This window comes from Bidens hawaiensis, unplaced genomic scaffold (assembly GCF_021521415.1).
Source record: "Bidens hawaiensis isolate Kalapana, Puna unplaced genomic scaffold, B.hawaiensis_p1.1 tig00029749_1, whole genome shotgun sequence".
Classification (NCBI taxonomy): Eukaryota; Viridiplantae; Streptophyta; class Magnoliopsida; order Asterales; family Asteraceae; genus Bidens; species Bidens hawaiensis.
In genome coordinates, this window is record NW_027494942.1 from 13,320 (window position 1) to 85,408 (window position 72,089).

At 37.7% G+C, this 72,089-nt stretch overlaps 2 protein-coding genes and 2 pseudogenes across 2 annotated transcripts; 1 reads left to right on the forward strand and 3 right to left on the reverse strand.

Moving 5' to 3' along the window:
* Nucleotides 1–15,385: 15,385 nt before the first annotated feature.
* On the forward strand, nucleotides 15,386–15,898 carry LOC143579433 (small ribosomal subunit protein uS4y pseudogene; annotated as a pseudogene).
* Nucleotides 15,899–16,093: 195 nt separating this feature from the next.
* On the reverse strand, nucleotides 16,094–18,268 carry LOC143579417 (protein C2-DOMAIN ABA-RELATED 11-like). The gene is made up of 5 exons (XM_077062731.1): nucleotides 17,291–18,268; nucleotides 17,098–17,198; nucleotides 16,640–16,769; nucleotides 16,423–16,548; nucleotides 16,094–16,243 (listed from the first exon to the last, which is right to left on the reverse strand). Exons 1-5 carry the CDS (start codon nucleotides 17,333–17,335, stop codon nucleotides 16,094–16,096), a joined length of 552 nt encoding a protein of 183 aa, XP_076918846.1. The 5' UTR covers nucleotides 17,336–18,268.
* Nucleotides 18,269–28,316: 10,048 nt separating this feature from the next.
* Nucleotides 28,317–31,038, reverse strand: LOC143579418 (putative serine/threonine-protein kinase PBL28; annotated as a pseudogene).
* Nucleotides 31,039–38,014: 6,976 nt separating this feature from the next.
* LOC143579419 (putative serine/threonine-protein kinase PBL22) lies at nucleotides 38,015–40,739 on the reverse strand. Its single transcript, XM_077062732.1, has 3 exons — nucleotides 39,749–40,739; nucleotides 39,427–39,482; nucleotides 38,015–38,495 (listed from the first exon to the last, which is right to left on the reverse strand). Exons 1-3 carry the CDS (start codon nucleotides 40,637–40,639, stop codon nucleotides 38,015–38,017), a joined length of 1,428 nt encoding a protein of 475 aa, XP_076918847.1. The 5' UTR covers nucleotides 40,640–40,739.
* Nucleotides 40,740–72,089: the final 31,350 nt, after the last annotated feature.

Genomic DNA, 72,089 nt, shown 5'->3' on the forward strand with positions numbered 1-72,089 from the left:
TGAACGTAAGCGTTCATCCAACTCAGCTTGGAATTCCTTCTAACGTGCTTCCGCGCCACGCTTTAACTTGATCAAGTGTTTGGCGGGGGAGCCTCGTCTGTTGTCTCTCCAACTGGGTATCGGTGAATCCCAGTGAAGGATTGTTTACTGCACTTGCCCCGGCTTGGGTAACCGGGGTAGTGTTCGTAAAAATTGTGTACTCGTCGGTGTTCCCCCCAGTAGCTGGGGTTGTGGTTACCGGAGTTTCTTGGTCACTCGTTGGCCTTGGCATCGGAGTAACCTTAACCATCTTTCCAGAGGTTTTGAAAAAACTGAAAAAGAATTAGTTCTAGCTTTTATGCACGGATGGCGCCAATGAAGAAACACAATGTGACCCCGGCGGATTATGGATAATCTTAGGGTTAAGTAGATGTTTCCCACGAGGGTTAGGTCCTGCAAAGATGGTTATTCTTCTGATGACCTGCAAAACAGACACCGTGAACTCGTCACTGAGAAGGGGGGGTTCCTCCTTGTGACCACCCTCCGGCGTGAGAATCAGACTAGATTGCTCTGAATATAAGTGTATATTGAGAGAAATAGCTAGGGAAGATAAGATAATATCAGATGATATCCCTTGATACCATTCCAAGGTGTTGGAGTATTTATAGCCGAATGTAGGTTTCCAAGCAGGTACAGCCAGCTGTATAATATTCCTTTTCCACCAACTGTGGGCTACGTACGTGCCATGCTGGTGGTTGGTGGGTAGGCAGCGGCTGATAGTGACATGGCCGGCTGTGTACTATTCCTTTTCCACCAACTACAGGCTATGTACGTGCCACGATGAGGGTTGGTGGGTAGGCAGCGGCTGATAGTGACATTTTGTACTGGAGTATGCTACTCCTCGTACTATTGTCGGTGAGCTGTCACCCTGTGATTGGTTCATGGGCTGCTTTGGTCAGATCTTGTCTATTTTGTCCATACCTTGGCAGGTATAGTACAAAAGATCTTCCAGAAGCATACGGACTGGCTCTTTTGGGCGGGAATATTCCCGCCTTGCTCATTCCTTCTTCAGGTGACATTGCTGAAGTATTAAGAGTTAGTGCCTTATGCATGTAGCTTTACTGTTAGTGCGGGTAGCCTTCCTTCTCAGCTTGTACCCATAGCTGCGGGAACAGGCAGGGTACCGTACCAAGGGAGGATTTCCTGCGGGAACAGCTGGCTTACTGCGTGTAAGGTCTTCATCTCTCTGAGCATGGTGGGTCTTGCGGAACCTGTTGGTCTTTGCGCAGACGTACCCCATCAAGGTGTGTCTTGCGGGTCCAACTGGACTTTGCGGGGACCTACCTCTTCTGACATGTATACGTCAAAATTTTAAACATATTAGATGACTTGCTGTAGCGACTAAATGCATAGTTGTAACAACAATTTATTAGACCTTTTTAAATCTTGTATGATTGTTTTAAATGATATAACAAAACTCGTGTAAAATTTAATGAAATTCACTTATTGGTTGTAAAATGTATATAGTTCTTTTCTAAAGTATATTTAAAGAGATTCATAATCTGAAAATTTTATATAAACCTATTTTTGTGTAGATTTATCTTAAAATTTTTAACACATATTTTTCTTACAACTAAAAAATCAACAACTTTTGTCCTCATGCCTGACAGGGGTCGTCACCATCGCCCCATTGTGCCCATGTCGGGCTGTTCACTGCCTCAATGGCCAATGGATCCCCCCTTGTGCGTATATTAAGTCCATCGAGTCTGACAAGTAAGATAAAAAAAATAATTATTAAATCAAACTCCAAAGCTACTCGTTTTGGTGGAGTTTTTCATTGTCGGCCTGCCCCTCCATACATTCGGAGTAAAAAACATCTCCAATTACAACTTTTAGAACACCATTAAATACATATATACTCATTCACACATCCTTATTAAAGATTCATTTTTAAATAAAAAATCACCGTAGACAGCTTTTCAACATTTGCATCAGTGCTGTAGAAATCGATAAAAGCTAGCTGGACAGTATAGTAGGACCGAAGATTAATCGAGATTAGCAAGGATCAATCGGATTGGATTTTATATGTAATTATTCAAATATGCGGATTTATTCCAAATTTTAATTTTGACCGACCCTAAACAAATAGTGATTAATAGGCAACTAGTTGGTGTAGTACCAACTAACGATGACTCAAGGATTAATCGGCGCATAGACGGGCTTTTACAACCATGTTCGCGACAATAGACAGGTAAAAACCAACCAATAAGAGCATGACAAAGAAGATCTGCCATCAAAGACAACTAGGATTTATCCAGCAAAAATTAGTTGATGGATGACAACCAGGGGCTACATTTAGGCGGCAACTTTAAAAGTGGCGCTAAATTGGAGGAAGGGTTGCCAAAGTGACTCTACGCCAAAAGTATCTCACTCACATTCTCCCTCTCTCCTTCGGTCTCGCTAAACCGTCCCTAACTCTTAGGAGCGTTTTACTAATAAAGGCAAAGCTAGTGATAAGACTGTGTTGTGGAAAGTTACAAAATAAGCGGATTTTTGATACATGGTGTCATGTTAGTAGAGAGACGATTTTTATTTTAAAGATGCAGTGGTGTTGTCGCCCCCACTTATTTTATTATTATTTTGAACCCACAACCCGGCGACATACCTTTGTCACCCCCCCTTCCCCAACAAATTGCCCTTTTGTAGCCTATGGGGGTGGTGTTGTAGCCCATAGTCGCCCAAAAACCTCCCACTTTTCACCTCACTACGTATAACCTATTATATATATAAGAAAGTTAAAGTACAAATGAAATTAACGTGCTAATTGTGAGAATTAAATATGGTAATAATATATATATACAAGTAGAGTAATTATACAATTACATCATTGAGTAATTATGTAATTACCATCCCAGTCATCTTGCATCAGCCGTGAAGGAGGTGTCACAAACATCCTTTATGAATACTTCCATTTTCTCTTTTGTCTTCTTTGATATCAGGGTGGCTATCTCGAACGAGATGCTTTTAGGCAGGTACTGAAGGGGTTAGGGTGGGTTCCTCTCTTCCTGCCTCTATTCTGATTGCTTCTATTCACCACCCTGCACCCTTTCAGTTAGGGGTGTTCATGGTTCGGTTCGAAACTGTGAAACCGCCCAAATCAGCCATTGGTTCGGTTTCATGGTTGGTTTTTTTTTCAAGTTTCGGTCGGTTGGTTTCAAATATTTCAAACCGTAGCGAACGGTTTGATTTACGGTTTATACCAAAAACCAACCGTATAAAAGCAGACCGGACCGGACCGTATAATTTAATTATACATGTATATTACATTATATGTGTGGTAAATACAAAGTGGTAATTGGTAATACGCATATTAACCAAATCCTAAAAGCACAGACAAACTGCAAACTGTGAAGTAGTTAAACCTTTATTTTGATGTATTTGGATGATAAGTATGCTAATTATTTTTTACAGCCAGTTATCTTATGTATTAGGTTACTTATCTTCATGTATTTTCATGTTTTTGGACAACTCATGTTTAAATGTGACTGGACGAATTGTATTTAAATACGTTTTGCAAATTATTCACAACCTAACAGGGCCAAACCGTGAAACCAAACCGGAATCAAACCGTAATTAGCGGTTTGGTTCAGTTCGGTTTAAGAGTTCAACGGTTTGATTTTGGTTTATAAGAACGAAAAACCGTTACTAACGGTTTGGTTCACGGTTTGACCCAAAACCGTGAAAACCGGACCGTGAACACCCCTACTTTCAGTCAGCGTTATCATGTTGGAACATCATTGAAGAAACACTAAGTGACCCCGGGCAGATTACGGATAATCTAGGGGTTAAGTAATGTTTCCCACGAGGGTTAGGTCCGGCAAAGAAGGATGTTCTTCAGATGACCTGCAAAACAGAAACCGTGAGCTCGTCACTGAGAATGGGGGGGGGGGTTCCTCCTTGTGACCACCCTCCGGCGTGAGAATCAGACTAGATTACTCTGAATATAAGTGTATATTGAGAGAAATAGCTAGTGAAGGTAAAATACCAGATCCCCCTTCCATTCCAAGGTGTTGGAGTATTTATAGCCGAAGGTAGGTTTCCAAGCAGGTACAGCCAGCTGTATAATATTCCTGTTCTACCAACTACGGGCTACGCACGTGCCATGCTGGTTGGTGGGTAGGCAGCGGCTGATAGTGACCAGGCCGGCTGTGTACTATTCCTTTTCCACCAACTGCAGGCTATGTGCGTGCCACGACAAGGGTTGGTGAGTAGGCAGCGGCTAATAGTGACAAACAGTACTAGAGCATGCTCCTTGTACTGTTTGTCGGTGAGCTGTCACCCTGTGATTGATTCATGGGCTGCTTTGGTCAGATCTTGTCTATTTTGTCCATACCTTGGCAGGTATAGTACAAAAGATCTTCCAGAAGCATACGGACTGGCTCATTTGGGCGGGAGTATTCCCGCCTTGCTCATTCCTTCAGGTGACACTGAATTATTTAGTGCCTTGTGCGTGTAGCCTTGCTATTAGTGCGGGTAGCCTTCCCTGATGGCTTGTATCCGCAGCTGCGGGGACAGGCGGGGTACTTCACCATTGGGAGGCTTTCCCCGCGGTAATAGCTGGCGTACTGCGCGTAAGGTCTTCATCTCTGAGCATGGTGGGTCCTGCGGAACCAGTTGGTCCTTGCGCAGACGTCCCTCTTCAAGGTGAGTCTTGCGGGTCCAACTGGGCTCTGCTGGGACCTACCTCTTCAAGTCCCCCCAGTCCAATGTTCTTCTCATGAATTGTTAATAAGTGAGGTGAACTTTGGACTTAAGCAAGGGGTTTTGAAAAGGATTTAGTTTTAAGGTTGTCCGTGGGGATTATTCCCGCGGTTTCCCTAATGTCACGTGCAGAAATTCCCGACTTTTCTGCTTGATCTTTGGGTATGATGCAGGTAGGTGTGTAACCTCCTCGCAAGTCAGGAGCGTTGAGTTTCACTTGTAGATTCTCCACGAGGTTTTGGTAGTTTTAAACATAGTGATCAATTATGTTAAAGAACCAATTCCATCATGGAGCTTCAAACAATCTAGTTCCCAACGTTCCCGCTATGCGGGGATGTTATTTCCCTTTCCGCAAGCATGACCCAGAAGATCCTTCTTGGTTTCAATTCCCTGCGAGTGCTAAGTATGTGAAGGGTTTCGCCTTGACACTGTACCCGCACTCGTCTTATAGTTATCTTACTTCCAAGGTATTCTTGGCGTCCATTCCCTGCGGGTGCTAAGTATGTGAAGGGTTTTGCCTTGACACTGTACCCGCACCTGTCTTATAGTTACTTGGTTGCCCAGGTAAGGGGGGTATATTCCCTCTTATTTTTGAATATTTTTGAATCTTTTTGAAATTCGAAGAGTTGGTGAAAGGATAAGAACAGTCCAAACTGTTGAAACGTCGTCCGACGGCTTCTTCTGACAGTGTCAGGACGTGCAGGAAGTTATGGCGACGTGACAGTACATGGTCATTCCAGACGCTTTTTCAGGCGCGTGGGCGCGATTTTTTGGGCGCGTAGGTGCGGATTTTACGGCGCGCGTCCCGTCAACAGCTGTTGCCAGCTTGCTTTTTCCACGTGTCATAGTTTCATTGCACCAGCGTTTTTCTCTCTCCTCCGCATTAAATTCATCGCATTCATTGCGATGAGTATATAAAGGGGGAGAGGGTCCTTTGTAATCCACACTTTCACTTCTATCTTCTCCTTCTAAGCGATTTCCGGCAAATATTCTTTCTGAAATCGTTGCCTTTCATCCTTCCAGAATGTCTTCTTCCCATGATGTTGAGGCTACTGCCGAGGAGTCTGACGCGTTCGTCGAGAATCCGTCGTCCACTTCCGATAAGGACGATAAGAGCACTGCTGGCGAATGCCAGTGTGCTCTTCCCATCGAGCTCTATCGGTACATCGTCCGGAAGTTCATGCTCAAGCCGTTCGAGCCTGAGTTTCCGGAGCCACACCAGACGGTGTACGATGCCCCCAAGGGCAAAATAGGGGTGTATGCTGCATTCTTCGTTTATGGGAATCTCAGGTTCCCATTGACGAAGTTTGTATACCGTGTCTTTGAGAGGCACGGTGTGCATCTGACGGAGGTACACCCGATGGCGATCGCCAAAATCCGCCACTTTGAGTGGGTGTGCCTCATTCTGGGTGTGGAGCCCCACGTTGATCGGTTGATGACCTTCTACTCCTGGAGGTGCATCTAGGGGTGGTACACCTGGTCATTCGGATCAAGGGTGTGATGATCTGCGCTACCGAGCGCAGTCTTCAGTCGTGGAAACGGGAGTTTTTCTATATCTCCGCTCGCGTCATCCCCCTTGCGATGACGTTTAAGAATGGGAGAGCACTCCCCACCCTTCACGCCCCCAACTACCAGGAGGCGGAATGGTTCTCCAAGATCTCCCGGATCCAGACTCCGGTGTACCGCTTTGCGGAGTCCGGGATGGTGATGCTCGGGATGAGCCGGGTGTGGAAGGAGGCGTCACAGATTCCCATCGTCCTTGAATACGGTTTGAACTCTGTCCCTTACGGAATGCTTCATATTATCCGTTAATTTAGGGTTTTTGTTCTAACCGTTTTCTTTTTGTTTACAGATGGAAACGACTTGCAGTCTCTCCTGCAGCCGCGGGAGAGTGATGGTCCCGCTCGGATGGGTACTCGTGCTCTAGATGAGAACGAGTTGCCCATCCTTGAGCAAACGGCGGATCGGTTCGTGGAGGTCTACCCGCAAGGCCACGAGATCCTGAGCGCCAGGCGGCCAGGTAAAGAACTTTTTGACCCTTGCCCTCTCAATGCTCAAACCTCCGCGGGAATTCCTCTAATTTTGTCATCTTCTGATGAGGAATCCGCAGATGGTCATTTCTTGGCGAGGAAGAAGGCTGCTGGCGGGACGGGCAAGGCGAAGGTAGCCTCCACCGCTGACCCGGTGAACCGGTCCGAGTCAGAGACCGAGAGTGAAGAGGCGGCGGGGAACCCAGGTGGTGTTGAGACCACTGCTCCGGAGGTTGAAACGGCTGTCACCTCCGAGCAGCCCAGGACGACGACGGTAACCGGTACGAAGAGGCCGGCTCCATCGGGTTCGTCACCGCCTGTTCGCACCTTCAGGCTCAAAACGACCCGTAAGTGTTCATAACTTTAACTTCTTATCTTTCCGCTATGATATTTATATATCTTGTTTTCGTGTAGGCGTGGATGCTACGGCATTCCAAAGTGGAGCGGGAGGGAGCAGCTCTGGACCCATGAAGGTAGGTTTGGTCAACCTACCCGAGGCGATGACCCAGGCGGCTACGCCTGCTTGCAGTACTGGTTCAGATGCTCATCCCGTTGAGCCAACTGTTCCAGCTGTAACCTTATCCCCGCCGGCTGTCAGTGCCATTTTCACAGAATCCATCACTGAGCCGGCGGTGATTTCTCTTGCGGGTTCTTCCGCAGCCGCGGCCACGGTTGTGAGTTCACCTCCGGTGAGTTCACCTCCGTTGGTTTCCACCGCGGCAGCCTCCACCATGCCTCCTCCGGCGCCTGCGACTATGGCCAGTCCTTCAGGTACGTTTGGGGTTGGGGCGTCTAGCCAATCCTTGCCTCCTTCCCGTCTCCTTGACCTTTTGGATGGATATCCCTTAGGTTCAGGTGATGGGTTTGGTGGCTATCGGCCTGTTGTCGACCCTACAGGTGCGTAGGGTTATTTTGGCCTATATCCCTTTCATCATTTCTTTATCTTAACTGTTTTTTTTATTGCAGTTCGTGATTCCAACGAGGTGTACGCTCCTCGGTGGAAGATCCGCCGGGGAACGACCCTCCGGACTGCTGAGGACTGCGTCGAATGGGTGCGTCACGCCGCCCCAAGCGGCGCGCTGGGGGAGGCCATGGCCAGCTACCAGGAAGGTAGGCTGTCCAACGAGCTCCGAATCCTTCTCGCCCGGATGCAGCCGCGCGTCGAGCTACTTTGTCGTGAAAACGACAAGTTAAAGACGGCGCGTAGCCTTGAAGTGGCTCAGGCGCGGGCCATCCGGGAGGAGAATGCGAAGCTTGCCGCCGTTGCTGCGGAAAAGGAGAAGGCCTTCAAGGCCCTTGAGGTTGACGTTAAGGCTCGTCTGGAGGCCCGTTCCAAGGCTGCCCAAGCTGTTAACGAACAGCTTCGGCTGGCCAAGGAAACTGCATGGAACGCAACCGAGAGGGCCACCAAGGCTGAAGCTGTTGCTGAGCCTCTGCGCATCGAAAATGAGGAACTTAAAGCCAAATTAGAGAGGCTCCAGCAGGCTCATGATGCCTTGGCCATGGAAGATGCCAAGAAGCTCCAAGAGATCTTGGACCAGAGGGGGGTGCTTGACCACACTGAGCGTAAGCTAAAGGGCGTCGAAGAGGCTGCAGCCAAAGATGTGTTGCTTGCCAACCTCACAAAGAACAAAGCCGAACGCGCCCGTAATGAAGCTCAAGCTGCCCTCCAGGAGGCTCTGGTTGCCAAGGAATGGCTTCTTCGAGAAGCGTTGTCGCAGGTATGCGCAGCTTCCTAACTTCTAACTTCTTTACGCTTTTCCTTACTCTTGAGTTGACAAACTTCTGTTTTGTAGGTTGTGCATCGGGTGTTCACGAACACATCATATGACGATGCGATGAGCGCAGCCCTCAACGCTTCTCATGAGGATGGGGAAAAGGCTGGCTTCCTGCTTGGTCTAGGGTTTGTTGAACAAGGCATCCCGCCTTCCAACTTCCCTCTTTACAATGTGGATACTGAAGCTGCGTATGACCAAGCAGTGAATCAGTATGCTGCCTTCCCGCATCCGGTGGTGGAGAAGGTGAACGAGATTGCTGCTGCTGATGATGGGCTAGCTATCCTTAAAGCTTTCATTGAACCGCCACACTCTACTGATGGTGCGGGTCCAAGTGGAAGTGGTCCTGAAGCTTGATCCTTAAGATCCCTTTCCACCATTAGAGTAGATTTTTATTTTTGTATAGCTTCTTTTGTATGCGGGTATGTACCCAGCAATCTTTGTAATATTTGAATTTCGATGGAATAAAGATTATTTGCTAATGTCTTGCCTTGTTTATTTCACGCATATTTTGATTTAACTTAGTAATTTCTTTAGTACTTAGATAAGTTAACTTTTCAACGTGGCAGATAATAAGTTAAAGTTTTGCTTCCTCTTTCGTGATTGTGCGGATAAGACCGTCACTTGCACTTAGTAGGATGGCTAAACTTTACCTATATCTGACCTGCGTGGAAGTTTTCCTCATCTTTTCCTTTGAAATTTTCTAAGTGTTTTGAATAAGTTAACCTTTCGATGCGCGGTTGCCAATAGGTCAATGTTCAGTTTCTTTTATCATGATTGTGCGGGTAGGACCGTCACTTTCATTTATTGGGATGACCAAACTTCACCTATAGCTGACCTGCGTGAAGGTTTTCCTTAGAAATTTTTACCGTTTTATGTGTTTATGCGGGTTTTGCCGCCTTCCACACGCAACGACTTACTTCTTCCCATATTTATGCGGTGAATACCGGCATATCAGCGTGGGAAGTTCATAAGTATAAAGGTAAGGCTATCAACACAATGTGAAAGGAGAATCATTTCCATTAGAAGTGGCTCTAGGCCTTTTCTTTACAAATTTGGAATTGATCTACATGTAACATTTGCGTAATTGTGCTCCGTTCCATGTTCTTGGGATAGGAGTGCCATCGAGCCTTTCGAGCCGGTATGCGCCTTTTCCTAAAACTTCTTTGATAATGTATGGTCCTTCCCAGACCGGTGCCAGCTTTCCTGGGCGCTCTTGGTTTGACGCCTCGTTGTTACACAATATGTAATCTCCTACATTGAAGTTGCAGAGTTTTACCCGCGTGTTGTAGTACTTTTGCATTTGTCGCTTGTAGTTTTCTTCACGCGCTGCGGCTAAGTCTATGCGTTCCTCGGTTAGCATAAGGTCTAACCGTCTTTCCGCATCATTGTCTTCTGGCTGAATCAAGACCCTTGGTGAGGGCAAACCAATTTCGACTGGGACCATGGCTTCAGTGCCATAAGTGAGGCTGAACGGGGTTTCTCCCGTACTGGCCTTTTTCAGCGTTCTATTTGCCCAAAGGACGTGTGGAACTTCGTCTACCCAGCCGGATCTGTGTTCCAGGAGTCTTTTCTTTATGCCTTCGACGATGCTTTTATTTGCTCTTTCCACCTCACCGTTACCTTGCGGGTGTGCCACTGAGGTAAAGGTGTGGGTGATTTGAAGTTCTTCTAGCCACTTTTATAGCTTCTTGTCAGCAAAGTTGGTGCCGTTATCACTCACCAAAGTCTGTGGAAGTCCAAAACGACAAATAATAAATTCCCAAAAAAATTTTTCAATATGTTTTGCGGTTGCTTGGGCTAAGGGTTTTGGAGAAGTCACGTGGGTTTCCTCCCGCGTTCCTTGGTTTGAAGGTTTCTCCAAAATTCCTTCTTGGTTGGAAGTCCGTTTCCTTACGCTTCCCTTTCGCCCTGTGGCGTGGGTTTGCGTCGGTGTCGGATTCCTCCCGATCATTGTCCGAGTACTCGCACTCACTGTTCATGTTGAGCTGTTGTCGAGTATTTCCGAATTCGTCAGCCTGTTGGAGTGAACGCAAGCGTTCATCCAACTCAGCTTGGAACTCTTTCTGACGTGCTTCGGCCCATGCCTTAACTTGATCGAGTGTTTGGCGAGGGAGCCTCGCCTGTTTCTCCAACTGGGCATCAGTGAACCTTAGTGAAATATTGTTTACTGCACTTGCCCCGGCTTGAATAACCGGGGTAGTGTTCGTAAAATTTGTATAACCGCCGGTGTTCCCCCCAATGGCTGGGGTTGTGGTTACCGGGGTTTCCTGGTCACTTACTGGCCTTGGGACCGGAGTAACGTTAACCATTTCTTCAGAAATTTTGAAAAAACTGAGAATTAGTTTTAGCTTTTATGCACGGATGGCGCCAATGAAGAAACACTAAGTGACCCCGGGCAGATTACGGATAATCTAGGGGTTAAGTAATGTTTCCCACGAGGGTTAGGTCCGGCAAAGAAGGATGTTCTTCAGATGACCTGCAAAACAGACACCGTGAGCTCGTCACTGAGAAGGGGGGGGGGGTTCCTCCTTGTGACCACCCTCCGGCGTGAGAATCAGACTAGATTACTCTGAATATAAGTGTATATTGAGAGAAATAGCTAGTGAAGGTAAAATACCAGATCCCCCTACCATTCCAAGGTGTTGGAGTATTTATAGCCGAAGGTAGGTTTCCAAGCAGGTACAGCCAGCTGTATAATATTCCTGTTCTACCAACTACGGGCTACGCACGTGCCATGTTGGTTGGTGGGTAGGCAGCGGCTGATAGTGACCAGGCCGGCTGTGTACTATTCCTTTTCCACCAACTGCAGGCTATGTGCGTGCCACGACAAGGGTTGGTGAGTAGGCAGCGGCTAATAGTGACAAACAGTACTAGAGCATGCTCCTTGTACTGTTTGTCGGTGAGCTGTCACCCTGTGATTGATTCATGGGCTGCTTTGGTCAGATCTTGTCTATTTTGTCCATACCTTGGCAGGTATAGTACAAAAGATCTTCCAGAAGCATACGGACTGACTCATTTGGGCGGGAGTATTCCCGCCTTGCTCATTCCTTCAGGTGACACTGAATTATTTAGTGCCTTGTGCGTGTAGCCTTGCTATTAGTGCGGGTAGCCTTCCCTGATGGCTTGTATCCGCAGCTGCGGGGACAGGCGGGGTACTTCACCATTGGGAGGCTTTCCCCGCGGTAACAGCTGGCGTACTGCGCGTAAGGTCTTCATCTCTGAGCATGGTGGATCCTGCGGAACCAGTTGGTCCTTGCGCAGACGTCCCTCTTCAAGGTGAGTCTTGCGGGTCCAACTGGGCTCTGCTGGGACCTACCTCTTCAATCATATACAAGTTTATTATACGGTTTACAAGCCTTTTAAATCAAACATGGTTAATATATAATTAACTATAATCGTCACTCAATCCTTTTCAAGACGTTTGGTTCTTTTTTAGAATATATATAACAAAAATTCATGGTTTGAAATGACAGTTATTTTATGCATTTAATAAAGATTATTAAAACGGTACGCGAGAAGCACACGGCATTACGATGCTGTGGTCTCTTCTAAAATACGCCGTGTGCGTTTTGTACAAGTACTCGCATCTCGCTTTTGTTGTACTCCAACGTGGGACCTAAACATTATCGATTAAAACGATGTATTTATGGGACCCACCTTTGGCATATTGAGACAACTTGTGGGCCCAACCACCTAAGATAGATCCTTTAAATCACCTCCCTCCATTTTTAATTTTTTTTGTGTTTTACAAACATAAAAATATAACATGACTTTTCTCAAAATTTTATGGCCATTAAATGAAAGATAATAAATAAAATTTTCAAAAATTAATTATTAAAAAACAACAAAAAAAAAGAGTTAAATTACTTTAGGGAATTATAGAAATTTGGCATGATGATTTGGTGCTACAAAAATACCGTAAAGCTAGTGGGATTTACTTGGGACTAAAAGTTAGTTACGATACTGGTATTTGCTACAAGAATCAAAAAATAAGATGGTAATATATTTTAAAAGGTATTACTCCCTTTTGCGCCCTGAGATGGTGTTCAACACCATATTATATGTGACATGTCGTTGCTCCATGCCTCGTCCTACGCTCATAACACATGGCCTCAAGGCGTGATGGAAATATGTGGCTTGCCATGAGTATGCGGTTTGAAATCCCGTGGTTGATAAAATTGTGAATTGAAAAACCGGATTAACGAGTATGTATGTTAGCTGCAAAGAGAATAGCATGGAAATTCTGGGCCCTTCTTGCCTCCTGTCATATGGCTAACGCGGTTTGGAACTAGATTAGATCTTGGTGCAAGATTTCTCCAATTTATGCTTTCTTTGTTAGCGACCTTCTTACGCTACACTTATCAGCACCTGTTTGCAAGATAAAGCAAAAGGGTTTGCACGGGATAATCATGTTAGCTTGTTGGTGTATTTGGAAAGCAAGAAATAATACCATCTTTTTTAATACTGACACTTCAAAGTCAAAAACTGATGTTTCAATTAAAACCAAACCAATAATTTATTGGTTGAATAGATTATAAAATGATGTCATTAGGGTATCACTTAGTAATTAACTATTGGTGATGATTGCCTATTTGCACTTGAGTTCATGTTAATCAATCTCAAGAAGCATCATTTGACTATTTGAAATGGTGACAAATTATCTAAGAGCACTATTAGTCTATTACTTCTCATGAGTTATGAATTTGTGACCCCATATATTATTTTTGTTTTATAATCGTTTAGTTAAAGCATATGTAACACCTTAAACATCATTTTAAAAAACTATAAGCAATAATTGATCATTGGATTTGTTTGATTTAATTTTATGTACAAGTGGCTTATTTACAACTTTGATGCATGAGCATCCATGAGCTTATACGTGGTTTGTCTGTTTAATGAACCTTTTGATCCAAGAATTAGTTCGGTTGTAAGATTGGGCTCGAAGAAGAAGCAATCTGGACGGGCTAGTCTCAAAAGACATTCGACGAGAAAACGACAAGAAGAGTAAAAAAGAATTATATTTGTCTCCTAGTTTGTTGTTCATCCGCTTTACATATTTTCCTATCTTTTTATGTTGATCTTGTTTCTTTGTTTATACCTTCATTTAATGTGAGTTAGGATTTCCTCTTTGACTTGGCCATGAGACACGGTTTCGGACTTGACCCGAAACCGGACCCCTCCTACCTAGCCCACTAGTACAAACCAGGTTCCAGTTCGTTAGAGAAACTTTATCCGAATTCGAAACCGGTTCCACCTCTACCCGTTCAAAACCCAAACCGACCCGCCAAAACCTGATAAAAGCACGGCCAGACCAGTCAAAACCCTGTAAAAACCCGACTATACCTAGAACCTGTTTTTAAAAAAACCCGATTGCGCATCACTATTCCACATTGTTTAGTATTTGTTTTAGCACCTTTAGATTTTGGGCCTTGACAACAATATAACGTGTTCTTGTAAGTTATAACTAGTCCAACAAAACAGGCCCAATGGGCCTGAAATAAACAAACTCATTTATAATTTCATATTCATTTTCACACTCATATATAAACCCTAGGTGTACTTCCTGTCTAGTGCCAATCATGAATTAGGGTTTTGAAACCACTCAAGTATAACATTTAGGTCATTTTATTAAAGATTTATGATTTTTTTATAAAATGGTATCATTATTGAATCATAAGTGGTTTTTATACTTAGAAAGAATAATGAGTGATTTTATAGGAACAATAATATTGAAACTTTATTGCTATTATTTTATGGTTTTATCCCATTTTTTAAATCAGCATTAAGTGTTTTTAGGTTATATTTTAAGTACAAAGTACTATTTGTAAACACCCTATATATGCGTATTCATGTTTATATCAAGTATCCAGGTGATTGGCATTATTTTCATTTTTCGTTTATAATATTTATATATTTTTATTTTAATTTTATTTATTGTAAGGGGTTAATAATATACTTAGAGTTTGATGTTAAAAGAATTTCACAGATAAATGAGATGTTATAACCCGTTTAAAAGACATCTGGATTTGGTGAGACCCATGATCCGCCCTGTATTACGGGAGTTGTTTTACATTTTTTGTTTTTAATATTTATGTTTTGGATTTTAATTTTCTTTATTGTAATAAAGTTAATAATATACCTAGGGTTTGATGATGAAAGAGTTGCACAAATAAATGATATGTTATAACCCGTTTAAAAACTATCCGGGTTTAGTGAGACCAATGACCCGCTTATTTTTTTTACTATATAATCGTTTCTTAAAATAAATAATAATATCTTTTCTTTTAAAAAAATTGGATATTAATTTTTAGTATATTTCTATTTTATACGATTTTCATGTCAAATATTTAGTGAGATTAATTTTTAAAATAATGAGATGTTATAACCCGCTTAAGAATTATCCGGGTTTGGTGATACACATACCCTTTTCGGGTCAAATGCATGAGAAGCCTCCATTTACAAATAAAACAATCTGGTGGCTTGAGAAAATTTAGGGAGCAATCAGAGAGCTTTTAAAGGTTTCGTTTATATATATATTATAGATTTAAGATGTTAATTTGTTTGGGGAATTGTTTATTTAGTTTAATGAATTGTTTGTATGGTTTTGTTGAATCATATATTTGTATGTATAATCTTTTCCGCGTCGTCTTAGGAACCACTTAGAACGGGCAGCAAGCGATCACTACATAATTGGTAGTTTGACATCATTTAACAATGGTTCATGTGTCATTTTACCGGAACTATAACTCAATTTATCGCTTTATTTTATGCACTAGCAAGCATTGTTAGCACTTTTGCATATATAACCAGACACTAAATTTTTAAAATGTGTTATAGATGGGAAGACTTTTAAGAAGCCTTGACGACCCAACAGAAAGGAGCACTTGGATGCAGAGTTAAAGTTATTGGAGAATACGGTCTTCGATGTAAACGGGAGCTTTGGAGGGTGTAATATGCACTTAGCAGAATTAGAAATGATGCAAGAATGCTTTTGACACTAGAAGAGAAGAACCCGCGTAGGATATTTGATGGTGAAGCACTTATGAGACGAATGAACCGTTGGGGGCTTTTGTACGAGAATCAAAATAAGCTCGATTTTGTGCTGGCTCTTACGGTTGAGTCCTCATTAAGCAGAGGCACATCATGCATTATTATTTATTAACTTCATTTCATCTTTTCATTAAATTTTATATTTATTGGTATTTTGTTTACAAACTATATTGTGGTTATAGGGTGGGAAGGCAAGTTGTGAACTTAAGAAGAACTCACGGGCACATTGACTTTTCGTTGACTAGTCCTTTTGACGGTTATCGACCCGACAGAGTGAAGCAAAAGAATCAGAAAGAGTGAACACTTACATTTTGTTATATCAAAGGTTTCATCTTTATTATTTATTTTACAGACACTTTTTTTTATTATTTTACTGAACATTTTATTGTTAGAAAGTGTTATTGTGACCATGCTGTCAAGAATATCTTATGCACACTTATGATATTGACAAAGTTAATATTTGAAAACTATACACAACATGTCATTTTTTTGTATTTACAAGTTATTGTTAATGAAAGCTTCTCTTGTAGCATGCTGAAAGTGCAACTCCACGTGAATTCGACCGCCCCCAAAGTGGTATATACTGGTCATATGCTTTTCTCTTACAACATCCGCAATGCTTATTTCGACGCCACCCAGAACATCCTTGTAAAAAAATAAAATCCATTGTGTTTCACGTTAAAAACTAGGGATGAGCATTTGCTACCAACAGAAACAATCGGTATTGGACTATTGGCATTCATTTTTTATGTTCTCGGTATTGGTATTTTTAATGTTAACGGTACTAAACCAAAAAAATTAGTATGGTTTTTGGTGGTACGTACCTTATGAAGAAATCTATCCATCTGCGACGCAGAACAAACCGTCAACCACAACACTGCTTCCGCAGGCTTCTCTAAAGTAAACTGGAACTCCTCTACCCATACAGGATTTTGATCATAAAACTTAGTCTGCAGTCCACATATATGTATGACATTAAGTTGCACGATTCGTTAGTTTCGATGCTTTTGAAACAATTAGTTAATAATGCATAACACAAACCGTGGTGTGTTTTAACTCTGATCCAACACGCAAACTGACATATGGATGTTTTACGTTAAGCCTAACTCCTTGATTGATTGTAACCACAAGCAACCCTGCACCCTCACTCTTGGAGGCCACAGCTGATGTCCTGAAGTGTTTAAATAGTTTGTTTTCTATGTCATAATTAATGCAACAAAATCAAATACTCCCGCTGTCCCTCTTTAAGTGGCATAGTTTGAAAAACACAAAGTTTAAGGTAGATTGAAATTGAATGACTACTTTTTTTTGCTTACCAAATGACAATAATGCCCTTGGAAATTTGGTCCATTAATATTGTTTATTAATTAATGTTAGTTGTGTGTGTTTAAGGGTAAACTTAGAAATTAGCTAATAAATTTTGAAGGTGGACATTTGTAATGGGACAGATAAAATATGAAATATGGACACTTTTAATGGGACGGAGCAGAGCGTCATACCTGGCGCGATCCTTTGGTGGAAAATAACTGTTTGCAACTGGATGAGTTATGAGATCCTCTGGTGGAAAATAACTATTTGTAACCGGAAGACTTCTTGCCTCCTGAAGGAAACATTAAGTGTTAGCAAGGAACTTCAAACTCTGAAATTTGTGGAGGTTTTTTTATAATTTTTGGTTAGAAAAGAGTAGCTTACTTGATAAGAAAGTGCAGTTTCAAGTGCCACCACAATGTCACTCATTAACGGGCGTTCTTCACGGTTCCTCTCTAGACACTGATATGCAATTGTTGCAAATACCAACAAAGAATTAGGATTTATTTCATCCTTTATATCATTATAAACGATTTCGTTTACTGTGTTTTCTTTGTATGACTTTAGAACCAATTCTATTAAATCTAGATGTCTGTTGTCTATGCACAACCTCCCACACAACACTTCAAACAATACAACACCAAAAGAGTAAACGTCTGTCTCTTTTGTTAAGAACCCGGTTCTTGCATAAAGCGGATCGACGTACCCAAGCGTTCCTACAGCATGGGAGTAAAGAAAAGTGTATTCTTGATTGGCGGGACCAAATTTGGAAAGACCAAAATCTGAAATCTTGGCATTCCAATTTTCATCTAAAAGAATATTGGAACTCTTGATATCACGATGCAATACTCTTTGTTGGGTCCCGACGGCACTATGAAGATACTCCAATCCTCGAGCCGCCCCGATGCATATCTTAAGGCGTCTGATCCATCTTAGATTACCATTGTTGAGATATCAGTCAAGGCTTTTGTTGGGTACAAACTCGTAAACCAGGATCTTCTCACCAGAATCATCACAAAATCCTAGGAGAGAGACTATGTTCTCATGTTTGTAAATTGAAAGCATCATGACCTCCTTCCAAAACTCGGTATCCCCTTGACCGAATGTAGGATCTAAATGCTTCAAAGCAACCGACGTGTGCTCAGTAATCTGTCCCTTGTACACTCTCCCAAATCCCCCTCTCCCGATGCAATTTTCATTGGCAAAGTTGTTGGTTATTCTTTTTATAACATCTAATTGTATTTTGAGGTGTTCAAAGTGTTTCATGTCAGCCATTATTTTGATGGTTTGAGAGAAAATGTGAGAATTAACGTACTCTTATGTCTTATAATTATAATTGAAGAGCTTGAAAGGAGGATGTATTTAAATATTAGACTTCCATTTAATAAGCCAAATTATCAACTTGACATAGTTTGCCTTTTCAACTTTGAATACTTCAATATATTGGATCCGACTAGTTAGTGGAAGCTGCCTTGAATATGCAAAGAAACACAATGCAACTAAATAATTGTAGTGGCTTCTAAGCATCTTCATATCATTCCAACTATTATAATAATCAAATTTGGATGGCTACTAGACATGACAAAATATGTGGTGAATATAGAATAAGAATATTCTACAAAGTAGAAAACATATGGTAAGAGGTTACTTTGATATGTATAGGGTACTCTTATATATGTCTTGAATGATGATGATACACGGGTGATTATAAAATAAAATAAAAAAGTTAGCTTTAATAATATATATAACATATTTTGTGAATTTATACTAATTAAGAAAAAAATATGGCTAACATAAACTTATCATAGTTGAGTTGATAAGCTACAAACATTTTAAAAACAAGGTAGTGAGTTGATTCCCACAACACATATTTTCATCTTATCATTCATTAAATAGAAATTGTAAAAATAGAAATTGTGTGTAAATTATAATTTTGAAAATTGCTGAGGTGGAATCATATGTGGATAGCTTAGTTAAAAGCCATATGAATATGTATTACTTTAATATAACAGTTCTTAAATTTTTTTTTGAAAGGTAAATTTCATTCAACCTCAAAAACGACATTTGCTAGACCTCAAAACAAGGACCACAAGGGAAACCAATTAAGTTACATAAAACCAGTAGGACACATACATCAATCATTCCAATCTAAATGTTTATGTCTTGATCTATTTGTAATCCAAAAATAAGAAGTTGATTTGATCTTGGTCACCACCTCGATAGCTTTGATAGTTTTCCTTTGAAAGATCCGTCGTTTCTAATAATCCATATGCACCAAAGGGTCGTTAAAATGATACCATGCATCACCCGTTTCTCATACTTCCCCATTTTAAATCCTCTAACAAGCATAAGAAGATCATGGACGTCGAAAGTGAAAATAGGATTCAACCGACACCAAGCTGAAATCCTAGACCAAACCTCTGCTGCGAAAACACATCCAGTAAAGATGTGGCTCGAAGATTCCTGGTTCGACTCGCAAAACAGGCAAGAGTCATTGATATAAGGCTAAATATATATAAATCCCTTGTATATTTAATATAATATTTTATTAGTTTTCGTCCGGTTTTTATTAGAATTTGTATATTACTAATTTATTTGAATATTTTAGGTTCCGGGTTTCAATCATGTCAAAAAGAGGGCGAAAACAAGCAAAATGGGAGAAGGCCCGTCGCACAGCACTTTGGGCTCAGTTTTCTAGAATCTTCTACAAATATTAAATCTATGGGCTCAGATTTGAAAACAAGCATAAGAAGATCATGGACGTCGAAAGTGAAAATAGGATTCAACCGACACCAAGCTGAAATCCTAGACCAAACCTCTGCTGCGAAAACACATCCAGTAAAGATGTGGCTCGAAGATTCCTGGTTCGACTCGCAAAACAGGCAAGAGTCATTGATATAAGGCTAAATATATATAAATCCCTTGTATATTTAATATAATATTTTATTAGTTTTCGTCCGGTTTTTATTAGAATTTGTATATTACTAATTTATTTGAATATTTTAGGTTCCGGGTTTCAATCATGTCAAAAAGAGGGCGAAAACAAGCAAAATGGGAGAAGGCCCGTCGCACAGCACTTTGGGCTCAGTTTTCTAGAATCTTCTACAAATATTAAGTCTATGGGCTCAGATTTCTAGAATATTCTACAAATATTATGTTTATGGGCTTAGATTTACAGAATCTTCTACTAATTTTAAGTTTATGGACCTTAAAAGTCTATATAAACACCCATAAACTTAACCCTAATCATAACCTGAAAGCCATAGACAAAATTTGGAGCTCAAGAGGTGATCTTTTGGAGGTTTTGAAGGCTTGGAATCATACGGTGGCGTGCTTATCATCCAAGGACGAAGACCACGGGTTTTATCGCCTTTAATCTTTCGTTTCTTTTGTTTTCCACAATGAATTCCTTTATTATTGTTTTGTTTTATTTTATGATGTTAGGCTAAAAATTATAGACTGTCTAGGCTTATGATGAACCTATTTTGACGTTGTGTTTTGATTTTGGATTTATTTATAGTTATGGTTTTTATGATTTAGTAAAAGGTTTAATCATATTAAATTGATGCATATGGATATTTAGGATTGTTTGATTAATTGTTATTATTCCATATTTGCCTAGATTATTGTTTGTCATTATGATAGGTTGCTATTAGGTCATCTACTTTGTGTTTTTGACTATTTTATGATGATATGCATTAAGATCATAGGAATAATAATTATTAATTAATTAAACCTAAGTGTGCTGCTAACCTAAATCTGTAAGGTGCTAGATTATTGATAGATCTTTATTATTTGATCTCGCTAGATTTAGTTCTTCGTAAGGAGTCCGTCTAGGTTTGATTATTTAATTATTGTCTATTGAATCAATTCGATATATTAAACTGCCTTTGATTTCCGCGCTGTAAGGTAGGATTTCGTATAAAGGAACTAAATTGTAAACAATTGGGTGACCGTAAGCGAACTTGATATTTAATACTGGTGTGCGTTAAAACTTGTCAGAAATCCATAGGTTGTCCCTTGAGAAGGGTCAGGGGTCCTGCTCGGGTTTTCTCTTAAGTGTCTATTTTACGATCCCAGTCCATAACTTAATATTTTCCCGGTTAATTCATAACTGAAATTTAGGGGATTCTAGCCTAGGTAGTTATCTCATCATCATCTAATTTAATCAAACTTGTGTTTTTGTTTATTTTACTTGTTTTTTTTAATTAGTTTTAATTTAGTATTTTAAACAAAACCCCCTTTTACAAACAAATAGTCGTGTCAGTATTAGTTGAGTCTAATTAGTTAGTTTACGTAATTTAAAGAGTCTCGTGGGTTTAATATCCGGACTTACTTAGCTGTACTAGAGTCGATCGGTTCACTTGCCAGTTGGTAGTTTTAGTTAAGTTAAGAGTCTAGAATTTATTACTTCATGTCTAGATTAGCGTGTTTTTATTAGACTACTTTTAGCATATCAAGTTTTTGGCGCCGTTGCCGGGGACTCTTGGCAATTGCGTTATTAGCTTTGATTAGACTTACTTGTTATATACGTGCTATTTGTATTTTGTTTTGTTTTTGAGTCGTAGGAGTCAGGTTAATATAGTTTAGTTAATTGTTAGGTTTGTTTAGGAGTCTTTTAGTAGTATCTATGTACGTGTTATTTTACTTCATTTTATTTTATTTTGAGTCATATTAGTCTAATTGTCCGTGTCTTTTATTTCTTTTAAGTCTCGCAAATATGTGTGAGATTTGTGGTGGACCCCATTTTACGCTTATATGTCCTCAATATGTGGGGTGTTTATCACATTATTATGCTAACCCTCCTGTGCAGCCGCAACAAAATTTTTGGCAGGGACCTCCTTCGTATTATTACAATGGTCTATATCAACAGCCTCAGCATAATCAGGATCAATTCGATGATCAATATTCTGGCAGCAACCCTGTTGAGAGTAGTGTGTTCGAGAAGGTGAATAAATTAGAGAATATGATGGCTCAATTTCTGGCTTCAGATTCCCAACAGAAGTTAGCCGAGCATGATATCATCTTGAAAAATCGGCAGAGCATTATTACAGATCTCCAACGTACATTAGAGGGCATTACTAGGAGATTAAATGAAGAAAATGAGGAAGCAAAGAGATTGGAGTTATTGAAGTATGCTGACGAGTCTGATGAAGGGATCACTCAAGTAATGGAGACGAAAATGGACGATGAAGTCCCACCTCCAGTTCCACAGGTTACTATTGCTAATTACTGGAGTGACTCTGATGATGAGATCGACGAGGAAGAATGGGCTGCTTATCAGAGGTCGTTAGTGAAGAAGGAAGTGATAGAGGAGGAAGTGGATTTGGGAGATTCACTCGATTTGATGTTTGGTGTTGAAGAAGAGATAGAGGAGAAAATGGGTTTGAGAGATTCATTTGAGTTGTCGTTAGTGACGGAAGAAGAGATAGAGAATAAAGTAAAATTGGGAGATTCAATTGAGTTGATGTTTGGTGTTGAGGAAGAGGTTGAGAATAAGTTGTGTGAGGAGGATGAGTTTTTGGATTTGGAGTTAGAACGGTTGTTAGAGTACGATGAGATAGGAGAGTTCGATTCGGAGGGCGACTTAGCATTTTTTGAATCCCTATTAGAAGATATGGAAATGGTGGTAGTGGAAGAGCATCACAGCTGTCCCGTGGCACTTATAATAAATGTCGCTCATAAATCAAAACTACGGGAGAAGGCAAAGGGAAGAAAATCTGTAAACCGAAATAAGTTGCAAGTCAGAAGATGGTCTACAAGAAAGAGGAAGCCATTGAAGTTCAAGAACGACCAGTCTTCTCGATACATGTCATACATCTGGTTCATGCCAGGTAAGTTTAAATTTTGGTGGTCTGACCCGTTAAGAAGTTTTAAAGCATTTTTCAATTTTACCAAGAAAATTTCAATGTTTAACAAGTACCGGGTGGAACTGAACGGGTTGGATAGGATCCAGGTGAAAGAGAAACCTCCTAATTAAGTTCAAGTGTGGGGAGGTTCCACGGAGTTTGTATAATTGTCGAGTCACTAACGTAGTCTTTTGTAGTTTTTCTTTGTTTTTGTGTTTTTAAGTTTTGTAGGTTTTGAGATAGAAGAGCATCCCCTTGAAGTATAATGCAACATTCAAGTGTGGGGATAGAGCAGCTGGAGCCGTATACTTTTCTGATTATTTATTTGTTGCTTTTATTCATATTTATTGTTTTGGTTGGTCAGTCCGGTTCCATACTTTGAATGATTTATATCTATCGAGGCTGATAAGATAATTTTAGATATTGTTTGTTGTATTTGCCGCTTCCGTTCATGTGTGAGAGAAGGAGATACCGTTTTTGGAGCATGTTCAGAGTTGGAGGACAGTCTTGGAAGAAGACTTTGACATCATATTTCATACACAGATTACCAGCTAAGTCTTCTCCATTATTTATCTTGCTTGTTTATTTTTATTTTGGTTTTTCTTTTTAGTTTTTAGTTTTTTTTTGTATTCTGAGTTTATTTTTATTTTTCGTCCTTATCCTTGAATTGAGGACAATGCTAAATTTAAATGTGGTGATAGGACATTTGAGTCGTAGTATAAAATAATAATAATAATAATAATAAAAATAAAGAAAATAATAATAAAAAATTTTGAAAAATGTCCCTTGATTTTGTTCTTTTTTGCGTATAAATAGGAGATGAGGATACTTATCGGGAATCAGTTTTTCAAACTAATAATAATAAGATATAATAAATACAGGAACATACTTAATTTAAGATGTGTCGGTAGGCCCAGCTGATAGTGAAAGGCTTTTGAGAATGTAATAAATATACCTATAATTAAATCATTAAGTCTTGTGGGTTCTCAACTTAGGAAAATAGAAAAACTGAAATGTCTAAGGTAATGAATAAGCACCAGTGTAGGTTAAAACCTTGTAAATCTTAAAATTTGATTTCATCTACATAAGTAATGAGCATATAAAAATAAAATTGAAAAGATCCAATAATTTAACGTGTCTCCCTCTGGGATAGTGACTTGGAGATGACATCTATGGATGAGGATCGATGAAAATAAATAATATCCAACAACCTATGTGTTTTCTTTTGAGTTGGCAGCTTGACTGATAGGCCTCTGGGTGAGGATTAAAAGAACGTTCATGAGTAATGAGCAATAGCTTACATGCTTCTCACTGGGCTAGTAACCACGGTGAGAACATCCATGGGTGAGGTTTAAATTATGTTGAAATATAAAAATTGCTCAAAATAATTCAAGTATTTTTTTATGAAATTAAAATTTTAATAGTTATAATTTTTTAGGATGCACTGGTAGAATAAAATCTTTATGGTTTTCTGTTTGCTTTGGCATGTCTGAAACAAATTAGGTGGATTTGTGATTCTAAATGTAAGACCTTTAGACTGAGTGTTAACTTAAACTTAATGCTAAACATGATTAGAGGTCTGATCTGTCGGCGGTTGGGTTTAAGTGGACAACAATATCGGCAATCGCGGTTTTTGTGTTCTTTGTAATTAATTAAGATAATCTATATGTTTATTAGACTATATTTCTCTGATTCTGATCCCATTGCAATTAGGGATGGCAACGGGGCGGTTTCGGGGCGGGGAATGCCAATCCCATACCCGCCCCGGTTTATAAAACTCATTACCAAAACCGTCTAAAAACCCGCGGGGACTAAACGGGGAATCCCCATCGGGGATTCGGGGAAAACCGCGGGTATTCGGGGAACCCGTCTAGCATAAATGGTTTTTAAACGGGCTAAATTCCCCGTGGGGATCCCCATTTAACCGTCGGGTTCACCGTTTAAAACCCGATTGTAAGAAAATGATACAAAATTACAATACAATATTAATACACAAAAAGTTCAATATCCAAACACATTACACATACAAAAGACATTATTAATACATAAAAATGTTTATTTCTCCCATCACAACGGAAATTAACTTCATGATTGATCCTTCTTACACGTCCATACCGCACCCATTCAACCATTCAAACACTTGTCACGCCGGATTGCTATGATAATCAAACATTAACATATTAATTGGAAACTATATAAGAATCAATGTTAAACCATATTAAAATGTAAACGATAAACCATATATATATGTATTACCTCAATACCATCGTCACAATCATATTCAATAGTTTGGCAATATGCCTCGGATTCTTCTGAACAAGTTGCTATATTCATATCACAAAAGTCAAAAGTTTATATAGTAGCTAAGTTAAAAATAAAAAATAAAATGTTTGTTTACCTTTGATTTCATTCAACAACCAACTTTGGGCGCACATTAACGCTTCCAATGTTTTTGGATGAAGACGGCTACGGCTACAATGGATTGGGAAAGTAGGAAAAAGGTTTTAATTTTTAAACGGGTATATTGGGAAAATAAATAATAAATAATATATTATATATAAATATAAAAATTATATTTAATTAAACGGGTTTTAAACGGGTATACGGGGCGGGTATACGGGGCGGGTACAGGCTATACCATACCCGCCCCGAACCCGATTAACTTAAACGGGGAAAACCCGAACCCGGACCCGTCCCCGATTAAGTGTCCCCGAACCCGCCCCGTTCGGGGCGGGTTTCGGTTTTCCCCATCGGGTTTGGGTTTTTTTGCCATCCCTAATTGCAATTAGAATTTTTCAGGGACAAAAAATGATAAGTGTGGGGATATTTGATATAAGGCTAAATATATATAAATCTCTTGTATATTTAATATAATATTTTATTAGTTTTCGTCCGGTTTTTATTAGAATTTGTATATTACTAATTTATTTGAATATTTTAGGTTCCGGGTTTCAATCATGTCAAAAAGAGGGCGAAAACAAGCAAAATGGGAGAAGGCCCGTCGCACAGCACTTTGGGCTCAGTTTTCTAGAATCTTCTACAAATATTAAGTCCATGGGCTCAGATTTCTTGAATATTCTACAAATATTATGTTTATGGGCTTAGATTTACATAATCTTCTACTAATTTTTAGTTTATAGGCCTTAAAAGTCTATATAAACACCCATAAACTTAACCCTAATCATAACCTGAAAGCCATAGACAAAATTTGGAGCTCAAGAGGTGATCTTTTAGAGGTTTTGAAGGCTTGGAATCATACGGTGGCGTGCTTATCATCCAAGGACGAAGACCACGGGTTTTATCGCCTTTAATCTTTCGTTTTTTTGTTTTCCACCATGAATTCCTTTATTATTGTTTTGTTTTATTTTATGATGTTAGGCTAAAAATTATAGACTACTTAGGCTTATGATGAACCTATTTTGACGTTGTGTTTTGATTTTGGATTTATTTATCGTTATGGTTTTTATGATTTAGTAAAAGGTTTAATCATATTAAATTGATGCATATGGATATTTAGGATTGTTTGATTAATTGTTATTATTCCATAGTTGCCTAGATTATTGTTTGTCATTATGATAGGTTGCTATTAGGTCATCTACTTTGTGTTTTTGACTATTTTATGATGATATGCATTAAGATCATAGGAATAATAATTATTAATTAATTAAACCTAAGTGTGCTGCTAACCTAAATCTGTAAGGTGCTAAATTATTGATAGATCTTTATTATTTGATCTCGCTAGATTTAGTTCTTCGTAAGGAGTCCGCCTAGGTTTGATTATTTAATTATTGTCTATTGAATCAATTCGATATATTAAACTGCCTTTGATTTCCGCGCTGTAAGGTAGGATTTCGTATAAAGGAACTAAATTGTAAACAATTGGGTGACCATAAGCGAACTTGATTTTTAATACTGGTGTGCGTTAAAACTTGTCAGAAATCCATAGGTTGTCCCTTGAGAAGGGTCAGGGGTCCTGCTCGGGTTTTCTCTTAAGTGTCTATTTTACGATCCCAGTTCATAACTTAATATTTTCCCGGTTAATTCATAACTGAAATTTAAGGGATTCTAGCCTAGGTAGTTATCTCATCATCATCTAATTTAATCAAACTTGTGTTTTCGTTTATTTTACTTGTTTTTCTTAATTAGTTTTAATTTAGTATTTTAAACAAAACCCCCTTTTATAAACAAATAGTCGTGTCAGTATTAGTTGAGTCTAATTAGCTAGTTTACGTAATTTAAAGAGTCTCGTGGGTTCGATATCCGGACTTACTTAGCTGTACTAGAGTCGATCGGTTCACTTGCCAGTTAGTAGTTTTAGTTAAGTTAAGAGTCTAGAATTTATTACTTCGTGTCTAGATTAGCGTGTTTTTATTAGACTACTTTTAGTACATCAGTCATCCGAAAAAACCATCCCTTTTTTAGTAAGAGTATCTTTGGTAGGAATCCTATCTTGCTCAGCAGTTCTTTAATTTAATATAGCAGTTAGATAACTAAGGGCATGAAAGGAGGATGTATTTAACAATACACAGGCAGCATCCTTTCATATTCAAGACTGATGTCACTCAACATAGCCACTTAGAATATATTGACATATTCAAAGTTGACCCTTGCAAATTGTTGAATAAAATTGTTCCATAGAATCTGCACCAGACAAAATTGTGCCCTAGCAATAATTTTTGTGGGTTGTAAGCATTTTTTTTTGTTGAAATACATATTTCATAACCAATTCAATGTCAAATACACACACATATATATACATACAAATATATATACATATACATATTTATATATATTATTAATATTGGTTTATTTTATTTTGTTGGAGCCCACTACAAGAAAATTGATCTGATAAGACCGCCTTTACCGACAACGTGTGGTCGGTACAGGTATCATAATTTATTCATTTTATTTCGTCATTTCATTAATAAAATTATTGGCATTTTATTCACAAATTATATTGTGGCTGCAGGGTGGGACGGCAAGTGATGAATGTACCATCATTCATGGTAAGGGTTGACTCACATAAACACATTGACTTTTCGTTGATTAGTCCTTTCGGCGGTGGTCGGCCTGGCAGAGTGAAGCGAAAGAATCAGAAAGCTGCTGCGAGAAGGCGGCAGGTGGTGACGATGATAAGGATGATGAAGAGTGAACTCTCACTTACATTTTGTTATATCAAAGGTTTTATTTTTATTATCTATTTTACAGACACTCGTTAGTTTTCGACTGACCATGTCAAGAATATCTTATGAATCTTGTTTTAGTTTACCTGTTTCTGTTACTAGAATTACGGTTGTTAATTAAATACAGTTAACGAATTAAGAGTTGAATCGACTTAATTGATTCTCTCTTGAACATAGAGAATTCTGTATGGTTGAAAGTTTATAATAAATGGTCATCTCACAAGTATCTTTGTAGTTGTAGAAGCTATAAAGACCATAATGTTTCTTATATAAGCCTGTTAACCTAGACGAGTTAAACGGGTTCGCACGACAGGTTAATATAGCTTCTCTAAGCAAAATGAATTCATGTTAAAACGGGTCAATATATTAATGGGTGTGCTATCTGGTCTCATCGAGCCATTTTGTAAATCTTTCTACGAACTCATCCATTGTTATCTTATTGTTCCCAGTTAATTGTGTGAACTTGACATCTTGAAGACGTACGCTTAGTTCATTAGAAGATATGTAGCGATTGCCATCTTGATCGATCTCTGTAAATATCCTGCAAAATCAAACAAAATGTAAAAAAGAAATAAATAGTTATAAATCGAGCATATATATACGAAAGAACAAGGATCTTACTGTTCTATAGCGGGTATGTCTACTGAACCAAACCATTTTCTGATTCCTTTTACAAACTCATCCATAGTTACTTTACTATCATTAACTTGATCAAACTCATTCATTATTTTTTCTATTGTTTTCTCCTTGTTCGTAGTTAAATGTTTCAACTTGACATCAACAAGACGTTCTTTTAGTTCATGAGAAGCTATGTAGCTATCGCCATCTTGATCTATCTTTGTAGATATCCTGTAAAATAAAAACATGTAAACAAGAAAGACAGAAATGATAAATCGAGCATCAACCCCCCCCCCCCCCCTACCCCACCCCACCCCACCCCACCCCACCATCGTAACCAGTAAACCCCATAAATAGCAAAGACTATTGATAGAGTTTGGGAGAGTGAGCATGTAGACAAACCTTACTTTTATTTAAAACAAAAGAACATGAATCTAACCGTTTTATAGTGGGTATTTTTAGAGTTAATTACACAAATGGTTCATTTGGCTATAAAATGGTGATCATTTTATCTTAACAAAAAGAATTTGCACAACTTAAGTTTATACCTTAGACTTGTTATAAATTTGAAACAACAAACTATAAACTTGTTACCTTTAAACCTTAGTACTTAAAGGTGTTACTTTACCCAAACCATATGAACCATCTGTGTAATTAACTCTAATTAATAAGTGTGTGGTGCAAATTAACCATGGTGGGGTTTGCATAAAGTCGGAAGAACGATCTGAAAACAAAAAAAGACAAAACGACAATGTTTGGTCTTATGGTTTTTTAAAAACCGAACCGAATTTATATATTTGTATTTTTGTTTTAAATAATTTATAAGAATTATATATACGTGTAACATTGTAACTCATATTTTAGCCCAAGTCTATAATAGTTAATTAGTTGTTAATTAACAAAAAATAATTTAAACCCTAACTCATTATTTTGGTGAAAAAAAAACCTTTTCAGCTCAAATGGCAAAACCAAAATACATGAAGCGAAACGATTAAAAACGAAGTTTCGGTTTTTAATTCGGTTTTAGCCCAAACGTCCCGACCCAAATCGAACGGTGCACACCCTTAGTTTTAACTCGTTTCTAACTTCAAAAGACGTATGGATGTTTTAGTTTAAGATTAACTCCTTCATGGATTGTAACCACAAGCAACCCATGATCACCTTCACTCTCGGAGACAATAGCTAATGTCTCGAGAATCTAATGTTTGAATAGTTTGTTATGTGTGTCTTTATTTGTACAACAAAAACAAATATCAGAAGCGGGATTGTCCGGTGAAAAATAACTGTTTGTAGCTGGATCATTTCTGGACTCCTGAAAGAAATAGTAAGTCTTAGTAAGGAATTCTATTATTTTAAATAAGGATGAGCATTTTTAGCCCAATATTGGTACCGGTATGTACCAAATTGAGAAAATCGATATAGCATTTAGGTTATACTTTAACCCGTTCTCAGTTTTAGTATTTTTTGGTACGCTACCTATCTCATCCCTACTCTGAAAATTTTGTGAATTTTTCTAATTATGATCAACAAATCTATCAAAAACCAAACTGGTTTTGGTTAAAAAAGTTTGCTTACTTGATAGCGGAGCGCCGTCTCAAGTGCCCCCAAAATGTCACTCATTAACGGGCGTTTTTCATGGTCTCTCTTTAAGCACTTGTAAGTGAATGTTGCAAACACTCGCAAAGAGTCGGGATTAATTTCGTCCTTTATATGACCATAAACGATATCCTTATTGTGTTCTGCTTGTAGGACTTTTGTGCCCATTTTATTAAATATGGATGTGTATTGTCTTTGGTGTCTATGCTTAACCTTCCACACAACACTTCAAACAACACAACACCAAAAGAGTAAACATCTGACTCTTTTGTTAATAACCCGATCTCTACGTACAGCGGATCACAATACCCAAGCGTTCCTACTGCTTTAGAGATAAGAAATGTGTATTCTTGATTAGCTGGTCCAAGCCTGGAGAGACCAAAATCAGAGATCTTGGCATTCCAATCTTCATCTAATAGAATATTGGAACTCTTGATATCACGATGTAACAATCTTTGTTGAGCCACTCCTGCATTGTGAAGATACGCCAATCCTTGAGCCGCGCCGATGCATATCCTAAGACGTCTAACCCATCCTAGTTTATCGCTGTTGAGATACTGGTCAAGGCTTTTGTTAGGTACATACTCGTACACGAGGATCTTCTCACCAAAATCATCTGAAAACCCTAGGAGAGAGACTATGTTCTCGTGTTTGTAACGTGAAAGCATCATGACCTCTTTCCAAAACTCGGTATCTCCTTGCCCGAATGCAGGATCTAAACGCTTCAAAGCGACCATCGTGTGCCCGTCAATCTTTCCCTTGTATACCCTCCTGAATCCTCCTCTCCCGATGCAACTTTCATTAGAAAAGTTGTTGGTTGCTGACTTTATAGCTTCTAATTGTATTTTGAGGTGTTCAAACGGTTTCACATGAGCCATTATTGCGATGGTTTGAGAGAAGATGTGACACCTCCAAAGTCTTATAATTGAAGAGCTTGAAAGGAATTATATTCTTAACAATAGACACGGAACATCTTTACCAACAACTAGCCAATTGCCAGTGTAATTAAATCATATTCTTTCATATATTCTTTCATATATGTCAAATTACCAACTTGACATATTTAGCCTTGTCAGTTGTCAACGTTTCTAGTTCTGAAACGAACATGCCCACATGTTGTCTCCATTATTATAATCCACCTCTACCTATATTATTAAAGGAACATATTCTTCCCACATGTCATTTAACTAGACTCTCTATATACGTGTCAAGTGTATAACTTTTCATTTTTTTACAATTTCTATTTTATGAATGATAAAATGAAAAATATGTCGTTGGTGGGAACTAAACTCACTACTTTATTTTTAAAATGTTTGTAGCTTACCAACTCAACTAGGATGAATTGATGTTAACCCTCTCTTTTTTTTAATTATTATAGATTCACAACCTTCCATTTTGATTTCTTTTAAAATATAAATATAAAATATTCCTACTAATCTATGTATTTTAGAAAAAAATTATTTATATATAATAAATCCATAAGGTATGCTATCATTTATATTATTAAATTTAACTTTTTTGTTTAATTTTTAACCACCCATGTATCACACGGTCTATATCCTAGTTACGCTAGTGTAAGAAGAAACAATATTGTATTGACAAACTATTATGTGTTTACAACTTACAGGGTGGGAAGGCAAGTGGTGAATGTGCCATCATGTTTTTGTTAACCTTAAATTATTTTCAATGGACCATTAACGTTGTCTAGGTAATCTTAGGCCATGGAGTATTCTTTAATTTCATTCAACTACGTTTAAGCGTCACATCATCTACTTTTCATTTTTTAACTCTAAACTCTATGTCACTTAAAGAAATTAGAAAATGATTTAGCCCCTTTTAACTCCAACTCACCTTTTTTTTTACTTTAAATTAACATTTAATTTAAATACAAGAATAGATAATCATACTAATCTTTCATTAATATTTTACGATTGATGTCAAATAAATAAAGGAAGAAAAAAAAATATGAACAAGCATAAAAATAAACCAAGTATTCTCAAAAATGGTGGTCGGATAAAAAAACGATGCATAAATACATTGTCTGTATACGTTGGATCCGCTTCTTTAAAATAGTCATCAACTAGTATCATATAAGCGCGTAGCCTATGCCGGATCGCCGGTTGGTTGCGGCCTTTTGAGTTTGTGGCGACGCTTGTGGTTGTTGAAGACAAGCTTAGGCTGTGGCTACAACCATATGGAAAAAAAAAAAGAAAAAAACCTCGTCCGCAGCGTCAGAGTCGGATGTTGATGAAGATGTACGTCGATGAGGAAGATGACATTGTTTAAAAAATATAAAGGATGTTGATGATGATGAAGTTGTTTTGGGGTAACTAAAATGGTGAGTTAGAAAGGTTATAACTTATAATAAATGGTCCTAATTTAACGAGTATCTTTGTAGCTGTAGAAGATGTTGGCCATAAGCCCATAATGTTTCTTAAGTAATCTTGTTAAACTAGACAAGTTGGGCGGGTTTGCACGATAGGTTAATACGAGTTTTAAGCATAATGAGTTAATGTCAAAACGAGTGGACGGACTGGAGAGGTTGGGAACACTGCCCCAAGGGGCTCGGTCCTGAGAAATTGAAACCCGATTGGGGCGCGTTTGCCGCTTGTCCCAATCTCATAACGGTCACATGAGGAGAAATGGGAAGCTTGTTTACACATCTATGAAAAGCCAAAAAAAAATGATTATTACAAATATGTGAGGGTGGGAGGGGTGCTTCTTTTGAGGTTTTTTAAGCGAGTTTCGAGCCGCGAGCTTTTTGAACAGCTCTAGCTACATGTAACCAATTATAAACAAACAAAAATAATAATTTAACTTGTAGCGACGACATGCCGTCGCTATAGGACCTCTAACTAGTCAAAAATCTTTTTACATTTTTTTATTATTTATATTCTATAGTTTAAAAAAAATAAAAAAAATAATATTTAACTTGTAGCAATGATATCTTCGTCACTATAGGGTTTGACAGAGTCAAAATTCTTTTTAAGTGTTTTATCATTTATTATTCTATAATTTAAAAAATAAAAAAATAAATAATTTAACCTGTACTGACGAAGAGTCGTCGCTAAAGGGTTTGGCGGTCAAGATTGTCTTTTATTCTATAATTTATAAAATCCGAAAAGAAAATTATTTAACTTTTAGCGACGACATGCCATCGATATAGTGTTTGACTGGTCAAAAACTACGATATCTTTATACCAACGACATGCCGTCGCTGTAAATTAACCTGTAGCGACGACATATATGGCTGCTACAGTGTTCTCTTTATAAAACACCTTAATCATAGGCAACATTTCTCTCATGTCACGGGATTTTAGAAACCAATATACCTTTATAAAAAGAACCACCGACTCGTTCAAAGAATAAGACGCATACAAAAATTATTCATTCTATTGAAGTATTCAGCCGAGACATTGTCTTCAGAATCATTTGGGTTACGTATCTTTGTTTCTTTTTCAATCTGTGATTACTAGAGATCATTATTACTCTAGTTCTCGTTTCTATTTGATTATACAGTTTGAAGAATTTTACAATTACTGTTAAACACAACACAAACAAAAAGCCAAAATGATTGACCTCAATGAAGAAAATCCTAGTTCCACTAAGATATACAATTTTATCATTTATGATATTTAGAAATTAAGTAGTGATTATGCAGCATGCTGAAATTGCAACTCCACCTGAATGTGACCAGTCCCAACTTGGTATATGTAGTTCATGTGCTTTTCTTTTACAACATCCGCAAGGCTTATATTGAGGCCACCCAGAACTCGCTGATAAAAATAATAATCCATCGTTAATTTCACATTAAAAAACTTAATTCTAACTAAAGAACCGGCCGTACCTTACGAAGAAATTTGTCCATCCGTGACGCAGAACAAACTGCCAAAAGCATCATTTTTTCTGCAGGCTTCTCTAACGTAAACTGGAACGTCTCTTCCCATACAGGATTATGATCATTATACTTAATCTGAAATCCACAAAATATATATTAAACATCAATCTACCCGATTAATTAGTCGAGGGGGCTTTTGAAACAGTTAATTAATAATGCATAACACAAACCGTGGTGTGTTGCAACTGATCAGTTCCAAAACCGACAACGACCATTGGATGTTTTACATTAAGATTAATTCCATGATGGACTGTAACCACAAGTGACCATGCATCCTCACTCTTGGAGGCTCTATCTACGGCCCTGCGAATTCATTGTTTGAATATTTTGTTATTGCTTTAATTTATTATTAGAATAGATTATTCAAAGCAGTCACTATTGCATATCCTAGGTTACTAAATATATTGATTTAAGTCTCAATCAAATTGATTTCCTTCTCATTGACATAGTTTATAATAAGTTTCTCAAACCAACTTGATTTTGTTATTGATAATAGTGAGGTATAAATACAAGAAAATGAAATCGGTTACAAGCTACAAATATGGAATAATAAAGACAGAATAAAACTAATCAAACCTATTCAAACCATCTAAATAAAAACGAGAGTTACATATTTTAAATATTAGATTTGTATGAACTCTTTGGAGGGAAACTGTTAATGATTATATTCTCTAATAGTTTTTATATAATTACAATTTTAACACCCGAGTACCTTAGTCTATGCATAATACAATAATGACTCGTTATAGAAAAACTAGCTTGATATTTATGCAACAAAAACAAGCATCAGAGCGTCATACATACCTAGCGCGATCCTCTGGTAGAAAACAATTGTTTGCGAATGGATCGTTACTGGCCTCCTGAGAAAAATAGTAAGTGAGCAAGGAATTCCATACTTTGAAAGTTTTCTTACTTTTTTATAAGTTTTAATTAAAAAAGATTAGCTTACTCGATAATCAAGAAATCGCAACTCCACGTGAATTTTACCATTCAGAATTTCGTAAGTATTGCTCATATGCGTTACTTTTACAACATCTGCAATGCTTATTTCTATGTAACCCAACATATCCTACTCAAAAATTAAAATCCATCATGTAATTCACATTAAAAACAATATTGAAAATTAAGTTAAGAACTTGTCGTACCGTATAATGATCAGAATCCTTTTCTATCCCAGAAGATAAAACTGCCAATCTCAACTTGGCTTCTTCAGGCTTCTCTAAAGTAAATATGAACGACTCTTCCCATACAGGATTTCGATTATCAGATTTAATCTAAGATCCAAAAAAAAAAAAAAAACACATCAAGTTACCCTATTATACAGTTGAGGAGGCTTTTTAAACAATTAGTTAATAATGCATAGCACAACCTTGGTGAACTTAGTTTCGGTTCCAACGGCCAACATGACTCTTGAATGTCTTACTTCAAGATTAGCTCCTTCATGGATTGTAACCACAAGCCACCCACCATCCTCACTCTCGGAGGCCATACCTACGGCCCTGAGAGTTCAATGTTTGTTATGTATCTCATTTATGCAACAAAAACAAATATCAGGACGTCATACTTACTTGGCGTTATCCTCTGGCGGTAAATAAACGCTTGCAACTTGATTATCTATGACCTAATGAAGGAAACAATAAATGTTAGAAAGAAATTACATAGGGAATTGTTCTAAATTTTGGTTAAATAAGTTAGCATACTTGATAAACTAGTGCAGTATCAAGTGCATGCACAACGTCACTCATTAACGGGCGTTTTTCGCGGTCTCTCTCCACACATTGATAAGCAATTGTTGCAAACATTAGCAAAGAGTTGGCATTTATTTCATCCTTTATATTACCATAAACGATTCCATGCACTGTGCTTTGTTTGTGGGATTGTTGTGCCAATGCTATTAAAGATGGATTGATGTTTCTCTTGTCTATGGACAACCTCCCACACAACACTTCAAACAACACAACACCAAAAGAGTAAACATCTGACTCTTTTGTTAATAACCCCGTGTCTTTGTAAAGCGGGTCGACATACCCAACAGTTCCAACAGGTTCGCAGTAAACTGCGGACGTGTGTTCTTGATTCGCTGGTCCAAGCTTGGATAGACCAAAATCGGAGATCTTGGCATTCCAATCATCATCTAACAGAATATTGAAACTTTTGATATCACGATGCAATACTCTTTGATGGGTCCCTTCAGCATTGTGAAGATATGCCAATCCCCGAGCCGCCCCGATGCATACTTTGAGGCGTTCAAACCATCCTATTTTATCATTGTTTAGATGCTTGTTAAGGCTCCCATTAGGTGCATACGGGTAGACAAGGATCTTCTCGTCAGAATCATCACAAAACCCCAAGAGAGAGACTATATTCTCATGCTTGTATTCTGAAAGCATCTCCACCTCCTTCCTAAACTCAGTATCTCCTTGACCGAGTTCAGGATTTAAACGCTTCATAGCAACCATCCCATGGTTGGGAATCTTTCCCTTGTACACGCTTCCGAACCCTCCACTCCCAATGCAACTTTCATCGGCGAAGTCGTTGGTTGCTTCTTTTATAACATCTAATTGTATTTTGAGGTGTTCAAATCTTTTCAAGTGATCCATTATTTTGATTGTTTGAGAGAAAATGCGACAACTTCAAAGTCTTATAATGTAAGAGCTTGAAAGGAGGATGCATGTAACACTAGACAGGCAGCATCCGTAGCAACTACTAGGCAATTGCCAATGTAATTTAATCATATGCCTCGATCTATAAAACCAAAGAAAGTCGCTGCAAGTTGATTTTTTTTAATCAAATCAGCTATATATATTTCAGTGGTTTGTAAGCGTTTTCCATGGTTTACTTCCAATCGTTTTGTTGATCAAATTTGGATGGCTTTCTCAAAAATAGAAAGGTCTACTAAATTCACGTGCGGGCACAAAGTAAGAAGCTTCTATTTTTGTACCATCATATTAAAAAAAAACTCAAATAACACAAATCAAAATAATAAGCCGATCAACACCCCTTATTTTTTATTTATGGACCGTATTTTATTTGACATGTCTTTAGAAGGTAACCCGTTGGTTTTACGTTAACCATGTAGCTGACGAATAATATCTATACCTAATAGATAAGTAACCGTTAGCATCAATTGTCGTAGTTTTGTGAGACCAAATTTCTTTTTTCTCGCTTCTCTTATTTCGTCCATTTAGCATTTATATTGGAGTAGCTATATCCATAGTTTCTATATAATATAGAAAAAAATAAGGAAAAAACTATAGCATCATTACACTGGATTCTCTATAATAGACTAAATTTAAAACTTTTCAACACGGTACTGTTTAATATCTCAGGTTGTGGACAACTCCTGACAAACTGCTAAAAAGTAAAACCCCAAATGATGTGACTTCAAGGATATCGAATTTTAGGTTTTTGATCAAAGAGGAATTGCAGCTGCCGCGTTGGGCGTGCCTGGTCGGGATGCACCACTCAAGCCGGGCTCATGTTATTTTCATTAGTTTGCTAGAAATGTGTTGCTAAACAATCATGGAAAAAATGACAATTATGATGATTTGGAATATATAACTGGTATTGTTGGTTTTTTTTTTCAATTCGTTTTTTTTAAATGCACCATGTAAATGTGGTCGTCACGTTCCCGCATTGGTGACCCCGGCCACCGGACGGGTAAAGTACTAGTTAGATAACTGATTAGGAGACATCGTTTTATATATGTCGATTAGATATAGGGTTTTTTTATGTATTCATTGTTAACAAATCGAAGCGTGGTCACAATTCCCATCGAAGGGGGTGTTTGGGATTGCTTATTTTCACCAACTTATAACTTATAAACTTTTTAAAAAGTAATAAGGTGTTTGGGATTGCTTATATTGTGAGAGGAAAAGTTCCATAAGTTACACTTTTATAACTTATTAACTTAATGAAAAATTATAAGGATTTAAAATAAGGAATCCCAAACACCCACGAATATTCAACACAATCTCTGTTTGTGATTCTCTAATGTGTTTCTGATTACAAACAGTTTATCCACTGCATTATTTTTGGTCTCATCGAACCATTTTGTGAATCTTTCTACAACCTCATCCATAGTTACTTTACCATCACCATCTTTATCAAACTCTTTCATCCTTTCTTCCACTGTTTTTAACTGTCTGAACTTGACATCTTGACGACGTTCATTTTCTTTTAGTTCCGTATCACCATCTTTATCAAAGCCTTTCATTATATCTTCTTCCATTAATGTTTTCTTCTTGTTCCAAGTGAAGCTGATATCTTGTAGAAATTCTGTTAGTTCATTAAAAGATATGTGGCCATCGCCATCTTTATCATACTTTTTCATTATATCTTCCATTATTTTCTCCTTGTCCGAATTGATTTTGAAATCTTTAAAAAGTTTTTTCAGGTGAGGATTCATGTAGCTATCATCATCTTTATCAATCTTTGTAATTATCCTGCAAAATCACACAAAATGTAAAAAAGAAAGAAATTATAGATCAAGCATAAATATTATTTATTTATTTATTTTAAGTATTTTTAATGTTTTAGTATAAATAGAGGTATAGTTTCTAATAATACAGTTAATTACATAAATGGTTAGTTTTGTATTACCTTAAAAAACAAAATTACCGAAGTTAAGGCCAGACAACTTGTTATCAAATTGAAATCATAAACCTCAAACTTGTTACTTTGAAACCTTAGTACCCAAAAGTGTCCTTTAACCCAAATCACATGGATCATCTATATAATGAACTCTGAATATATAATGCGTCACACAAACCGTACGTGGCAGGGTGTCCATTGAAACGGAAAAAGATCCGAAACCAAAATAAACCAATAACTGGTGGATTGATTGTATGCTCTTTTAGAAACCAAACCAAAATTTTAGATTTTTATTTTTGTTTTAAGTAATTTAAAATAATATAATAAATATGTAACTCAAATATTTTAGCTCAAAGATCAATTGGTTAGTAATTAACAAAATGGTTTAGGCCCAATTCATAATTTTGGCCCAAAATTGTTTTTTTTCCCCTAAAATTTTCAAGCTAAAGTGGAAAAAACCAAAAATCTGAAAACTAACAGTTTTCAAAAATTCAGAAAACAAAGTTTCCACTTTTTGGTTCCGTTCTAGCCCAAATTAACCGACCTAAATCAAACCGTACACACCCCTAGTTCTAACTCATTTCCAACTTCCAAAATGACGTATGAGTATTTTAGTTTTAAGATTAACTATTTCATTGATTGTTACCACAAGCAACCCTTCATCCTCACTCTTGGGAGGCCATAACTACTTCATCGATATTTTAGTTCATTAGTTTGTTATACATGTCCTTAATTCCTTATTTTTGCAAAATAAATAAATAAATTTCAAAACATCATACTTACTTAGCAGGATCGTCCGATGAAAAATAACTGCTTGCAACGAGATCATTTCTGGCCTCCTGATAGAAATAGCAAGTGTTAGTACAAATTCTATAATCTTAGATAAGGATGAGCATTATTTTCCAGTACTGTACCAGTACCGCATGAATCTGACAAAATCAGTCTGATAAATATTTGGTTTACACTTTCACTCATCATCAATTTCGACATTTTTTTTGGTACAATACACAACTGATCCGTACTCTTAAACTTTGTGAATTTTTATAGTTATGATCAACAAATCTATCAGAAAGCAAACTAAGTTTGATTTAAAAAGTTTGCTTACTTGATAATGGAGTGCGTGTTCAAGAGCCCCCAAAATGTCACTCATTAATGGGCGTTTTTCATGGTCTTTATGTAAGCACTTGTAAGCGATTGCCGCAAACACCTGCAAAGAGTCAGAATTTATTTCGTCCTTTATATGAGCACAAATGATTTCCTTTATCGTGTCCTGCTTGTAGGACTTTTGCGCCCAATCTATTAAATATGGATGCGCATCATTTTTGTTGTCTACACACAACCTCCCACACAACACTTCAAATAACACAACACCAAAAGAGTACACATCTGACTCTTTTGTTAAAAACCCAGTCTTTGCGTAAACTGGGTCGACATAACCATGCGTTCCTACAGCTTTAGAGATAAGAAATGTGTGTTCTTGATTAGCTGGTCCAAGTTTGGAGAGACCAAAATCGGAAATCTTGGCATTCCAATCTTCATCTAATAGAATATTGGAGCTCTTGATATCACGATGTAATACTCTTTGTTGAGTCCCATTTGGATTATGTAGATACTTCAATCCTTGAGCTGCCCCGATGCATATCTTAAGGCGCTTAACCCATCCTAGATTATCATTGTTTAGATGACAGTCTAGGCTTTTATTAGGTACGTACGGGTACACGAGGATCTTCTCACAAGAATCGTCACAAAACCCTATGAGAGAAACTATATTCTCATGTTTGTATTGTGAGAGCATCATCACCTCCTTCCAAAACTCGGTATCCCCCTGCCCATATATAGGATTTAAGCGCTTCAAAGCAACCATCGTGTGCCCAGGGATCATTCCCTTGTACACGCTTCCGAATCCTCCTCTCCCAATGCAACTTTCATCGGCGAAGTCTTTGGTTGCTTCTTTTATAACATCTAATTGTATTTTGAGGTGTTCAAACTGTTTCATTTGAGCGATTGTGTTGATGGTTTGGGAGCAAAAGTGAGAACTCCGAAGTCTATAATGTAAGAACTTGAAAGGGGGATGTATTTAATAATAGACATGCAGCACCTTTGCCAAGTGCAACTAGTAGGCAATTTTCAACGTAATCAAATCATATACCTCCATCTATAATAAGCCAAAAAATTGTCAACTTGACATAATAAGCCAAATTCTGATACGAATATTTTTAAATATTGTCACAATTATTATAATTATATTTGGTATCTAGTGTAAAAAAAAATGATTGTTGACAGTGGCGTAGCAGATACATAAATTTTTGCTACGGGGAACTAATAGATTCGATCAAATTGAGTTGGGTCAACGAAAATAACAAAATCATGACAGAATAACATCATAAATTTTTGCTACGGGGAACTAATAGATTCGATCGAATTGAGTTGGGTCAACGAAAATAACAAAATCATGACAGAATAACATGAAATCCTAGTGCCATATGTCATCTACACCGTCACAAGGGTTTCTCTTTTGGTAGGCTTAGGCAATAGTGGTTTTACGATTGGGGCATGCTACTTTAAAAGCTACTTCATGCAATGTTACTAAGCATGAGAAGACTTGTCTTAACAACCAACATGTATTTATAGCGTTAGCATTTGACACTTTTGGTTTACACGCACCTGAAGCTGTAGGGCTACTTAGTCGAGTCCAACGGGTCATGAACAGTAATGTTATGACTAAAAGATCTATATCGATTTAGTTTTCAAAAGATCGATTTTGGTATTCAAAAAAGGCTTACAACACAGTTTGTTGTCTGTTTATCTTATATCTTGATGTAAACATTATATTTTAATGGATTACATGAAATTAACAAGTGGACCATTTTTTTCCGCAAGAATAAAATTTAATATAAACAAGTTACTCTGATAAATCATAAACATTTCAACTAAACAAAAATTAAACAGTCACGACTCACAACCTTGCTACCGTATCTGCCGCTAATGGTTGACCGCGGCAACTTTGACTATACATTTCAATATATTAGAACTCACTATGTTGAGTGGAAGCAGCCTTGAATATGCAATGAATATGCAAAGAAAGACAATGCAACTCGTTTTTCAATCAAATCAGCCTTGAATAAGCATTGTCCATGGTAAGTTTCCTTCCCATGATTAAATATTGTGCGATTACAGAATAAGAAGGTTCTTAAAAAAAGTAAAAAACAATGTTAAAAGACGTTACTTTAACTTTGAATAGTATGTAATTATGACCCACGTTTCGCGGCGAAGACGTAAAAATATATACAGATTTCACGAATTTAACAACGAAAAAGTTTAGCGATATCAAAAGTTAAAAAAAAAACATAATCTTCTTTGTAAACTTCGAATTATAGCAAGGATGTTAATAATATCCGAAAGCTTATTATGTACCAAAGTCAAGTGTGTTGCGGCATGTTATTGATGGTTGGTATAATTCCTATATTTTAACGAATTAACTGTTTAGTTTTATTAAGTTTTTGGTATGAACTGTGATACTTCAAGCGTGCTTTTGTATTTCAGGTTGTTGGATACGAGCTTGCTTGGCATTTCGGAATGAGTGCAAGTGATCAACACGCTTTCCAAGGCCTAAACGAGTCAAACAGATAAAATTCTCTTCCTAGGATCCCCTCATGCTTCGCGACGGGAGGGATCACACTCCCTCGTTCTACGTGAGAAAGAAACAACTTAAAATCTGATTCTTTTGTCCTTTGCATAGCATAAAGGAAAGGATTTCTGAGCTTCGCGCTACGCGAAATTGATCAAGGATGGTGTGCTTTTGATCCAAATTTAAAATACAACAAGATATATAACGGTGTGTTTTAGAGCAAATTTTAATCAAAATTTAAAAGCAACACTAAATTTTATTCCAAATTTAGAACACTACGCCAAGAACTAAAACACACCATTTTAAACATTATAAACTATATTTCGGTGTGCTTTTGAATTTTGATACATGAATAAAAACACTATATATTCCGCTTAGGATATATACATACACACACACACGAGGGTGAAGCATTTATGAGAATAATGAACCGTTACGGGCTTTTGGACGAGAGTCAAATTAAGCTCAATTATGGGCGGGCTCTTACGGTTACAACTTTTCAGAATATCGGTTGCAGACACTCGTGTATTATTATTTTTTAACTTCATTTCATTAGTTGTGTATTTTACTTATTCTTATTTCATTGACATTTTATTCTATCGGAACTTGAACTACGATTAAATTTATGATCAAACACAATCTAGAAAACAAAAAACTTCAAACCTCATATTTAGATCTCAAATACAGAGAGAGAACCAGATGATGTGTAGAGAGAAAATAAAAGATCTAGAATAGTCCTCAATTTTACAACCATCGTTAGTATAATCTGCCTTGAAACAAACTGCATATGGGCCTTGGGCCAACACTCCAACATAAATTCATCCAGCAAGCCCAATAAGACTCCACTACAGCTAGCCCATATCCAAAGCTCACAAACAGTAACAAACATAAAAATTAAATAAAATGAATTGAAGGAAAAAGTAACAAACATATTATTTTTAACCCCCCCCCCCCCCCCCAATACATTTATTTAAACGGATCTATTAATCCCAAAGATTCACAAATTATCTCATGTTGAGCAGGAAATATTGGAAGCTTAACTTCCACCTCTAATTCTTTAAACAAGTTCATAATCCAAATTATCTCAGAAGTAACAGCCCCCATGGACCTAAACTCAGCCTTAGCTGAGGACCCAGAACCAGCTGCCTGTTTCTTACTTTTCCAATAGACCAAACTTTTTCCCACAAATACACAATAATAACCAGAAACAGATTGTCTTGTTTTCAAACACTTTGCCTAAACTGAATCAGCATATGTAGTGATATCAAACCCACCACAATTGCTTATCAAAATGCCTTTTCCTGGAGATTTTTTCCGGTATCTTAACAATCTAAAGGCAAGTTTTAAGTGCGCATGTGTAGGCTTATGCATAAACTGACTCAAAAACTGAACTGAATAAGAGATATCTGGCCTAGCGTGTGAAAGATAAATAAGCTTACCAATTAATTTCTGATATACAGACATGTCACTAAGTAAACTATCATCTCTTTCACATACAAAAGTTACCACATAATTTTGATCAATTGGAGTGTTTACAGGTTTACAAGAAGTCAAATGAAATTCAACCTGTAACTCAACATAATATTTTCTTTCTGACAAACAAATACCTTTATTAGTCCTTAATACTTCAATGCCTAAAAAATATTTTAGTAAACCTAAATCTTTTTATCATAAAAGATGACCTCAATATACTTTTAACATTATCTATTTCAGTCAATTATTACTATATCATCCACATATACTAGTAAAATGACTAAAGTATCCCGTTGTGATTTCATAAAAGGTGAATAATCACTTTTACTTTGCTCAATACCATTATTGACTAAAACACTAACCAATTTTTGGTTCCATATACGTTGAGCTTGTTTTAAACCATATGACCTTTTTAGTTTATAAACTTTGTTGTCATTTTTTGAAAAATACCATTCTGGAGGAGTCATATATACATCTTCATATAACTCCCCATAAAGAAAGGCATTATTAATATCTAACTAAAATAAACCCCGATTATTCATAGCTGCTAGACTAATCACAGTTCTAATTGTTACCATTTTCACAACTGGTGAAAAAGTTTCATCAAAGTCAATTCCCTCCTTTTGATTGAACTCTTTTGCAACCAGTCGGGCTTTAAACCGCTCAATCTCACCATTAGATTTATACTTAATCCTATATACCCACTTACTACCTATGGGTTTTCTATTCTTGGGCAAGCCAACAACTTCCCAAGTATTATTTCTATGTAAAGCACTCATTTCCTCATTCATAGCATTGACCTAATTTTCATCCAAAGAGGCTTCTTTGTATGATTTAGGTTCAATACTCTTGTTTAAAACAGATATAAAACAAAAATTCTCATTAGACAATTTAGAGTAATTTAGCACCTTTTCTAATCCATAATTGCCCTTTATAACATAATCATCTAATTTTTTTTTGGTAAACTATGTTGTCTAGTAGATCTCCTAATACTATTTGGTTCAATAATAGGGTCGCTATGATTAATACCCTTGCAAGTTATTGTTTCACCACTTGTTCCAACACTCGGAATCAATTTATTACATGATTTTGCTACGAGTATTTGTTCCAGAATCAAATTAACAGTTAACGAGATAAAAAGTAAGATTAATATACAGAATCCGAATCCTGGATGATAATAAATTAATAATAAATGAACATTCACAAGTATTTAAATTTCTTTCAAACGAATGTTATAAACACTTAACTACAAGATTCTTGAGTAAAGCCTTAGCATCGTGCAAACAATCATCAAAATGAATTAATATAATTTGTCAACAAAAAAACAAATAAAAAATATCCTTTAGAAGAAGCATCATATGGTAAATGCCATAGTGCTTCTTAAGCAAAGACACATTACATGATAATGGCATCTATCATTAAATGAACATTCACAAGTATTTAAATTTCTTTCAAACGAATGTTATAAACACTTAACTACAAGATTCTTGAGTAAAGCCTTAGCATCGTGCAAACAATCATCAAAATGAATTAATATAATTTGTCAACAAAAAAACAAATAAAAAATATCCTTTAGAAGAAGCATCATATGGTAAATACCATAGTGCTTCTTAAGCAAAGACACATTACATGATAATGGCATCTATCATTAATGACATTCACAAACTATTGATTATAACTCCAATTGTAAGACCCCGAAATCCCGGGAATCCTATAGTTGATCATCGTACACAAAATTTACAAAAATTTAAAACCAAAACAATTTGTTTTATTCAAACTAGTTCAGAGTAATAAACAACGGAAATTAATAAGTATCAAAAAACCCAAAAACCGGGGACATGATGAAATGTTTGTTTTATTGGAAGTCCTTGACTAGAAATGTCTTCAACTCTTCGAGTGGTCTGTAGCACGCCAAGCGGTAATCTCCAATCCTCAATCTGAAAGTCAAACTAACATACACACAAAGTCAGCTTGAGCTGAGTGAGTTTAAGTTTTAAATAAACAACATTCATTAAACAATTTAATTTCATAAATATAAAATGTAGGAGAAAATCATAAGTGATTAAATAATTGCTTTTTCCTTGGTCAAACACACAACACGGGCCTCCTCACCCCGGGTCATCCCTAAGTAATATATTTGACCCGGCCGCGGTTTAACATAAACCAAAAAACACACAACACGAGCCTCCTCACCCCGGGTCATTCCCAAGTAATATATTTGACTCGGTCACGGTTTAACAAACCTAAACACGTGATACGGGCCTCCTCATCACGGGTCTTCCCGAAGTAATATATTTGACCCGACCACAGTTTAGCAGAATGGCAGACCTCCTCACCCCAAGTCATGAGACACGAAGTCAAGGACTCAAGTAATATATTTGACCCACCGGGACATAAACGTGCAACACGGGCCTCCTCACCCCAGGTCTTTCCCAAGTAATATATTTGACCCGGTCACAGTTTACCAACACATACACATCCACATACACACTTACAAACATCTAAATCAATTAACCAACAAAGCAATATCGTCACGTATAATCCATAAATAATGGATAACCAAGGAATTACTATTGGGCCAAATAGCATCCTCGAGCCTAGACCATAAGTAATATGTATAACCTTAAGGAATATATGACCATATACGAGTCTAAAATATCCTAAGGCATATAATATAATTTACACATAGTTTCATAAATGCACAAATATGAATAAAGCTATGTACTAACATCCAAATAGTTTAAACGAGTAAAATCGGGTAAAATTGTAATAGGGTGTGTAAATGTAAAAAGATTAAAAAGGGGCATCATGAACTCACCTGACATGAGGCACACAATCACAACGAGCTAGAGAACCCTTAAGTATTCCCACAACTCAAATGCCTGTCGGATTATGAAAAAAAATTACTAACGGTACCGAATCGACTCGTTTATCCTACGAGGCATTCTAACATGGTTTGATCTACTTAAAGTCTCGACCTCGCCAAATTCATTTACAACAGCCCCCGGGCCTTGCATTAACCAAAACCACCCTTAGATAAGCACGGGGACCAAGGATTCCCAATTTACCCCCAGAAGTAGCTAGATGAGACGGGTACGCGCATTTTTGATTTGTTTATGTACTTAGCAGCCAACTAACAAGTCCACACAATACTACACGATTTGGATGGGTCGGTAACTTGCAAACACAATGCACCAACTATCAAATAAACGCGAATTTGTGTTGTATAGACCCGTTTGAGTAACCGACAACCAATTTAGCCCCAATACTTAAAAAAGTAATTTTCCAACAGGCCGTATATCAAACCGAAGCTACCCGATCTGAATTGGTCGTTGGTTCATTCAAGCCTCCCGTTAAACGTAAGAATTCAACAATCTAGACAACCAAATACTAGCTTTCAATCTACCACTAGTTGACCAATCAAACGAACACCAATGCACATGATTTTAAAGTATGTTATATTGGACATACCTAGGAAGATTATGAAGCAAAAACCTCAAACACAACAGTCCCGAAACTGCTCAATTGGACAACCACCCGGTAAGCCTAAAACAAGCGATTTTTCGATCAATACGCGAGATACGATGATGAATTAAGGTGTAAAAGACTCTTATAAGGTTAGCACAGACTTGGAATCAAACTTTGGAGGCTGGAGAATGGACGGAAATCACAAAAAAATGAGGAGAACCCCCCCTCCCCCCTTGAAGCTGCCGATCGGGATTTAGGGGGTGGTTTTCTTTTTCTTTTTTTTTTTTTGATATAAAACTAAATGTTACACTCTAGCCCCTTTTTGAAAAGTTACGATAACTAGGATGAAAAGGTTAAGAACTTAACATATGAGAACGACCAGAAACCTTCTGAAGATGCCAGAACGAGTCTCGGTTGAAAATCCAAACTTACAAGGAATAAGCCCTTTTTACGAAAATTCATGGACCAAGTTCCGGAATCAAATTAACAGTTAACGAGATAAAAATTAAGATTAATATACAGAATCCTGGATGATAATAAATTAATAATAAATGAACATTCACAAGTATTTAAATTTCTTTCAAACAAATGTTATAGACATTCAACTATAAGATTCTTGAGTAAAGCCTTAGCATCGTGCAAACAATCATCAAAATGAATTAATATAATTTGTCAACAAAAAACAAATAAAAAATATCCTTTAGAAGAAGCATCATATGGTAAATACCATAGTTCTTCTTAAGCAAAGACACATTACATGAATAATGGCATCTATCATTAATGACATTCACAAACTATTGATTATAACTCCAATACTTGTAATCTTGCAGAATGAAGAAAGTGCAACTCCGCGTGAATGTGACCATTCCCAGTGGGATATATGTTGTTCTGGTGCTTTTCTTTTACGACATTCACAAGGGGTATATTGACGCCACCCACAAATTCCTAATCAAAAATTAAAATCCATCATGTAATATTTCACATTAAAACCAGTATTGAAAATTAAGTCAAGAATATGTCGTACCTTACGAAGAAATTTATCCATCAGTGACTCAGAAAAAACTGTCAAAAGCAACTCTGCTTCCGAAGGCTTCTCTAAAGTAAACTGAAACGACTCTTCCCATACAGGATTTTGATTATTTTTCTTAGTCTGCAATCCACATAAATATATATAACATTAAGTTACTTGATTAATTAGTTGAGAGGCTTTTAAAACAACTAATTAATAACACATAACACAAACCGTGGTGTGTCTTTTATCGGTTCCAACACGCAAACCAACGTATGGATGTTTTACTTTAAGATTAACTCTTTTGTGGATTGTGACACAAGTACCCCTGCACCCTCACTCTTGGATGCCCTGAGAGTTCAATTTTGGATGGTTAGTTATTGACTTAATTTATTATTAGACTAGATTAGTCATGGCGTTGTATACACTAGATTACTCGTGCGTTATATTGTAATTTATAAATTGATGTAATACTAATTATGGCTTAATAAATTGATTTCCTTCTCATTCACATAGTATATTTATAATTACAATATTAACAGTTGAGTACCCTGGTTGATCATAACGAATCGTCATGAACATTCTAGTCTAATATTTATGCAACAAAAACAAATAGAAGGGCATCATACTTAGCGGAATCCTTTGGTGCAAAATAACTATTTGTAACTGGATCATTTCGAGAAAAAAAAGTTAAGTGTTGGCAATGAACTCCATACATCGGAACTTTTGGAATTTTTTCTAAGTGTTGATTGAAAAAGATTAGCTTACTTGATAAGAAAGTGCAGTTTCAAGTGCCACCACAATTTCACTCATTAATGGGTGTTGTTCACGGTCTCTCTCCAAACACTGATAAGCGATTGTTGCAAACTTCAACAAAGAGTTGGGATTTATTTCATCCTTTATGTTATTATAGACGATTTCGTTTAAACTCTTTTCTTTGTAGGACTTTTGCACCAACTTTATTAAATCAGGATGCTTATCGTATTTGTCTGTGCACAACCTCCCACACAACACTTCAAACAACACAACACCAAAAGAGTAAACGTCTGTCTCTTTTGTTAATAACCGATTCTCGGCATAAAGCGGGTCCACATACCCAAGTGTTCCAACAGGGTGCACTACTAGAAAAATAGCCTTTAATGACGCGCATTGCGTGTCATTAAAGGATGTAGATGACACACATATGCGTGTCAAGGAAGGCAAAGAAAAATTCATGACACAGATTTGCGTGTCATCTTTTTATGACAAACATGACATGTATTTGTTTGTCATCTTTTTATGACATGCTTATGACATGCATTTGTGTGTCATGGTTTTAGGGTTTAAAAAATATATTAATTATAGAATTATTAATTTTCCTATCAAATGACAATTAATAGCTCATGACACAAAAAAAATTCATGTACAAAATAATGCATTTCTTACAATATGTAATAACATAATAATATTTCATACAACATTCAAACTTAACTAATGTCGATACATAATTTTAACAAAAAACAAACGGTGCCACAAAAGTCGACAAGTCTTCACTAATTTTCGTCAATCCCAGTATTCTTCACTTTCATACTTCTTATGTTCTAATAAGTTCATTTCCCAGAATAAGAAATGCATACCTGAAAGCAATGAACTCCAATGAAAAAATTGAGATAATTACCTAAAGACTTAGACTAGAGAATTTAACAATCATATGCTCAATAATAAAGAACAAAGAGGAGAATATTTTGTTTCTACAAATATCATAGCTGACACGTGTTGATAATCAAATATGCAGCTGTCTTTGATGCGTGACAGAGTAAACAAAGTGCATGAAAAAACATGGCATTTAAATTACTTGCATTGGTGTTGAATACAGTTGACTCGGTAGGTCGTTCGGGTATCATAATATGAAATGGAATCCACAATGTTGTATTTGCATTAGAAATACATAAAAAAGAGAATAATCAAAGAATGAAAGGTATTGACTAAAAAGAAATATACTATAATTGAAGCTTAGCATCTAATTCATATGCATATATCTTAAGTGTGTTTGTTTATTAATAAGTGCAAAAAGATCATAAGCCAATCATCATACCTCCCGAGGATATCGAGAGCCACTGGAATCACCTCTAGACCCCCTCGGTTAACATCGATCTAAGCAAATAAAATGTATGTTGATGAGGCTATGGCTGACTGGGATATCATTGCAACTAACCATACTCACCATCATAATCTGCCATGCCCGTTAATCGCTAATGGCACTTTCGGTAGAACCCTAACATTAACTGTAAAAAAATTCATAAAAAGATTAATTGTGTGCATATTAAACGATTAAGATACAAAAATGATGCATATAAACAGACAATTGAGATCTAGATTAATGAAAATCTTTACCCTCAGGAAAAGTAAAGTAGTGGCCCACCTTCGCCACCGTCTTCGCAATTCCAACCAATTCGCATTCGCTGCAGGCCCTACCAAGTAGCATAGGTGGTAACTTGCTACATTGTTTATTAGTCACACACTCATAAGTATTAGTTACAAAGTTAAAGCATCAATGATTTCTAATCCTTTTAGGAGTATGCTTGATATGTTCAAATATTATTCATTAACGAGCTAAATTTAAAAAAAAAAAATCAAAGGTGTTTAATATAGAAAAAAAATAAATAACATTTTATGCTTCAATGAACTAAAAAAAGCACACTAACGCAGCATAGACACCCGAACCCCTACCGATAAAAAATCGGTGCGAACGTTAACGAAAATAACAATTTTTTAATCAACCTGTTATGACACGAACTCGTATTGACCTGAACCCCTTTTAACCCATAACTAAATCTGATCCAAACCTGTTCCGATCCTGACCCACCCTAACCCCTTTTGGCCTGAAACTGTCCCGGCCAAAACCTATGTCGACCATAACAAAAGAAACATTTTATTATTCAACCTGTTATTGCATGAGCCCGTAATGTCCCATGCCCCTTCTGAGTTCTGACCCGTAACTAAATCTGGCTCAAATCCCTTCTTGCGCATAACTAAATCCGGCTCAAATCCCTTCCGACCCTAACAGCCGTAATCGTTCCAGTCAAAACCATGCCAACCCGAACAAAAATGGCATTCTTTTGAGTTGACCCGTAACTAATAAAATGCATGTAGCACTGTCACATATGATGTTGAAATTCTACTATGCACTCAAATCGAACAAAAATGGCATTCTTTTGAGTTGACCTGTAACTAATAAAATGCTGGTAGTATTTGTCAGATTTGATGTTCAAATTCTACTATGCACTTTTCTATTTTTGTATTAGTAATAAATAGATAAACTTCAACACTCGGTTAGGTTAGAAGGTTTGCAGCAGATAATACCTGAATTTGACTCCTCATTGGTCAACTGGCTTCTCAGAAAGCATTGTTTGTTTTCTCCCATCATTCACCAATTGTTCAGTATCACTGTGAAAAAGCATAGTAATATTCAGTTCCCCTATCTACTTTCTTGTAAGCCTATGAACATTTATAAACCCAATATATCCTCACAACAAATAATAACTAACCTCGTTTTAATAAAAGTATCTTATCTGCTATGGCTACTACATTCAAATGAAATGAAATATGAGCACTTTAATATTAGACCGTTGACTTACCTGACTACATGGAGAGAGCAGGCCATAAGAGAGGTCAAAAAGGTGGAGGAGTATGTGGCGAAAATGATTGGAGGAAGAAACGGTGATCTACACGTGGCATGGTGTACAACTTTCACTGCAAAATGTACAACTCTTGATGCACAGTTTTACCAAAAATTGTATATTTATAAATGTCAAAAGCAATGAACTAAAACTAGCTGCAGATGATTGCATAAAATGATTAAGGTAATGAGAAACCACAATGTCCATATAGCATAGGCCTATGCATGATCTGAAAGTGTAATGATAACTTGGGGATATAACATTAACATGATTGGAGTATTACCAGCATGATCAAAACTCCATCTACATGTTTAGGTAGCCCTTCCTGCACATAGATAATGTCAGCGTACAAAGAATCAATATCCAATTGATTACAGTTTTTTTTATCTTTCATAAGGAAAGTAGTTGCCCGTTTGCCTGCCACTTTATTGTAATCGTTTTATAGTAAATTATATAAAACTTCGATTTGACTTTATCCTATATGTACACGAATAAGCACCGAAAACTAATGGAATTTCATTAGTTTCCTGTAAAAAAAAAAAAAAAAAAAAAAAAAAAAAGAAAGAAAGTAGTTAAGCATAACATAACCACAGTAAGCTTTGCTAGCCTTTAACGAGTGTGAGACTGCCTTACTTTAATTAATGGTGACTTTAAAGTTGCAATATTCATGATGAAGCAGAATTCCTTTGCCCTATAAAATCATATCCAAATAATATGAATCAAGTTCAATTTTCTCACCAATATTGATACACACCTAAGATCAAATAACACAGATTTGGATTCTGAAATCACATTTTATGCTAGGGTTGTACTAAAATGTCTCACTAAACCTATATAATCCTCTAAATCTCAAACCACAAAGATACAATTAAGAAAATAAATGAAAATAATAACGATTTAGATCTTGTAGGTCCCTGTTCGGGTGGATCTAACAACGTCTTTGGATCAACCTAACTTAATGCTAGCGGAAATCACACTAAGCAACCAAGAGGTCTCGGATCTTGTGTTTATTTTCAGTCAAGGAAAGGTTAGTGAGAGAGAAAACCGAGAGAGATGAGAAGAGAAAGAGTGATGGAGTTTTTGCTAAAAGGTTTTCTATTAAATTATCCACACCCTACTTCTCATAGCATACTTCCTATTTATAGGGAAGCATGCATGAGAAGTAAAACAAATTTAATGCCCAATGGGCTTCTTTACAATGGACCGTGGCCCAACTACATACAAAATGACCAATCGGCCCGAATACATAACTGAATCAATACAAAAGACTAAATATACAAAACGGGGCCTAACAATCTCCCTCTAGTCTTTAGTATTGAAACCCGTCGGTGTTGTATACCAAGCATTCGTCCTCGGTTAGTGGAATTTCAACAAGTCTACGTACGAACTTGTTGCAGGCTTCCACTATCCGGTCGGTATTCTGACGTCCCAAATCCTCGACGGTTCCCAGCGGCTTGTTGTATGTATTGGGGAGCTAAAGACTGATGAAATGAATATGGATGAGGTTGGTTGTGCAGGTGGTGTTGAGGCTTGAGTTGGTTCGGGTTGGGTTTGTTATTGTGGTGGTGAGTGTGGTAAGGAAGGTATTTGGGGTAGGAATGTTGAAATTGGTTGGTCTATTGGTGAGGTTCAGGTGAGTCACGAAGTAGGGTCTTGGTTTTCTTGGCTTTGGTTTTCTTTCTGGTTTTTGGTGGTTTGTGGGCAGGGATTTGTATTTTAGTTATATCTAGGGTCTTGAGGGCTTGGGCCAAGGCTTCTTTGGTTATTTTTGGTTGGTCCGAGGGCTTGTCTTGTGAGGGAGACTTGACATGAGACTTGGTTGACTTCTGGGAGTCTCCATGTCTCCTCAAACGCTTTAGGGGTGGCTGGTCTTCCTCCTCCTCCTCCTCCTCAAGTTCTATCAATTTTCCTTTTTCAGCCGCCTTTCTCTTCAAATCATGCTTAGCCTTTGTTCGATCTTCGGCCGGCTCATCAAATGAATCTTGACCACCTTCAGCTACGGGTTCTTCATCACCTTCACCTTCACCAGACGCCTCATCCCCAGCAGGCTCTGTCTCTTCAAACAAACCAAACTTGGGCCCAGGTCGTGGTCCCGTATACTGATGACCTCTACCCTTGGTGCTCAACAACACACCAAAAACTGATACCTTGATCTCGTGCACATGAAATGGCTCGGGGTGTGACTTCTTGTCCTTTGCCTTCTTGAATCCCGGCCTTTGAATATCTGGAATCAGATCATCTAACAACATCTGCACGAATCTCGGGTACATCAACCATGTAGCCCCGCTCTTGATGTTCGCGATCATGCACAAAAATATCCATCTTGAGTAATTGAACTTCTCCTTGTTGGTCAATTGTAAGACCCCGAATCCCGGGAATCCTACAGTTGGTAATCACATCCACAATTTCGCAAAAATTTAAAACCAAACCATTCTTTGTATTTAAAACCAGTTCAGAGTGAATAACAGCGAAAAAAGTTTAAGTATTAAAAGTCCCAAACACGGGTACAGGTGTCCAAAATCAAATGTAAATAAAATATTTGTTTTATTTGAATTCCTCGACCATAAATGCCTTCAACCTTCCGAGTAGCATCCCGCACGTCCAAACGATAGCATCCACTTCTTAACCTGAAAGTCAAATTAACATACACACAAAGTCAGCTAGAGCTGAGTGAGTTCAGGTTTTCATAAACAATATTTCATACTTTATTTTAAAACTTATAATTCTAAACAATAGAGAGGATAATAATAAAATAATTAATATAGTTCACCAAATAATACATTCATCGTCGAACACACGTACACGGGCCTGTCCACCACGAGTCAAGACTCGAGTAATATATTTGACCCGGACGCGGTAAGACCTAAGCATGTGACACGAGCCTCTCCACCACGAGTCAAACCCGAGTAATATATTTGACTCGGTCACAGCTTACACATCCAAGCACGAGATACGGGCCTCTCCAACACGGGTACAACCCGAGTAATATATTTGACCTGATCTCGGCTCACACATCCAAGCACGTGATACGGGCCTCTCCACCACGGGTACAACCCGAGTAATATATTTGATCCGATCGCGGCTCAACATCCAACGGGCCTCTTCACCACGGGATTTTAAAACCCGAGTAATATATTTGACCCACTAAAATGATGATCACGTCACACGGGCCTCTCCACCACGGGTACAACCCGAGTAATATATTTGACCCGGCCGTGAATCACCATGCACACACACATCAATAAGCCTACTCATATCATTCTTAGTCACGAGGAACTAAATATCATCACACAACCGCAGGCTATAAGGTAACACATACCCATACATACATACATACCTCCATACATACATATATATATATATATATATATATATATATATATATATATATATATCATCCCATACGGGAACTAAGTAAATAGGCCTACTCATATTCAATTACTACCAAGTCTACTAACATCCTCGAGTCTAGACCATTAATAATGTACGTAACCTTAAAGGATACAAGACCATAAACGAGTCTAAAATATCCTAAAGCATATAAAATAATTCAAATATAACTTTCAAAATGCACAATCACGAGTGAGACCATGTAGTACCATTCAAATAGTTGTAACGGGTAAAATCGTATAAAATTGGATTTCGGTGTGTATGCTAGTCCAAAACGTAAAAAGAGTAAAAAGGGCATCATGAACTCACCTGAATCAATCGAACACCTGCAACAAGCTAGGAAATCCCTAAGTGCACAATCACAAGCAAGGGCCTGTAAATTATACACAACGCGTTACTAAACTAGACCGCAAGAACACACTTGCCTAATGGGCCGCTCAAGCCTAACACTTTGGCCCAAGGCCCAACACTTGGCCCAAGGCCCAACAACTTGGCCCAAGCCCCAATACTTTGCCTCAGCCCCTAAAACTTTTCAACTAACCAAATCCACCCTACGATTATGGCCGGGGCTAACCATGATGCACAACTCACCCGCCGGTAATCAAATCGAGTCGAATACGCGCGTAATAAATCTTAAAACAAATTGTCAAACGAATCAGTCCCAAATGGACCAAATTCCCATCTTAACCTTTTCTTACATCAAAATTATGTCACCCGAGTTGATAGGGTTGATGGTTCCTTTTACAACTTTCAATTTAACATTTAAACGAAAATTCGCGCACCGCTGACTCGATTGACCAATCACCAACCAAAACAGCCCCGAGTATCAAAATTATAATTTTCCCACAGCCCTTAGACTCCCCTAGGGCCATGCAAACTGATTTGGTTGGTCATCCAACCGATTAACTCATCAAACTCAACAATTTACAATTCTACACCCGATAAACCCTAGTTTTCTAACTAAAATCGATTGACCGACCTAAACACCTCCATTGGCCATGAAATTTTAGTATGTTGTAAGTGACATACCTAGGAAGTTGACGGAGCACGAACTTCAATTATAACATCCCCGAAAGATTCGAGAAAGGGCAGCCACCGGTTAAGCCTAAAACGAACTTATCGATCAATAACGAATATAACATGCAAATTTTAGCATGCAAAGATGTATTTTATTACATAGTAAAACCATGGAATTAAATTATTAAATTATTACCAGAGTTGCATAAATATCTTAAGTTTATAAAAATATTTTTATTATATTTTTCTAGTGGACACAAAAATCATAAAAATTCCTCCAACGAAGAAAGGTATGTGCAGCTATTTCAGCGCGCAACAAAATGGTTTTATTTTTATAAAATTTATTACCGAACCAAATTAAACGATTGCAATTGGGTTTGATTCTTAACTCAAAATATTAAGTTCCCGAAGTGGCAACAACTAATTTGGACTTGTTGAAAAAGAGTTATGATGTCGGGAAGACAGACTAGAATCCGACATCCCGCATCAGCTTTGACACTCGATTTTATAAAATCATAAAAACCATTCAAATCTCGTCTAAAAATTACGTATTATACCTTTCTGGAAACTAGACTCAAAGTAGAACATTATGGAATCAAGAATAGATCAAAAACCGTGGATTAACATCGCGTTACAGACCCTACAATAAACGTATACGAATCTGTCAGCAAACTGTTATCATCAAAACTCAATCTTAACGACCAATAAGCGCGTTAATATGATCAATTAAGGTGTAAAAGACATGGGGAATCATAAAACCGACCTTGAATTGAAGTTTTCACGGCTGAAACTTTGCTGGGAAGAAGAAAAACGAGCAGGGGGGGTCTTAGCTGCGATCGGCTGCTGGTAGGAGTTAAGGTTAGGGTTTGTTTTGTTTTATGATATAAAAACAAAAGTTACATCCAAGTCCCTCCAAATTGAAGTGTAAGGCAAAATGGAAGGAAAGTTAAATGGTTTAACGTACCGAGATGACGCAAAGGCTTCCGAGAAACGTCGGATAAATCCCGAGAATTATACATACTCTACAAGCTTTAAGTCTTGAAACCGGAATTAACGGGCGTTACATCAATGCGGACATAATACGAACCCAGTCCGTACTCATGCTGTCAAAACCACCTCGAATGTCTGTGAAACAATGACTGATGATGTGGAAGAGAAATCTCCAGTATGGTGACAGATGACTCTTCTCTAAGCTTTTCCATTCCGTGTCGTACCCCATCTGAGTAACGAAACCTTCCAGCTTCTTTTTGTTTCCTCTCTCATACTTGTAATCGGGCTGGTCATCAATCTTTAATACCTTTCTAATGCCATCTTCGGTGATAGTTAATTCCTATCTGGCAACGGTTGTTGTAAATGATAGAGAATCATCTGCAACCCTGGCGAATGCCTAGAAATCTAAGACCCACTTGTAGTAAATGGCTAGATCTGCAGTGATGGCATAGGCAAGGGGTGATTGCCTGAGCCCCTTGACCATAGGAGTGAACACCTTATCAGCCTTTGCCTTAGGCAACTCGAGAGCACAGAAGTTGTTATGACCCTGAAATTGAAAATCAAAAGATCATGAGAATCATTATTAAGACAAAACAAAACAAACAAGATATGTACATAGACATTAAGTATTTACATGTTAGATAGATTAGATTTTATACTGTACAATTTAGATTAAATGAGTTAAAAAGTTAATTTATAAGTTAATTAGATCATACTGTACAAAGATCAGGTTCAAAATAGTCCAATGGACCAAACCGTTTATTTGAGTAAAAACAGATCAGTGGCACTATGTTTGAGACTCTGAAAAATTTGCTAAGTATGGGTTTTTCGCGTGAGACATTGTTTCGCTTCGCATGGGGTCAAGCGAAGCGAAACAGAAAGGTGTTTCGCTTCGTATGGGGTCAAGCGAAGCGAAACAAAAATGTGTTTCGTTTCGCATGGGGTCAAACGAAGCGAAACAGAAAAGTGTTTCGCTTCGCATGAGTTCAAGTGAAGCGAAAAACCCTTTCATGCGAAGACTTGTACTTAGTCCCTTTTGATCCTTCCCTTTCTTTACACAAGGTCGCCTATATGCGAATTAGGTTTCTGGAAGGTTTGAACTTGAATCTCCTCTGTTTACTAGATCAAGTTGTCCTTAGAACATTCTGAGTGTAGCAAGAAGTGTTAATGGCTTCTCCCCAGAAGAATAAAGGGAGTTTGGAGTATGACAGCATGGTTCGTGCAGCTTCAACCAGTGTTTGATTTCGTTGTTCAGCCACCCCATTTTGTTCAGGAGTGTAGGGTGCACTGAATTGACGTAGAATCCCCTTGTTGTGACAGAATTCGTTGATTACTTTGTTGCAGAATTCTGTTCCATTGTCACTTCTAATGCACTTGACTCGTTTGTCCGTCTGATTCTCAACCAACACGATAAATCTGATAAGAAACTAAGAAACTGAGATGTCTCATCCTTGTGTCCTAGCAGAAAAGTCCAACTGAAACGCGAGTAATCATCAGTAATAACCAGACAATAGGCTTTTCGACCTATTGCCATTGGTTGAACGGGACCAAAAAGATCCATATGCAACAGCTGAAGAGTGGAGTTTATGGAATTGACAGTCTTAGGACGGTGAGGGAGTTTGTGTTGTTTGCATTTAGAGCAAGATAAACATTTTTCAGCACAATGAAAAGATTTTAATGGCAGGCCCTTCACATGGTCACCTTTAACCAACTTATTCAAGTTCTTAAAGTTGACATGCCCTAGACGACGGTGCCATAAGGATGAGTCATTCTCCGAGGCTTTGGACATCAAGCAGGAAGCAGACTGCATGGAATAATTGCTTCTCATGTCCAGAATGTAAGCGTCATTGTGCCTTGGAGTACGCAACATAATCTACTCTTCAGGGACTCTAAAGCCTGGTTTAAGAATAAGACATTCATTTTCAGTGAAAAGAGTTGAAAATTTCTTATCACAGATCTGAGAGACGCTTAGCAGGTTGTGGTTGAGCTGTTCCACAAGATTGACTTCGTCGAAGGTCAATGCGCCATTTGAGACCTTGCCTTGTTCGTGATTTCTCCTCCTATGTCACCAGCGAAGGAAACATGTCCGCCATCGAATGGTTTAATGTCAAACAACAGGGACTCATCTCCCATCATATGTCGGGTACAACCACTGTCCAAGTACCAAATTCTGTTGACAGGCCTTCCAGGCTGACCCTACATACATGAGCAGCTAGTTAATAGAAGGGCCCCGAGACAAACTTGTCTCGGGAAAAGCAAACAGAAAATCACCCAATTTTATTTTATGATTCTTAAAAATGTAATCTTTTGGAGAATCTGAATCTGAAGTGCAACCACTCGAGGAACTTGTGTTAATATTTCCTCGGTTCTGAAAAGGTTTTCTTGATTTCCTTTGTTTTTTTTTGGGCTTGACTATCAAATCTTCTTTGTTTGCTTTGGTAAACGGTTTAGAGGGGATCTTAGGGTTTTCAGCTTCTGACCCCTTGGCTAACCGCTTTCTTTCTCTTTGTGTTAGCCAAAATGGTTTCTTGGGTTTGTCAGTTCTTTTAATTTTTGAATCCGTCTTACTGGCTGAGGTATAAGTTTGATAAGACATTTTCTTAGGTTGAACATTTAACTCAGCAAATGTCTGACCAAACTTACATTTAGCGTCTCTTTTTTGCTTATGCTAGTTCTTGCAATGTCTTGCAAGATGAGACGGATTTCCACACACAAAACAACATTTTCTTTTGTTACAATCATAGACATGTTGATCACTGAAATATGTGGGGTGAGGTGATGTGGTAGGGTTAAAATTTTGATAACCTCTATCTGAGAACACATTTGAATGATTAGATGCAAAGTAATTTGATTGCCTAGGTTTCTGACCAGAGTAGTAATAGGTACTATCAAATTGATCATAAAATTGAGAACTTTTGCTACAATTAGTATTTTGTGAAAGTGAAGTTTTCTTTGAAGGCACATATTTACACGACGTGATTGGTTTTCATTTTCAAAGACAATTTCTTGTTTTCTTAAGTTCTCAAAATCGTGATCAGTTGACGAGCAACTAGAACTTGTCTGTACATCAACTTTAGCCTCTTTTGTTTCATCAAAAACTGTTTCACACTCAGAATCAGACAAAGAACATTCACTTTCATTACAAACATCATTACAACTGTCTTCACTAGTGGTCTCACATAATACAGTTTTTGATCCTAACATCAAACATCCTAACATGGATTCACAAACTTTATTACAGACAGGGTTGTTTATAGTTTTTGTTAGACCCACACAAGACTCAAAACGTGGTTCTAATCCTTCATTTTGCTTAAAACCCTGATTAACCTTCCCACAATCAACATTGTTTATATCACCTGCTCCACAAGACACATTGACGTTAGATTTATCAAATGATTGGATTGGAGCAACAGTTTGAGATGCTGCGGGAACAAATGTCACAGGTTTTGGTATCTTACCAACCCCGTATGCCATTTCTTCATCAGGAGAAGTATTATAGCTAAAGTGGGGCAAACTGGTGTAGTTATCATTGAATGGTGGTGGTACGGCAGTGTAATCGTACCCCAGCCCCATTTTAACTTTAGTACTTCTCTGGGCTCCAATAAGATCATCTAATTTCTCAGATGATGCCTCAAATCTTTCGACTTGTTTTTTCTTTCCTTTCCTTTCTTACCAGAAACTTTGAGTTTTAATTTCTTAATTTCTTCTTTTAAATCATTAATTATGTCTTTATAATAAATGACATTATGTTTTTCTCGAAAAATTTCAAGTCTAAGATTAGCTACATCATCGTGATGAGTTTTGATCTTTTCAATGTAGATCTTATCAGCTTTTACATATTCAGTGTTCAACTGACGAAGTTTTGCATTTTCTTTCAAAACTTCGTCTTGTAAGTATCTATAGTATGTAACCTTGTTAACACAAGCTTCCGTGCAAAGATTTCGTTTTACCTCATCAAGGTGTGATGCACTTAAACCAGCAGCAGAAGATGAAGATGCTTCATTGTTTGAAGTGAAAACCATGCCAGCCATATTCAGTGGATTCTGCAGCTCTTATTGAAACTGTTCGTCCCAATCCATACCAGTGTGGACCTCTGTTTGAGAAACAAGGGCTCTAGAGTTTGAACTTGAGCTGCCCTTGTGTGGACGATTTCCAATTCTTGGAGCTGAGTTGTTTAGCTTTTGTTCCTCAGGCCTCTTTCCAGTAGCTTTCTCATTCTCTTCATCAGTTACTTCTGTCACATGAATATCGTTTGCTGGTTTGGGAGGATTTGTGCACTCCCTGGCAAAGTGACCCATTTCTGCACAATTGTAGCATCGAAGCTTGCTCTTGTCGAAACCAATTCGCTTTCGATCAGAATCATTAAGGCTGTCCTTCCCGTAGGTTTTGATGAAGTTGGTGGCCCTTTGCACAGCCATGGCGATCTGGTACTTGATGTCCATTTTCTCAAGATCCTTTTGATTGATGTCTTTCAAATCACCTATCTCAAACTGAGCCGGAAACAGATTCCCTTGCAATAGCTCTTCATGACAAGACAGAAAAGCTTTAACAAGTGTTACATTTGAATCATTCAGCATGGGAATGGCTTCACAATAGCCAGAGGGCTTGTTTGCTTGAGGTTTTGTTGCAGAAATTCCATGTGCCTTCAGAGCTTGAGCAACTGCACTGTCAACTGTCTTTTGAACGAACTTGCACTGGATGGAGTTGATGGGTTGCTGGTGGAGATGAATGCTGTTGGTTGTGAAGGAACACTTGGTGAGTACTTTGGATTGGTTACAGGATACATATTCTGTTGGGATTTGCTGACAAAAGCAGTTGGCACACTTGAAGATGTAGTACTCACTCCGGCTTGATTCAGAGAATTCATGTGATTGTTCATTCTCATTTGTTCATCCATTTCAAATGATTTGATAGTGGATATCAATTCACTATTTGTCATCCCATTCAGATGGGTGGTTCTCTTGATCGTTATTATGTTTACACTCCAACTGTAAGGCAAAGAGTTCATCAACTTGTGATTGACCTCAGTGTTGGGAATGTTAACACCTGCAGCTCTTACTTTGACCATGAGCTTCTCAAACCTCTTCACTAAGTCTAGCACAGCTTCACCTTGACGATGGTTGAACATGTTGAATTCTTCCTTCAATAGTGCTTTCTTGTTTTCTCTAATTTCAGCATTTCCTTCAACCATCTCAACAAGAGCTTCCCATAATCCCTTGGCACTTCTGTGTTCACGTAGAGTCTCAGTGATCTCATTTGAAAGACAAACTGTCAACAGCAGAAACGCTTTCTTGTCTTGTGCTAACTTATCCATATCATCTTGATCATAATTTTCTGGTGCCTTAGGTTGTTCCCCAGCATCAGTGCGAGTTACTGGAACATGAGGACCCTCTTCAAAACATCTCATCAAATCAGTTTCAGTTAATGAGATAAAGTTCATGAACCTCCAATTAAAATCAATAAAGTTATCATCTAAGGTCATAAACTTAGGAGGTTTTTGAGGTGTTCCCACTTGATTTTCCAACAGCAAATAACCCTTCAATAGTTCTGAATCAGTGCTAGCCATGGTCTAAGTAGTTACAAGCCTTCAACAAGGCTTAATCTTCAAAACAGCTAACTTTTTCGCACGAAACAGCTTCAAGCGAAGCGAAACAATCCTAAGCGAAGCAAAACAACTTCAAGCGAAGCGAAAGGATTCTAAGCGAAGCGAAAGAATCCAAGCGAAGCGAAAGGATTCTAAGCGAAGCGAAAGAATCCAAGCGAAGCGAAAGGATTTTATCTTTCTGAAAGCAAATCTTCCTTGGGATATGTTCCACCCACTTTTGTCAGTACAAGTACAAGGTTTGATACAATGCTTGAGCGAAGCGAAATTTTAACTTATCAATCCAACAAACTTGGAACCCGCAAACACCACCTTTAATACTTAAAACTTCCACCAAGAACACTTTCTAAGACATTTTATGAAGTTTTTGCCAATTCTTTTTGTACTTTTGATATTTTTCTGGTCAAGAACACTTGAACACTTATTTTCTTCTTTTCAAGATCAAAACCCAAGGTTGTGATCCAAAAACCCTCAACTAGTGAACCGAAGCTCTGATACCAATTGTAGGTCCCTGTTCGGGTGGATCTAACAACGTCTTTGGATCAACTTAACTTAGTGCTAGCGGAAATCACACTAAGCAACCAAGAGGTCTCGGATCTTGTGTTTATTTTCAGTCTAGGAAAGGTTAGTGAGAGAGAAAATCGAGAGAGATGAGAAAAGAAAGAGTGATGGAGTTTTTGCCAAAAGGTTTTCTATTAAATTATCCACACCCTACTTCTCATGGCATGCTTCCTATTTATAGAGAAGCATGCATGAGAAGTAAAACAAATTTAATGCCCAATGGGCTTCTTTACAATGGACCGTGGCTCAACTACATACAAAATGACCAATCGGCCCGAATACATAACTGAATCAATACAAAAGACTAAATATACAAAACGGGGCCTAACAGATCTAGATGTAGACAGAGAAAGATTATATGAAATAGCCGATTGTATAATCGACGGCGATTGCATTAATCACTACACTCGGTCCAATTATAACAATTATAGTTTGGCACTATCACTAACAAACAATGAACAATTGAATAAACATCAACGGACATTTCAAATTTGGTAACCGCTGTAGTATGAAACACATATAGTTGATCATGAAACTAATTTAGGGCAAAAGAAGTAGTGAAAGATATAGGAGTGAGCAACAGAGTGAAATTTGTTGTGTTCTCTTGAACTAAATAAAACCTAATTGCACCTAGACACTCTAATTTCGCAATAAACACAAAATTATACCTGCATGTGCTTCAAATTCGTAATCAAGCAAGAAATCTAGGTCAGTGGTTGCGAAGAAATCGCTGAAACGGCTCTGCATGAAGGAATTGTTGTATGTTTGTGAAGAAATTGAATCTAATTAAGGTTGAATCGAAGGAAGAAACTGGCTCTGCCTGAAGAAATCGGCTCAGTGTTTATGAAGAAATCATCGTAACCCTAGCTCCGAGGGAATTGGGGTCTTATGCGCGAGATATGAAAATTATAAAGTGACATACAAAAGATGAAACATAAAAATACTTGTCATCCTCCCTTTAAATTTGATAAAATATGACAATTTTTTAATGACATGCATGTTTTGCACATCATAAAATTTCTAGTAGTGCATCGTGTGCCCGGAAATATTTCCCTTGTATACTCTCCTGAATCCTCCTCTCCCAATGCAACTTTCGTTGGCAAAGTTGTTGGTTGCTGATTTGATAGCTTCTAATGGTATTTTGAGTTGTTCAAACGGTTTCGTATGAGCCATTATTTAGATGGTTTGAGAAAAAACAACTTTGAGTATTTCAATATATTCAAACCGAGCATGTTGAGTGGAGAGATGCACTTAATTATATTGAAATTGAAAGAGATGAGCTTGAAAGGAGAGATGAAGTTAACAATAAACAGGCAGCAACTAGACAATTGCCAATGTAATTAAATCAGATTCTTTCATTTATAATATTCCAAATTGTCAACTTGACATAGTTTGACAGCCCTTTCATTCGTTTCTAGTTCTGATACGAATATTTTTAAATGTTGTCTCAGTTATTTTATAATTATATGTGGTAGCTAGTGTAAGAAGAGACAATATGCGTTCCGTGACCGTGTTGAATGGAATATATTCGAACTGACTTTGTTGAGTGGAAGCAGCCTTGAATATGCACAGAAAGAGGATGCAACTTGTTTTATGTATTAATTCAGTTGCTAAATAATTGTAGTGGTTTGTAAGCATTTTACATGGTGAGATTCCTTCCGATTGAAATTTCAATCAAACTAGTTTTTAGTACGGGATACTAGCCACACAATTTTGACTTCAAAGAGTTTACCACTAATTAAATTTACGAGATACCAGCCACCAAATATCGACCGCAAACAACCACAGAACCGCCACCCAACACCCCGCTATCAGCTCAATCACGGCAACTCCATGAACTTTACTCGTCAACACCCGACGATTGAAACCCTAATCTCGATCGAACCAAAACAGTAAAAACTTTCCGCAAGCATCCTACCACTTAATTTTACATATATGCAAGCATTATTGACAAATGTTTATATAATCAGACACTAAGTTTTAGATTGGAAAACTTTTAAGAATCTTCGGCGTCCATATGAAAAGGAGCATCTGGATGCAGAGTTAAAAGCTTGTTGGAGAATACGGGCTTCGGTGCAAACAGGAGCTTTGGAGGGTGCAATATGCACTTAGCAGAATCAGAAATGCAGTGACTCGTGTTAAAACAATGTTTGGAAAGGATTGGGATCAGCAAGATTGGTGGACAATCACATCATATCCCTGTTATTCAGCAAAGCAAATATCCGGTTTCCATTTCTCAATATTCACAGCCATCTATATAGTTTTTTCCTTTTTTGGGTTCATAGAAGCTGTGTATAAATTGGTGATTGTTTCCTCATTGTAAAACATAACTTTTGAATAACAATTCTCAATCAATTCTCTCTGAATATCATGGTATCAGAGCAGGATTGCTCATCATATACCCGTTAATTTCCAGCCTCGTCTCTGATAAATCCAAAACCGAGTCATCATGTCCGGAGACGGCAACTCAGGCTCGGATTTATCACTACAGCTTGCCAGTTTGTTACAAAATAGCCTCAATACCCAGCCTCAAAATCCAAAGCTTTCTGATAACCTCCAAATCAACCTCAAGCTCAACAGCCATAACTACGGGCTATGGACCCGGATGATCCGAGTCGCTATAGGCGGAAGATCAAAAACTCTGTTATCACATCTGACCTCAGATCCACCTGATCAAAGCGATGAAAAATATGATAAATGGGAACAAGAAGACCTAATCGTTTTTTCATGGCTCATCCAAAACATTGAACCAGTACTCGCAGGCAACCTAACCGAGTACCCCACCGCAAAAACTTTGTGGGACGCTCTGGTGGTTACCTACAACAGTGGAAGAGACAAGATGCAAACCTTCAACCTTCATGTGAAGGCGAACGATATCAAGCAAAATAACAGTTCTCTTGAAGATTTCTGGATCGCGTTACAGGGGGTATGGGGAGAAATCGATAGAATCGATCCAAACCCCATGAAATGCCCAGAAGATATAAAAACATACTCAAAAATCAGGTCAGAACAAAAACTCTTTCAATTCTTAAACGCCCTAGACCGGAGATATGAACATATTAAAAGGGAAATACTCCGGTTGGAACCTCTTCCGTCGGCAGAAGCAGCATACGCCGCTGTTCGTAAGGAAGCTGCTCACCAGAATATTCTGGGAGCAACTAACGAAACACATGGCATTGCGGCGGGGTTGGTTGCCACCGAAACAGAAGGGTTAGGGCTCATAACCAAAGGGAACCGCCGGGGTGAAGGGAAGAGAACCGGACCGTCAGGTAAGGACAACAAAACCCACTTAAAATGTGACCATTGCGGTATGTCTAGACATACCAAAAATCAATGTTTTCGGATTGTCGGTTACCCGGAGTGGTGGTCCGACGGTCACAAGAAGCTCGCCAAAAACTCCGGATCAGAAAAAAGCAAGAGCCTCACCGCCGGTAACAAAGAAACTGTAGCTACTGGTTCTGGTGCTGATAAAGGAGCTGATCAGAAAATCACCACTGGTTTTGGTGGGATGGCGGCAGCTGCTCAAAGAGAAAGTGGGGAGGATATGTTTTCGATGTGCACAGGTACAAGGGATAAGAGAGAAGGTGTCTCAAAACCCTTCACTTATCCCTCACATAATTACATTTCCACCCTTAAAAAATCAAGTTCCACCGAAAACACAACCTTCATTTCTTTTATAGAGAAAAGTTTTAGAAATTGCAAAAAAGAACATAACATTAATGGTTATGCAAACATGGCTCAAAATTATAATATGATACCCGAACAATCATGGATATTTGATTGTGGAGCCACGGACACCATGACTTATGATTCAACAGATTTTGTCACATCGACAAACCCTACAAAATCATTTATAAACACGGCAAATGGGGAAAAAATGAGTGTCCAAAGCGGGGGAACTATTGAGATTTTACCAACACTTAAGCTCTCTAATTGTCTTTATGTTCCTGCCTTATCACATAAGCTCCTTTCGATAAGCCATGTAACAAAGGAGTTGAATTGCTCGGTTCTCATGCAACCCACATTTTGTATCCTACAGGATATCAGGACGGGAGTGATCATTGGGCGTGGCACTGAAAGACAAGGGCTGTATTACGTGGATGAAGTAACTCAAAGTGGTACTGTAATGCTTTCCCATGGAACAGCTGAGCGTGAAGCCTGGCTATTGCATAGGAGATTGGGTCATCCATCCACTAGTTATTTACATGCCTTATTTCCTAAGTTATTTCCTTCAAATTGTAAGTCACATTGCGAAACTTGCGTATTAGCCAAGAGTCATCGAAAAATATTTAAACCAAATAATACAAGGGCCGACTTACCCTTTTCATTGATTCATTCAGATGTATGGGGTCCTGCCCCAATTATTGGGGGACAGAACTTTCGTTTTTTTGTGATATTTGTGGATGATTGCACACGCATGACCTGGGTGTATTTGTTAAAAAATAAATCCGAAGTTCTTGATAAATTTATCATCTTTTACACCATGGTCCAAACCCAATTTAAAAAAAATATTCAGATCTTTAGATCTGATAACGGAGGAGAATTTGTTAACTCTGAGATGAAATTTTTTTTTCAAACAAAAGGGATCATCCATCAAACCACTTGTCCCTATACTCCAGAACAAAATGGGGTTGCGGAGAGAAAAAACCGCATCCTACTAGAAATAACTCGGGCTCTTTTGATAGAATCCCAAACTCCAAAATTTTTTTGGCCCGACGCCCTTGCCACCGCTGCATATCTTATTAACCGACTTCCAACTCAAATTTTAAAAACAAAAACTCCATTGCAAGTCCTTACAGAATACACCAAACCTCCTTCCATTCTTACTCTTGAACCCCGAATCTTTGGGTGCACTGTCTTTGTTCACATACCAAAATCCAACAGAGATAAACTTGATCCGTGTGCTGAGAAATGTGTCTTTGTTGGATATGGAATAAACCAAAAAGGATATCGATGCTACAATCCAAAAACCCAACACATGTTCACCACTATGAACTATGATTTCCTTGAAACCAAGTACTATTTTGCCACCCAAAACAGTGGTCAGGGGGAGAGAGAATGTCTAGACACACTGAGGTGGTTGAGGTATACTACATATGAGGAAGGAAAGAGTCAAAGTGCCACACAGCCTGGAGAAAGTATCAGTGCCCCCCAAGGAGCGTCTCCCAACCCGATACCCGAGGTAAGTACTCACTCTTCTATGGAAACCACTAATGATGCACCGAGACAGGGGGAGAATGAAGCACCGAGACAGGGGGAGAATGAACAAGAGGAGGTGGTTGCTCAAGAAGATGTATTAGTAGAGCAAATTGAACAGGTGCAAGAACCAGAAAATCTTCCCACACAAGAAGACACGACTGCTAGATATGTACTACCACCAAGAGCAAATAGAGGTGTTCCACCAAAAAGGTATTCTCCTGAAAAGAAGCCCAGAGAATGTAGATATCCGATGGCTAACATAGCCAAAGGAAAGCTATCTCAGGAAGCGGAGGCATTTACTTCATCTCTATACTCTGAGGAAATCCCTACTAATGTAGTACAAGCCTTGAAATCAAAACAGTGGAAATATGCAATGGAAGAAGAAATGAAAGCTCTAATAAAAAATAATACATGGGAAAAATGTGTTTTGCCTTCGGGAAAGAAAACTGTTGGGTGCAGATGGATCTTCACAATTAAATACAAGCCGGATGGATCAATCGAAAGATACAAAGCAAGATTAGTAGCTAAAGGCTATACACAAACATATGGAATAGATTATTCTGAAACTTTTTCTCCTGTTGCAAAGATCAATACAATCAGGGTTCTTTTCTCCATTGCAGCAAATAAAGGATGGCCCCTACACCAATTTGATGTAAAAAATGCTTTTTTACACGGGGAACTGAAGGAAGAAGTCTATATGGAAGCTCCACATGGTTTCTCCGATCAGTTTGGAGAAAAGGAAGTATGTCTTCTCAAGAAATCCCTTTATGGATTAAAACAGTCTCCCAGAGCGTGGTTTGGTAGGTTCACCTTAGCTATGAAGAATTATGGATTCGTGCAAAGTAACTCAGACCACACTTTGTTTCTCAAACGTAGAGGTAACCTCATAACATGCCTTATAATCTACGTTGATGACATGATCATTTCGGGAAATGATGAAGAGGAAATAACGAAGCTGAAGAAGAACTTGTTCACAGAATTTGAAATGAAAGACCTAGGGAGACTTAAATACTTCCTTGGTATTGAAGTTCTAAGATCCAAACAAGGGATCTTCATGCACCAGAAAAAGTATGTCCTCGATTTACTAGCAGAAATTGGTATGGTCGACTGTAAACCAACAGACACTCCAATGATTGTAAATCAAAAGCTCTACATGGAGGAAAAAGCAGACTTAGCCGATAAAGAAAGATACCAACGAATGGTAGGAAAACTAATATACCTCTCACACACCCGACCTGATATAGCATACGCTGTGGGGGTGGTAAGTCAGTTTATGCATCAACCTCAAAAGATTCACATGGAAGCAATCTTGAGAATTATAAAATACCTCAAGGGAACGGCAGGGCATGGAGTCTTATTCAAACCAAATGGGCATCTAGAAACTCAGTTATATACAGATGCAGATTGGGCAGGAGATAAAGGCGACCGAAAATCCACGTCAGGTTACTTTACTCTAGTCGGTGGAAATCTTGTTACATGGAGAAGCAAGAAACAAAAAGTGGTGGCCCTTTCAAGTGCAGAAGCTGAATTTCGAGGAATTGCTAGAGGGGTAACTGAAATTTTGTGGATACGAAGACTTCTAACAGAAATAGGATATCCACCACAAGAAACTAGCAAGGTCATGAGTGATAATAAAGCTGCTATTCAGATTTCAGAGAATCCAGTACAACATGATCGAACAAAACACATAGAAGTAGATCGACACTTCATCAAAGAAAAGCTAGAAGCTGAAGTTATCATACTTCCATTTGTTCGGTCAGAAGACCAACTTGCTGATATTCTAACCAAAGCTGTTAATGAAGGTGTCCTACGCAAGTGTCTGAGCAAGTTGAATTTTGGAAATCCCACTATTCAACTTGAGGGGGAGTGTTAAAACAATGTTTGGAAAGGATTGGGATCAGCAAGATTGGTGGACAATCACATCATATCCCTGTTATTCAGCAAAGCAAATATCCGGTTTCCATTTCTCAATATTCACAGCCATCTATATAGTTTTTTCCTTTTTTGGGTTCATAGAAGCTGTGTATAAATTGGTGATTGTTTCCTCATTGTAAAACATAACTTTTGAATAACAATTCTCAATCAATTCTCTCTGAATATCAACTCGCACTCCCTAATCAAACTCTGCTTCTACAGGCTTTTCTAAAGTAAACTGGAGCAACTCTTCCCATTCAGAATTTTGATTATTTTTTAGTCTGCAATCCACAAAAATATATATAAAACATTAAGTTACCTGATTAAAGAGGCCGGCTTTGAAACAACAAATTATTAATATGCATAACACAAACCTTGGTTTACTTCATCTGAGGTTCAAGTTTTAAATAAACGTTACTCCGATCATGGAGGCCCTAAATCAAATGTCTGAACAACATAGTTATTTAGTATTGAAATTGATCTAATTCCTTCTTTTCCTCCAATGTTTTTGGTTATTTCATTTGTATTTAATCTAATGATCGTGGCTGTATTATCAACAAAAAAATAAACGAATGCCTTTGATACCATTGTCTATACTTAAACGCTTTCGCCTAGTGTAAGGCCCCGAACCCGGTAGCCCTACTTTAGCGTCGGATTTACTTATAAACACAGTTCTTCAAATCAGAGTTTATTAAAACTTTTCGTGGAATATAAAACATCAATCATTTGTTACAAAATATTAAATCTTTTCTTTGATACCATAACACAAAACTTTATATTTAAAATATCTTTTCTTCCTTCTTCAGATGCCAGCCGTTCAATCCATGCCATGTGCCATCCTCATGCTAACTCTATAATCAGCTCACCTGCGTGCATACTAAAAGTCAGCTACGCTGAGTGAGTTCTAGTTAATCGAACGCCATACAATACATACACATACATACATATCTGTAGATACATATCCATACTTCACTAGTTACCCTTCTGTTCTACATACATACTTGCTACCATACATACATACATATCTACAATCACTAACCTCAGTCTACCGAGAGTACGTTCATAGTTCACCGTCTATAACTGTACTCAAGGTCGTGAACACGTACAAGGTTCGCAGTCCTTACCTATGTTCACCATTTATGGTACGTACAAGGATCGCGGTCCTTCCCTATACCATAGTACATCCACAACACGTACAAGGTTCGCAGTCCTTCCCTATGTTGCAACCTAATTCATAGCACGTACGAGGTTCGCAGTCCTCCCCTATGCTACAAAATCAGCACGTATAAGGTTCACAGTCCTTTCCTATGCTGAAATACATCCACAACACGTACAAGGTTCGCAGTCCTTCCCTATGTTGCAACCTAATTCATAGCACGTACGAGGTTCGCAGTCCTCCCCTATGCTACAAATACAGCACGTATAAGGTTCACAGTCCTTTCCTATGCTGACGCCTATCTACATTACGTATAAGGTTCGCAGTCCTTATCTACGTTTACATATATCATCTACTTCACGTATAAGGCTCGCAGTCCT

Excerpts from the sequence above, each read along its gene's own strand:
- LOC143579417 (XM_077062731.1), bottom strand. The coding sequence starts at position 17,335 with ATGAGTGACATTGTGGTGGCACTTGAAACTGCACTTTCTTATCAA. Across the intron at positions 16,770-17,097 it reads CCACCAAAGGATCGCGCCAG|GACATCAGCTGTGGCCTCCA; the intron begins GTATGACGCTCT and ends TAAACACTTCAG. Across the intron at positions 16,549-16,639 it reads CAGAGTTAAAACACACCACG|ACTAAGTTTTATGATCAAAA; the intron begins GTTTGTGTTATG and ends TGTGGACTGCAG.
- LOC143579419 (XM_077062732.1), bottom strand. The coding sequence starts at position 40,639 with ATGAAACAGTTTGAACACCTCAAAATACAATTAGATGTTATAAAAGAA. Across the intron at positions 39,483-39,748 it reads AACACGCACTCCATTATCAA|GAGGCCAGAAATGATCTCGT; the intron begins GTAAGCAAACTT and ends TATTTCTATCAG. Across the intron at positions 38,496-39,426 it reads TCATCGGACGATCCTGCTAA|GATAATTACAAAGATTGATA; the intron begins GTAAGTATGATG and ends GTGATTTTGCAG.